Below are 63,221 nucleotides of genomic sequence, written 5' to 3'. Positions count from 1 at the left end.
TGAAAGTTACTGGTTAAAACAGTTATTTGTGGTTCCATGAATATAGGTCTAGTAAGAAAGACAGACAGTAAACCAGTAAGCAAATAAATATATGATGTACTGCCAGGTACTAATAATTGCCACAAAGAAACATAAAGCATATTAGGAGAGAAAATGTTTGAATAGGAAATATGTGTGTGCTATTTTAAATAATCTGGTCAGATAAGTCCTCTCTGAGGGTAAATAATTTGAACAAAGTCCTGAATAAAGCAAAAGAATAAGCCACGTAGGTAACAGACAAGAAAAGCCTCCCAGGCCGGAAGAAGTGTAAGTACTAGACTTGGAGTTAGAAACGCAGCTGTCCTGGTGGGGACCATCGGGGCGGTGAAGATGGGCTGGAGCAGAACGGTGAGAGCTGAGGCTGCAGAGATCGGTGAGGGCCCGGATCACATAGGGCCTTGGTAGGGACTCTGGATATCCTTCTGAATACAATGGAAAATCACGAAAGTATTTTGCAATGCGGAACTACTTGATCTGATTCATACTTTAATAAGACCGTTGTGGGTAACGTATGGGGAATAAGCAATGGAAACAGGGCAAGGTAAGCTGATGGGAAGCCAGTGGGAAGAGTGCTGCTGACCTGGAGAGAGACACCGATGTTGGACTGGGATGATGGCGGGAGACGGGCAGAAAGGGGGACACGATTTAACAGTAACGGTCACAGGCCTTAATGCTCGAGTTGGACACAGACACAGAGTGGTACAGGGTGATGGGTGTGTGATATTTGGGGATGAGCCACAGTTTTTGTGCAGAGACCTGACAGGAGAATAAAGTGGGGACGTTGACGTCGGTAAGAAAGGTTGGTGGGTTTTGAATTCCCCCTAGAGTCGCGTCTGTTTCTCTGTACATGACGTCAGCAGAGCAGGGATGGGTGTTCCTACTTCTGCAGAGAATTGCGTGTCCTCCTCATCGACTAATTCGAGAGGCCGACCTGCCCATCCAATTGCAACATCTTGAATCTGCTTCTTTCTATCCAGGAGGAGATTTCCAACTAAGATGCCAATCAAAAATTCCCGTGTCCAGAGTTAGAGATTTGTGCCTTTGGGAGGGTCTCAGAGATGCCTCCACAGAGGCTCGGTGTGCTCTCTCTCCCTCAGAGAACACAGTTACCTTCAGTCCGCTGGGTCTCAGCAGAGAAGATTTCACACATAGCCCCTCTCAGGCCCTGGGGACCAACCTCCCGCTTGGCAGAGCTCTGAAAATGAGCACGAGTTCCGGGCAAAGGGCCTTCTCCAGGGGGCCATCTGGCAGATTACATGAGGACAGTGTACAAAAGGGTGGGAGGGTTGATGGTATAAATGCATTTTAATTTTTGCTCTGAAACTGATTCTGTCCTTCCGTTTTGTTAAGCAAGTGTTCTTAGGCCAGACATGATTCTCCTTTTTTCTTTATATTTGATCATCCAAGAGGTTTAGATAGGGGATTTGTTTTAGGGTAAGAATCTTTAAAAAAAAACCCTTGCAAATAGCGTCTTGTTAGGCATTTTGACAAGTGAATTCTCCAGGCAGTATTGAACCCCCTTGTTCCTCCAGGGGGTCTCCAAAGGTATACATGTTCCAAATCTGACCCAAAACCAATGAGACTTTTCTTTTTTATAAGAACTTCACCATGGACAAAAGATGTCACTAAAGAAGGTGAGAAAAGAGCAGGTCCCCATAATCCAGAGTCCCTCCCAAAGAGCCCACAGAAGTAAAGAGGAGATGAACGAGAGAAACGTTTTATTTATGCACACGCAGGAGCCAACCAGAAAAGTAACTACCATGTTAAATGGTGAAAGTTAAAGGCTTTTTTATCAACCTAACTTAATAGGGAAAAGGGAAAGGAGAGAATTGGCTTCCATGACAGCTTTTCTTCTGCATCTTTTGAATCTCAGTTATCTTCAGCTTAAAGAGGTTTTGTATTAACCGTGGGTTCCATCTGACTTTCCATTCCTCAAACTTTGTTCTTCTTTTTCAAGATTCACTCATGTATTCTGACCTCCTGGATTTTCCACGTGAATTTTAGATTGATTGTCAATTCCTGCAAAATACCACCTGGGATTTGGGTAGGCATTCTTTGAATCCTTAGATCTATTCGTGGACCTTTGTCATCTTAGTAGAATGAAGCCTTCTGCTCCATGAATATGGGATTATTCTCTTTGAATATAGGTCTTAATTTCTCTCAACACACTCTCTCATCTATTGTAGTCTTCAGTGTCCAAGTCGGGTACTTCTTGCTCACCTGTATTGGATGCTGATTCAGAAGAGACACGACCTCCTGGAGAACCTCTGCTTCCACTGAGCTGACATGGAACTGAGTCCTGAGAAGGCTTTAAATTCTTTTAAAAATAGGATTAATGTACTTTAATTACTCCATAGATGAGTAATGAATGGGTCACATTAGCATAGGATTTTAATCCTTTTAGAATTAGTAGAGTAATACAGACACAGTACAAAAAATTGAAATATTGCCTAAAAAAGAAGTGATTTGTAATTCCCACCCACAGCGGTGTCTGTCATGAATGATTTGGTGCTTATGTCTCAGTCTCTGTGTCTCTCAGTATGTCTCTCTCCATCTCTGTCTCTCACACACTCACAATCAGGTCAATTTCCATCTATATTGATTTCACACACATGTGGTCGTGCAGATGGGACCCTGGATGCAGAGAGTGGGTCTGCATACTTCCACCCTGAGGCCTCCCTTGACATTGGGTTGAGACCAGGCACCCACTTTTCCAACTGAACAGCATTCATTCATCCACATGAACCAGAACGAATGGACCCCATCCCCTCTCCATCAATATTAGTGTTGCCTTAATTCCGACTGTTTCAACCAGTGCTGTGATGGACACCCTTGAAAAGGCATCTTTGAATAGGTGTGTAAGGATTTTATTGGGATGAACTGTAAGTATCAGATCTTCTGGGGAAGAGATGCATCTGTGGCCCTTTGATGCGTCCTGCACCCTGTTCTCCTGAAGAGGAGTGTCCCTTCACTCTTCCCTCCAGGGGATCTGCTGGAGCCTCTGCCTGCTTACATTGTCACCAGGGCTGGTTGTCACCTGACTAAAGAACTGCCAGTGTGATGGTGACCGATGCTGTCTCTGCAGTGTTTCTCTCTGCCTCTGTTCTCACCTGAGAGGTCAAACATCTCTAACACACACTGGCCACCTGCATTGCCTCTCATTGGAACTGCCCATGCCTGTTCTGTTTCTGTTTAGAACACTGAGTTTCAAAAGGATTTTGAACTACAGGGATGGGAAAAATTTCTCCAACCTTTGGTTATGAGGAATGAATTTTCCAGGTTGTGGTTTGCCTTTCAAGCAATTTTTCTGGGCTTTTACTAATTTTTTTGATTCGTTTTGTTTTGTTTTTGCCACAAGAAGAGCTAAGCATCTCCCTTGTGTCTTCTGGCTGTGGTGTCACAGGGGGAACAGCAGTGTCTACCCTGAGATTATGCACAGAGTTACCAAAAGGGCTTCATTTTGTGCATCACATCTTTAATCCCCCTGGATATCCCCTGAAAATAATAAAAATGCTGTTTCAAGTGAAAACAAACAAAAATCCTCAGCCCCAGGTGAAAACATGTGGGCAGGAAGGAAAAAATCCTTTTTTAAAATTTCATTGGCAGGGAACAACCAGTAGAGGTAAAGACACGCAAAGAGAAAGAGGACTTGGGGTTGTCAGGGGCTGGGTGAGGAGGGAGGGGAGTGCATGCTCTGGATCCAAGGTTTCACTTTGAGGAAAGAAATAGTGTGAAACTAGATGGTAGTGATGGTCGCACAACATTGTGAATACCCCTAATGCTCCTGAATTGCATAATTTAAAAGGGGAAAAGTCTATATTTTATTACATGAAACTCTAAAAAGAAAAATAAAGGATGTCATAAATGATGTGAAACAAGCAAAGGAAACTAAAGAAAATGAAACAAAAACATCTCCAGTGGAAGGGACGTCAAGTTTGTGGGGGGACTGACGGTGGGATTTTGGAAAACATTTTGGAGAAGAAGGTGTGGGTGGGTGCAGAGGGGGCTCTACCCCAGGTGGTGGTGATGCCTGAACTGGTTCTCCATTGCCCAGCAGTCCAGCTGCAGATGCAGGTTCAGGAAGAGCTGCAGGAGCGGCAGGAGGTAGCTCGAGGTCTCCTGCAGGATCCAGTTCGTCCCATTTTTGGTCTCTGACATCTTCCCCTGCCCCTGCCTCCTCTGTAACTATTGGAAGTGGAGAGAGTTTTAAGTCTTGTGGAAGACCTCATGCTGTGAGAGAGGAAAATTTTACGCACCTGCCTCCCTTTCCATGTGCCTCTACAAGGACAGAAATCTTCCCAGAGCTTTCCAGACAGCTCCCACCCAGAAAGTGCCCACAGGATGTGTTCTGTGACTGAATTTTTCCAGACAGGTGGTCTGAGGCCATTCTTTTTTCTGGTCCCAACAGTAGCCTCTAGGGACACCTCCCTGTGTGGCCCAGCCTTTGCCCCACCCTCACCTACACACATACACCAGCCCTGCCTTTTTGACCTTTGGTCTCTGCTTCGGGGGCTCCTGGTCCTCCACCTGACTTGCAGCGAGGTGGGCACGGTGCTCCAGGTCAGACCAGGGTGTGCTGAGCTACCCGTCAGCCCCGGGTAGGTCCCTGGGAGAGCCCTGGGTGATGTCTGGGTCGGAGGCCTGCCCCACTGATTTGTGGGCCATGGTGGTGGGGACCCCTCCATATCCAGACCCACCAGGAGTCTGCGCTGGCCCTCAGAAGAGTGACACACCAGCCCTTCACTTGGGGAGGGGGCGTTGGTGTTCTTATTCATCAGCTTCTTTTCAATATGTGGTATCTGGCTCTGCAATGATAGTGACCAGCAGCTGACCCAGCATGGAAGTCTCAGAGTCCTTCCCGGCCAGGAACACTCCTGATTCCTTAGACTCTACCCTCTGCTGCTAGATCAGACCAGAACCTTTTTCAGCTCAGACATCCGGGAGGGAAAATACATACCCAGAGAGCATGGGCTCCACCTCGGGCAGCAGGACCCTTCCCAGCCTCTCCACATCTCAGCCAGCCAGCTTTGTCCTGGGCTGTCTATGTGACTGGGCCCCCCAGGCCTCTGTCCTTCTCTTTCTTGAGGCAGATACCCATCCCCAACTTGACTGCTCCACCTCCACCAGGCAGGATGGGGCCGTGTGGCTACCTGGATGGGATCTGAGTGGTGGCCCAGCCTGGAGGGGCCTGCCCTGGGCCTCCCTGTGTTACCTTTGTGTCTCTCTGTCCAAAAGGCCAGAGGTGCCTTGGGTGAGACCTGACCCAGTGCCGGCAGCGTTGGTAGAGACCCTCGCTGCGGGCTTTCTGGGGCCTGCGGCCTCAGGATAATGGAATGCAGCAGAACATGCCTCTGTCTCCAACCAGGTGAGCTGAGTAGGGACTTCTCTACAGAGTGGGTGCCTGGTGACTTCGGTTCCAAGTTCTGTTGGGCTCTATTGCCAGGGACGTGAGGTCACTTCCTGGGGTCCACTTCTCCAAGCTTCCTCCTGACACAAAGCTCCTCAAGGGCCTTTCTGGGCTTCCAATCTCTCATTTCTCACTCCATGCCATGTCCACACACAGTGACACCAACTCAGGCCCCCCCCATAGCCCTGGGGAGGCCTGGATGCAACCAGTGCCGCAGCTCTGAAGACACAGCTGGGTTCAGACCTGGCTCCCCCTACTCAGCAGTGTTATCATCCTGGACAAGCCATGTGCCTCTCAGGGCCTCCCCAATCCCCCATCAGCACAGTGGGGATCATTCTGGCCCCTGCTTCCTAGAGAACCCATCCTGTCTCTAGACCTAGAAACACCTATTGCTTCTGTCACCCCCACGGGCTCGCATCACAGGGAGATCGTGCACAGACTCAGCAAAGGAAGGACCCCACAGAGGGCTGGCAGAGTTCAAAGCACACCCCACACAGGCCGGGGTCTGCCCTGGGGTCTGGAGAAAGTCACTTTCCTTGCTGCTTGCTTCCCCGCTCCCAGTCGTGAGACTGAAATTAAATACAACTCTGACATCGTCCGCTCTGGCATACAACCTCCTAGGTCATTCTGTCATGTTGACATACAGGCCCAGTGTCCCATCTCGGCCTCTGTGGTGGGCTGCCCCACAATGGATTCCTATTTTTTGCCTTCTGTTCCCACACCCTTGTGGGATCCCCACACCCTCCCCTGGAGGGTGGATCGACTTTGGGACCAGGTTCTGACACATAGACTGACTTGTGAAAATGTATGTGAGTTCCACTCATTACCAGCTCCAGTGTTCTTTCTCTCGGTCTCTGTCTCTCAGTGCCTCTCTGAGTTGTCTCTCTCTCTGTTTCTCTGTCTCCCCGTGCTTCTCTGTGTTTCAGTCTGTCTGTCTGTTTTCCTGTATGTATGTGTGTATATATTTATGTGTATATGTGTGTATTTATGTGTGTGTATTGTACGGGTCCAGGGCAGGTCACTTCTGAAAATCCCTTGATGACATATTGATTATTTTGAATTCATGTTACTGAAGAAACATTATCTTTGAAAATTGTGCAAGCACTTTGGTGGGATCTTCTCTAAGGCTCAGCACTGCTAGGGAAGGGATGCACCTGTGGCACTTTGATGTATCCTACACCTTGTTCTGCTGGAGAGGAGCGTCCATTTGCTCTTCCTTCCAGGGTACCTCCTGGGGCCTCTGCCTGCTCACATTGTCACCAGGGCTGGTTGTCACCGGGCTAAAGACCTGCCAGGGTGATGGTGGCCAATGCTGTCTCTGCAGTCTGTCTGTCTGCCTGTGTCCTCACCTGAGAGGTCGAGCATCTCCAGCACAAACCGGCCACCTGCACTGCCTCTCGTTGGAACTGACTCTGTGTGTTTTGTTTCTTTTCAGAACACTGGGCTTCAAGAGCTTTTTGGACCACAGGGATGTGAAGCTTTTTTCCGACCTTGGGTCATGAGGAAAGGTTTCTCCAGGCTGTGGTTTGTCTTTCCAGCTGTCTTTCTTGGCCTTTGTTTTCTGCTTTTGTTTGGTTTGATTTTGCCACAAGAAGAGCTAAGCATCTCCCTTCTGGCTCTGATTTCACACTTAGAACAGCAGTGCCTACCCCGAGATTATACACAGAGTTACTAAAAGGGCTTCATATGGTACGTCTCATCTTTAATCCATCTGGACTTTCCTCTCAAAATACAAAAATGCTAATTCACGTGAAAAAAAATAATTCACCCGTCCCTACTTAAGATATGTGGGCAGACAAACCAAAAAAAAGCCACCTTTTATACGATTTCATTGATAGGGAACCTCCAGGATAGGTAAAGACATAGAGAGAGAAAGGGGATTAGGGCTTGTCATGGGCTGGGGGAGGTAAGACATGGGGTGCTCTTTGTATACAAGCTTTTACTTTGAGGAAGGAAATAGTCTGAAACAAGTGGTGCTGGTCTCACAGCACTGTGAATGCAATTAATGCTCCTTAAAATTGCACAATTTAAAATGGAAAAAGGCTAAACTTTATTCTTATATACTTAAAACAAAAATAGAATATAGTATAATAGAAAAGAAAAAATCTGACTCCATAGAAGATCTGTCCTTTTGGCTTTAACCCTTTGCCCTCTTTTCTAGGCTTAGTTTTACTAGCTCTGCACCTTTGTAAAACAATGTTGCCTTTAGCCTTAAATATACAGGAGAGCCTACTTTCAAGGCTCTGATTTTTAAGGATATTAACACTTTTGCACTTATATAAAGACAACAGGTTGTAGAATAGAAAACTACTTTTGTTTTGTTAGAGGACTTACAGAGGCCTGGTCTACATAAACAGCTGTAAACCAAGATAATGGCGGACTAATATCTTGGAGAACCATCTTCCACATGTCAACTTCAGGCTCTTATTCTGCTAAAAAGTGGAGGGGCTGTGGTTGGTTGTTGCAAACTTGTTGGTGTAGAAATTCCTTGTTCTTGGAATCCTTTGCAGCTGTCCACGTAGGTCAGATCATGGTGTTTCTGCAAAACCTGCAACAAAACTAACTTTTTCTATTCTGCAACTTGTTATCTTTATAGGAGTGCAAAGTGTTAATATCCTTAAAGCTCAGACTTTTGAGAATAGGCTCTCCTGTTTATTTCAGGCTAAAGGCAACCCTGTTTTACAAAAAGTGCAGAGCTAGCAAGTCTAAGCCTAGAAAACACTGCAGAGGGTTAAAGAAAAAGAACAGATCCAATATGGAGTCAGATTTGTTCTTCTCTATTACAGTGACTTTTGGTGAGAGCTAAGTGGATGATTCCTGGGTGGGTCCTCCACTGTCCCAGGCTGGATTTCAGGCAGGATCCTTGCCAGATTCACCATGATTTTGGACCTAATCTACCGCAGAGAAACTGACAATTATTGGATTAAAATTACCTTTCAAAATCCCTTCAATTGCCTGTAAACTATACCACAGCAGGGGATGTCTCATTGGCCAGTCAACTGCCAGTCTCCCCTGATGCAAGGGACAAGCGTCGCGGTGAGATCCATGGTGGCCTGGCCAGTGCACCTTCCTACTTTGCTCTAAAGCTTTGGATTCCTCACTTTGACACTTTAAAAACTCCCTTTCCTCTTCCCTCTGGCCTGGTGTGAATGAACAAGGTCCCTGCACCCACCTGTGCTGAGTCCATGCCATGCACACAGCCCCATGCACACAGCCCACCATCTGCTGTGTAACCCTGGGATCAAGTGCAAACTCTGAACTCCCCCACACCAAAGGTCCGCGTGCCCAGTGCCTCCGCCCTAGGGGTCCAGATCACCATCAGTACCATCAACCACCCAAAGCCCAAGGCCAGTGGCTGGCAGCCTGGGATCAACCTGACCCATCGGGTCAGTTGAGGCACAGGCTGCGGGGATCAGGGTGCCAAGGCGGGAATTGGAACCACCTTCAGCCCAGCCTGCCTCACCCTGTAGTCTCAGACATTAACTATGAAGGTGCACACTAGGCTCGATCCCCCACTGGTGGCAGTAGTCATCATTACTGGAGCACGGATTTCCCCACCCCAACCACAGGGTGGGGGTGAGTGAGTGAGCTCAGAGTAGGGGTGCACTCAGATTGAAGGGGATCCCATGGTGTGGGGGTACAGGTTGAGAGGTGTGGGGCCCGATCAGAGTGGAAATGACCTGGCTGAGAGGTGAGGGGGATAATTTCAGGTTGTTGGGTGTCCTGTGTTGAGGCATGAGGGGTAAGCTTGTGGGTGTAGGGGCCATAGGTTAGGACCTAGCAGGATGGAGTGTCAGGGCAGGGACAATGGTGTGAGGAGAAGGAGCCCTGTCTTCAAGGTCTGGTGGGAGACTGGGCCTGGCCAGTGGTGGGAGGGTAGTAACAGGGAGGGGAAGTTGATCAGGGGAAGTGGGGCTGGGTGGGTGAGGCCTAGCCTAGGGCAGTCGTGGTTCTAGTTCTGTGCCAGGACCCAGTCGGTGGCTGGGTGAAGGCTCTGGGGATGGAGACCCAGCGGGACAAGCAGGAGGGGCCCCACCTGGCTCCTCCCGGCCCCAGCGGCCAGGGCCGGTAAAGCAGGAGACCCACCCGAGCAGTTTGCGCTGCGGGCGGGAGGAGGAGGGGCGCGCACGCGCAGACGGACAGACGCGCGGACGCCGGAACCCACCCAGAACGCGTGGAAGCTGGCGGCAGCCGGTTGCTCCTGGACCAGCTCCTGGAAGAGGAACACGGCCTGGGGCCTGGGCCGCCGCTTGCCCGCGGCTCGGCTGCCGCTGCCGGACAGTTAAGAGGGCGCTGGTAGGGGCGCGCTTCTCGGGGACCCGGCGGGTGACGCCTGTGCTGTGCAGCTGAGGATGCGCCCAGGGAGGGGTGCGGAGGTGAGGTCCCGGCCGCGCGTCCCGTTAGGACCCAGAGGCGGGTCCCAGCCGCCGCTGTGGTTCGTGGTAACCCCGGTATTAGTAGTTCCTGAACACCGCGTTTTTGCCGCCGCTTCTACCCGGGTTTAGGAGAGCAGGTACAGCCCCGGGAGTTGGGAGGGCGCGTGGACGGTTCCAGAGCATCTCCGACTGGCCCTCAGACGATGGCCTGCTCCTGGCAGGCGGGTGTGGTGCGGTCGCGGGGCCTCGGATGGAATGGGGACTGCCCCATGAGAGCCCCTGGATTTGCTCCCATCTTACCCGCGGCCTGACCTTGGGGGCGGCCTCTAAAGACCCAGGTTAGTGGGACTCAGGTTACAGGTCAGTCTGCTCCTGGGAGATGGGCTCGGTGCGATCAGTGTGCTGGGATGGCTGCAGCAGCAGCGGGAAATTGTTGCAACCCCCGCTCTCACAGGGCAGCCCCAATCCCGCCATAGCAGCCGCCACCTTTCCCTGACAGCACAGCACCCGCCTTCCAGGAGCAGGCTGACCTGTAACCTGAGTTCCACGAACCTGAGGCAGCAGAGGCCAAGCTCAGGCCATGCGCTGGGGAGTTTGAAGCAAATCCAAGGGCTCCCATGGGCAGACACCATAACCCGCCACTGCCTTCGACCACACTGTGCCCTCCTCCCGAGAGCAGGCTGACCTGCGGACCGTGCCTGGAGCAGCAGAGGCCGAGCCCTTGACAGGCCGTGGGGGAGATGGGGGCAAATCTACCAGCTTGCCAGGTCGCTGCCCATCTCCCTGCCGCTGCCCCATGTTCGTGGACCACTTGTTTTCAAGTCAGTGGTTTCCTGAGAGGCAGGCGTGGTGCAGTCAGGTGGCGGGGGCTGCAGGGAGGGGTGCTGCCCCAAGGGGAGCAGGTGGACTTGCTCCCATCTCCCCTAGGGCCAGACCTGGGGACGGCCTCTGCTGCCCCAGGTTTGCAGGACGCATGTCATGTCCGCCTGTCCCTGGAAGGAAAGCTCAGTGTACTCGGGGCAGCCTCAGTGGCTGACAAGGATTTTAGAAGTCGGCTCTAGCCCAGCATAACTAACTCTCCTTTCTTCTCTTGCTTCCTCAGTTGGTGGCTGTATCGGCTTTTTCATTACAGGTTATTGCTAGATAATGAACATAGGTTTCTGTGCTATATAGAAGAAACTTAACTTAAAATCTCTTTTTATATATAGTGGCTGACATTTGTAAATCTCGAACTCCCAAATTTATCCCTTCCTATCCCCTTTCCCTGGTAACCTTGACTGTTTACTAAGTCTGCAAGTCTGTTTCTGTTCTGTAGATGAGTTCACAGTGTCTTTTTCTCTCTTTTTTTACATTGCACATATGAGTGGTATCATTTGGTATTTTTCTGTTTCTGGCTGCTTTCACTTAGAATGATGATCTCTAGCTCCATCCATGTTGCTGCAAATGGTTTTATTTTGTCCTATTCATGGTAGAGTAGTATTCCAGTGTATAAATATGCCACAACTTCTTTATCCAGTCATCTGTTGCTACATTTAGCTTTCCTCCATGTCTCGGCTATTGTATACAGTGGTGCTGTGAATACTGGTGTGCAGGTATCTTTTCACATTGGAGTTCTTTCCAGTTATATACCCAGATGTGGGATTGCTGGGTCATAGGGTAAGTCTACTTTTAGTTTTTTCAGGGATTTCCATGCTTTCCATAATGACTACACCAAACTAGATTCCCACCAGCAGTGTAAGAGGGTACCCTTCACTCTACAGCCTCTCTAGCATTTATCATTCATGAACTTCTGAGCGATGGCCATTCTGACTGATGGGAGCTGATACTTCATTATAGTTTTGATTTGAATTTCTCAGTTTATTAGTGATATCGAGCATTCTTTCATGTGCCTATTGGCCATTTGTGTCTTCATTGGAGAAATGCTTCTTTAGGTCTTCTGCCTATTTTAAGATTGAGTTGTTTGTTTTTTTGTTATTAAGTTCTATGAGCTGCTTATATATTCTGAAAATTAAGCCTCTGTTAGTCGTATCATTTGCAAATATTTTCTCCCATTCGTAGTTTGTTGTTTCCTTTTGTTTTACTTATGGTTGTCTTTGCTGTGAAGAAATTTATGAGTTTAATTACGTCCCTTTTGTTTATTTTTTTCTCTTATTTCCATTGCCTGGGTAGATTACCCTAGGAGAATGTTGCTAAGATTTATGTCAGATAATGTTTTGCCTATGTTTTCTTTTAGGAGATTTATCATGTCTTGTCCATCTGCATCTTAAGTCTGTACTCAACATCTGTGCTTCAGTTTTGAATTTTGAGCTTCTTAGAGAAAACCTACTCTTAGCTCATACGTCAGATTCAACATGTCTAAAGCTGATTTCATAATCTTTTTTCTTGCAGCGTCTCCACTTATTCAGTGGGATAATCATTCTTCCGGTCTTGAATACACAAAGGCTTGGAGTGGTCTTTGATTTGTCTTTCTCTCACCACCCTCCACATTTTGTCAGCTTCTTGAACTGTATGTTGTTGGTTTCAAGTGTCTATTCTGATTGCTGATACTCTGATGAAGAGCTTTCATCCCTGATACACGAATTTTTCCTTCTGCTGAATTCTTGGATATTCTCTCCCCCCCTTTCAGTCAACCTAGAGTTTTGGTGCTCCAACATCTACAGTCAAGTCAAAGACTTAACACAACCAGATCTCAGCCAGGGAGTCTCGACCCTTCATCATTTTGGACTTACATTATTTTTTCCAATCATTATGTAACTTAGCCTCCTAGGGTAACCTGTGCCTTATTAAAAACCAGGAGTCACCAGCCTTTTCCTATCCAGTCCTCAGTTAAAACAGATTAGAATTGCCCTGAGAACTAGTTGGAGCCCCATCCCCTTCATAGAGTCTTCCCTATTTATTCCAAATACTTCTAGCTCTTCTTTGTATTCCTGTACTGTTTATGATCAGTAGCCTGTAATCTTGGATTTGAGTACTGACTTGGTACCATTCCTGGGTGATTTCCAATGTGTCTCCTCACTTAGCTGGTAACTGGAGAAGACTCACTTGTTCAGCCTCCTTTATACCCCTCACCCTGCTTAGCATCGGGCAATAACAGGCATCCAGGCAGTGCTTGCCTTCTTTATTTATTCGCAGTGGTGGTGGTGTGGATTATAGCTAATAACTATTAATTCAGTGTTGCAGTTAAAAAAGAAAGCCAAGAAAATCCAAAAAACTTTATCTCCATGTTCAGTTTAGCGCTTTATCTCAATAGTTTTCTTAAGACTGTGTTTACATTCACATAGTGTTCAGTGCTTGTACAGTTCCCTGAGGCAAGCAGGTGAGATGTCATTATGTTTGACTTTCACGTTACATTTCATATTGGATATATTTGTGTAATGACAAAACCTTATTTTATAAGTAAACAGCCGGAAGCCCAGAGAGACTAAGAGCCTAACCCAGGATCACCTGGTTAGTGTTTGGCACAGGCCAGGACTGCAGTGCACATCTTCCAGCTGATCCTCTTCCAGTGCCTTTTCATTCCACTGCTGGGAAATGTAGCCCCATCAGCCAAACGGCCAAGTCACATTGCTGCCCCTTTACCTGCCAGTGATGGCAGTGCTACAAAAAGTGGCAAAGGAAAGGTCAGAAATAGGAGTGATAAAAGACATGGAAGTGCTGGAAATGGATCCTCAACCTCCTCCTCCCTACTTGAGCGCCTCACAAGTGTCCCACTCTGAGAGTGCTGTTCATTGTTTATAACATAGCCTTAAAATCAGACTGATCTTTTATAGGACATGCTTTTATCCTGGTCCCTTTCCTGCTAGTAGTCACCGTCATGGGCAGAAAGTGCCTGGCTGTGCTCTGTTTGTCACGTAGGTGGGAGGGAAAGTGGGAGAGGGAGTTGGTTGAACTGAAGCCGAGCTTTTTACAGCTCTGTTGTTCTAGGACCAGAGCAGTTCCACTCTTGCTTTCATCACCTCTCCACCTCCGAGTCCCAGCCACCCATTCCTGCCTGCTTCCCCACATGCCACGTCCTGGGGGAGGACAGAGTGGTGGGCAATGCCCCCTCCGCCCTCTGTTCTGGGAGGTGCAGGAGTCTGCTTTAACTTTTGAGCTGTTTTGGTAATTGGGCTTTTCCAGCTTTTCTAGACATCTCCTTTCCAGCTCTGAGAAATTGGAGATGTAACTTAACCATACATGGACTATACTAAAGTATTCAGTGACATTAGTGTCATGTTGTCTGTAATTGTGTTCTGTGACTGGATAGGAGGTTTTTTATCTCACAGGATGCTTCACATCCAATTCTAAAGGCCTAGAGGCTGCAGGTGTAATCCAAGTCCTTACATGTCTGTAAGGTAGACATGAACATTATTTGATAATATGACCATATGTTCATAGATTACGGTTAGTCCACTGGCTCTGTATCTAATGAAAGTTTAAATATCAAACGCTTGAAGAAAATTTGCGGGCCATGTCTTTTTGCCTGTAAGTAGTTGCAAAAACTGAAATCACAACTCTACCACAAGCCACAGTGTTTCCCAGTAGAGAAAGCCCTCTAATTTTACAACCTCTAAGTAATGCAGTGGTTCTTTGAGTGAGATGAGGGATGCCAGAGTATTTTTTGGGACACTAGAGTGGGATGACAAGTATTCTGGGACTGGTTACAGTTGAATCTCTACTTCCTATATCCTGGACTGATTACAGAGGCAATGTTAGTGCGGTAACCATCTTGTGGATGCAAGTGTAGCTAGGAAGACAACAGAGAAAATAGAAGGGATATAAAGTAATGGAGGGACTTCATAGCAGTACAAATGGCGACTTTGACACCACCAGCTGCTGATGTGAACTTTGCAAGAATTTGTGAGAAGTGGTGGGTGTCATTGCAAGCAGGAGAGTTCTGCAGCTTTTGGGGTGAACAGGCAAAGGGGAGAGCAGATATGGTGGCTATCCAGGGGCTACTTTTGTCCTGAATGTGAAAATGTCCAGTCCCCTGTTCAATTTTGCAGCCACAACTTCACATGACTCAGGGCGTTATTTCCACCAGAATACCATAAAAATATAAACAACCTGTTTCCCAAAGTGTTTGTTCTCGATCTGAGATGATTGTCCTGTGGTGGTAGGTAAGTGGGCGATGGGGCCTATTACATCACCCCCTTTCACTAGAAGTCTACCTCGCTACTTTTCACCCTACTCCTAGAGGTGCTGTCATTCTGATACACCTAGGCCTGTAAGACCGTCTTGCCTGAATCCTCACGTGAAGAGGGATGGTTATGTGCAGTTTTAAAAAATTGCTTGGGTCATGTGGTCCTTTGTTCCTTCCAATGGAAATCACTATTCCAGAGCAAATAGTATGCCTCCATAGAAAGTATATTGTTTGTAAGTTGTCTTCAGAGGTTTTGCAGTTGGTTTAAATATTTGCTTGGTGATGGCATCTTGATTGATTGAAGGGGGCAACCCTCACTAGGGGCATTGTGTGCTTTCTGTCTGAGAGTTCCTTTACTGGCAGCAGAGTGTTCGTAGGCAGAGTTAGAAAGTTACCTGGTCTGAGAAGCCGAATTTGCCCGCAGCTGGGAATTGGCAGAAGAGTCTGTTATGGAAGGAAAGCTTTAGGATTATCTGGTAGCAGAGTTCTGGGATCCAAACCCCGGGAAACCTCAGCTTTTGTAGAGTATGTTCTGTAACAATAGGCTATAGGATAATTTTTACACTTGTTATAGGATGTAGAGTTGGGGAAAGGCTTAAAAGTGAAAGAACCTTAAAAGAGAATCTCCGAATATTTTAAAGAAGACAGTTCTCAGAATGAGAGCTTTTCTGGAAAAGACTAGCTCTTCACTTCACAGGGGAAGCAGGGAGCAGGTGTAACTGCACTTACGGTAACTTAAAAGGTAAACCTTACCCTCCCACTTAGCTGTTTCCTGGTGTAGGTTCATCTCCCACATCTGTAGTTTTAGACCTGATGTGTCATTTTCTGGTACTCCATTCTGCTTCTTAGTGAGAGACTGACCCAAAGTCACATAGCAATTGAAAAATTGCGCAAAGGTCTTTATTGTTAAAAATGTAGACCTGTGGCAGGGTGCTGCATTTGCAATTGACTTTCAGTACAGAGAACACTGAAAAGAATGCAGTGTTATTTCTTTTTTTATTCCTTTAAGCCTTTGAATAGAAGGTTTTCTTTGCAGAGTTTCTGGAGTACATCAGAACAAGCAGGAACTAAAATAGCTTTAAGAAATCTCCAGTATAGACGTTGCTTATAGTGTGGTATCTGTCTTATGTTAATTCTTTAAAGCAGGAAGTTGTAACTCTCAATTTCTTAAGCAAATATAAACATTCTTGACTCTTATTGACATTCTTTGTGGGGTGAAGCTGCTTTTGCTTCCATTCTGAGCATTGAAAGGCCTTCTATGATACTTCTACCAGTCCTCAGTATTTTATTTTCCCTCTGTTGTGAACTTGTTTTTAAATTTGAAGCAGATATAAATATCATTAACTTGCTACATATGTAGATATTCAGTGTTACATAGTCAGAAAGTTTGTGTACATCACACGTATCTACATAATTCCCCCCTTTCCAACTGTGTTCCTGATGAAAGGATGGTGGGAAATGGCATTATGGGCATATGTCTTACAGTACACAGTGTTTCCCCTGTTCCCTCTACCATATCTGGATGTTCTTTCATCTTTCAGCTTCTAGACTTACTTGCTCTTTTTCTTAAGCCAGGTGTATCTCATCCCCCTGCGCACACACACATGTGTACACACACACACATTCTACCGTAGGGAGTAGCGTGCACCATCCAATTCTCCCACTCCAGCTCTGGACCCACCCACTGGAGGCAGTGTCTTGCACGAATTCATTTGTAAGTTGCTTTTTAAAACTCGAGTGGTCAGGAATTAGGACTGATATCCACACCTACTAGGCAGGCCCTCAAGGACAACTTCTATGGTTAATGCCAGGTTATCTTAATGTTTGACTACCTGGGTTTCATGTCTTCCTGTGCCACCTGTGTGACCCATGATTCCCACATTTCTGTCTCCTGCTAGAATTTTTCTCTCCAACTCTGGACTCTTACAATCTTCTACTGATTTGACACCTTCAATTGAAACTCTGATATCTTAAAAGCAACATGTGTAAAAACTGAGCCCTTTGTTCTCCTACCCCCCAAACTGGTTCTTCCTGCAACCTCCCCCATTCAGTTAGTGGAAACTTAATCCATCCAGCTGCTTGGGTTAAAAAGCTTAGAGTTACTCTGACTTTCACTGACATACCACATGAATTCTGTCAATAGATCTGGTTTAACACTGCCTTTAAACCATATCCAGAACCCAGCCACTTCTCACCATGGCTCCTGCCTCGACTGCTGCTTCCCTGCCCTGAGCCACTGTCCTCTCCTCCTGCACAGCCCTTTTCAGAGGCTTCCCACCTTTCATCTCTGACCCGTTTTGACTATTCTCACCCGGCAGTCAAGTGAGCCTCGAAAACCTAAGTTAGATAGTGTCGTCCTTCTGCAGTGCCTCCCCATTTCACTCTGGGTAAAAGCCACAGTCCTTACAATGTCCTCCAAGGCCATGAAGGACCTGCACTGACCCTTCTCTGCAGCTCCAGCCGTGTCCCCATTCTGGAACATGTGAGGTGTGCGCTGCCCTTGGTGATGGTTATTCCGTCCACCTGGGACTTCTTACCTCCAAGTCTTAGTTCTAACCTCAGTCCTCAGTGTGGCCTGCTCTGGTATTTAATACAACATCACCCTCATCCCATACCCTCAACTCTCTTTACCTTGCCCTTTTTTGATTTTTCCATGGTTCCTCTTTCCTAACATGCCACCTCCTCTGCTGCTCTGTTGTGTGAATTGTCATCTCCACCCCCATCCCAGCTAGACTCCAACCAAGCTCCGTGAGGACAGGAATTTTGTTTTGTTTATTGATCTATTCCAAGTGCCTAGACTAGTCCTGGGTACATAGTAGGCAGTCAAAAATTATTTGCTGAATAAATTTAAAGACTATTTTAAAAATGAATCATCCTTTCAGGAACGGGTGAGGATCGGAAGCTGCATGAAGGAAAATGGTGCAGTAAATATTGATATTTGCCTGTTGTTCTTTGTGTGATATATATATGTGTTTTAGTCTTAATTTGGTATCCCAGTTTCTTAATTTAATAGCTGTATTAAGGTGTAATTTACAGGCCATAAAATTCACACATTATAATTGTACAAGTCAGCCATTTTATCTATTTCTAGATTTGTGCAACTTTGTCCTCATAAAGTCCCCTTGTGTCCGTCCATATGCAGTTTGCCCTCCCCTCAGTGGCACCCTGATTTTATTTCTTTTTTTCTTTTGGCAATCACATCTCAAACGGATAATTTACACAGCAGTACTAATATAGCTTTGCACTTTTTGAAATGACACACTTAAATATGAAATTAGCGGTCATTGCTGAATGTAGGTAGCAGTATCCGACATTGGTGAAAAGAATGGACTTGAGTGTCAGACTGGCTGCAGTCTTACCCAGCTCCACCATTTACCAAGTTACCCAAATTATTTTCTGCCTCAAGCTCTTTATCTGTTATATGGGGGTAATAATAGCAGCTTACAGAGTTGTTGTGAGGATTAAGCAAACAGGGAAAAAAAATTTAGTATAGTGGCCTGCTTATGTTATTACCTAAGAAATGGGCTTATGTTATTACCTAAGAAATAGCCTTGCAGGTAAAGGGCAAAATTCAAATCAGTTTCTAAAGTATATGTAAAATATAATCCAGTTCCTGCCTGGTTTGTAAACACGTATGCCTACTGAAGAATTTAAAAGCAGGCTAATTTCCAACAGAAAAGATCATTTCTCAGCATTTCTTTCAAAGATAGCTGCAAAATCACTTTTACTAAATGTTCCATGCCCAACTCTTACAGAAATTTGACACCACGGACGTAATTATCTACATTTTTGTTAAAATGATTCTGACCATCAGGAAGTGTTCTCAATTATATTTTAGCCTTTATGTTGAGAAATACTGTGAGACTTCTTCTAAATTAATGGGTGGGGGCATTCATTGTAGCTCTTGTAGCCTGATAAGCCTGCACTAAATTATCTTTTTTTAACTTTTAATTAAAGTAATAAATTAATTTTTTGCTGGGGGGTGGTAATTAGGTTTTTATTTATTTATTTTATTTTTAGAAGAAGTACTGGGAATTGAACCCAGGCCCTTGGGCATGCTAAGAACATGATCGTCCACTTGAGCTATACCCTCCCCCCTAAATTATCTTAAATAAGGTCTTTTTCTCTGTTTTGTTAATTTATGTACAGATGCACAAAGCAGGGTCATCAGAAGCCTCTCAATCACGAAGATGATAATAGTGAAAAACATTGCGCAGTGACAGTGAATCCTTGGCATATGAAGAAAGATTGTAAAGTCCTGAATGAATTAAGAAGGTATTGTTACATTAACATACGTGTAAGCATGGCTCTCTTACCTTTATTTTTCACTTTATAATGAAGATAATCCCCAACCGTCACGGTTGCTTTGTTTGATAGAGGCCATATCTAAACCCTTTTCTGCAAGTTTTTTAAATAAGAAAGAGCAGCTAATTTATCAGAAGTGTGAATGGTGTAATCTGGTCTGTCTAGTATGGTAGCCACGAGCCACATGTGGCTATTGTGAATTGAGATGTTCTATAAGTGGAAAATACATAATAGATTTTCAAGACTTCGTACAACAAAAATAATGTAAAATATTATTAATAAGTTTTAAAAGTGTCAATCACACTTTTGAAATGATAGTGTATTGGATATTTTGGGATAAATGTAATTATTACTGGAATTAATTTCACTTATTGCTTTTTATTTTCTAAATGGAATTACTAGAAAATTGTGACTTGCACTATGTTTCTATTGAGAGTGCTGGCTTCTAACTTATTGCAAATAATATGAAAAGAAAACTTTGATTAAAAATTTTGTAATTGAGTCGTTGATTTACATCATATTAGTTTCAGGTGTACAAAATAGAGGCTCAACATTTTCATAGATTATATTCCATTTAAAGTCACCATAAAATAATGGCTATATTTCCCTGTGCTGTATGATACAGCCCTGTAACCTATCCATTTTATACGTAGTACTTTTTACCTCTCAATCCCCTAACCCCTCCCTGCCTCCCCTCTTCTCCTTCTCCCCATTGGTAACCACAAGTCTGTTCTGTGTACCTGTGAGTCTATTTCTGTTTTATTATAGTCATTAATTTGTTTTATTTTTTAGATATACATATAAGTTAATACATAGAATATTTGTTTATCTTTCTCTGACTTATTTCACTTAGCATAATACCCTGTAGGTCCATCCATGTTATTGAAAATGGCATTATTTTATTTTTTAATGGCTGAACAGTATTCCATTTGTGTGTGTGTTCATGGTATGTATATATGTGTGTGTATATATATGTATACATGTATATATACATATATATATATATATATAATATACCACAACTTCTTTATCCAGTCATCTGTCAGTGAACATTTGGGTTGTTTCAGTGTCTTGGCTATTTTAAATAGTGCTGCTGTGAACATTGGGGTGCATGTGTCTTTTTGAATTAAATTTTTCTCCAAACATATACCCATGAATGGGATTGCTGGATCACACGGAAGTCTATTTTCATTTTTTTATGGAACCTCTCTTCTGTCCTCCATAGAGGCTGCACCAATTTACATTCCCACCAATCGAGTAGGAGGGTTCCTTTTTCCTTAAAAGGTAAAAAATTCTCTACATTTACCTACCTTCCTTTCAGTTTAGGACACAGTTTGGCAAAAACCAGATAGAATTTAATAGGAGTAAATACAGTATTTATTTTGAATGTCCATGCATTATGGATAGATATGTTATTGATGAGTTGGTTCCCTATTTTTGTAGGTGCAGATGTTTTTATAGCTTCACAGACATTTCAGTCTTGCAGAGAGGAAAATTTCTTTTTATTTTGCTGAACTTGTCCGGGTGTCTTTATCGGACTTGGTCCAGGCCTGCAGAGGTGAATACACATCCAAACCTGAACCATTTGAATGTCTGCAAGATATTAAGAGTCTAGAATATCAGATCTGGACTGTAACTCTGGTAAATGACATCAGTGACTGGACTCAAGAAAACTCCATTTGAGGACAAAACCTTTCATAAGCCAAAAAGGCTTTGAAATTGTGGCAAAGCCAGAGACTTTTGTGCACCACTTATGGCCACAAACCCATGAGGACAACCACAGGCCTTCTGGAGTGCCAAGGAAATTCCATGTGAGGAGTCCAGCACTCACAGGAATCCAACAAGTCCCTGTCTGCCAGAACACTTTCATTGCTACTGTGCTGTTTTGAGTAAATGTCTTTTCATCAGGTTCAAATTGGTTTGTTGTTATTTTTTTGCATAAAAAAACAACTTCTTGTTCCCTGGTGAAAGTAAAAGCCTAACATTTTCTGATTTCTTTTGACAGAGAAAACATGAGCCTGTGGATCTAACCTCATCTGTGATGGTCTGCAGCTGGGAGCAACCAGATCAGTGTCAGTCCCCTTGCAGCCATTGGCTGGGAGCCTGCATGTTCCTTGGAATGGTATTTGAAACATGTCACACTAGCCGTGCCTTCGCTGTGGGCTGGGAGGCGAGTCACTCAGAATCTGCATTATGGAATGTATGTTTCAGATCTACAGTTAGGAGATCTTTTTTAATAGCCAGAGAATATAGTCATAAATATATCTATTAATGTATTTATGCAAGAACATTTTTAAAGATTTTTTTATTATAAAAAGTTTCCCCCCAAAATTGAAAATGAAAGAACAATGGAATTAAAAATCATCTGTACCTTAATTATACATAAAGAATCATAAAATCCTTCTAAACTTTTTTTGTTCAAATGAAGATATTTTTCCCTTCCAAAAAGGAAAATTATCATTTCACATTTTTTTACTTTCTCCTTTTATTATATATTCCATATCAATAAATATAAATCTTTTAAATCCCTTTTAATGGCTGTTTAACACTATATTGAACAGATATGTAAATAGTCCTAGGTTTCAGAAATTTAAAAAATTGTCATTACAATACCACTGCAAAGAATATTTTGGTGTTTCTATTTTTAGTTACTAATTTGGACTAAAAATTAACAAGTTTGCTTTTCTTCATCTAAAACATTGGTTATTTTACGAAGGAACTGTAAGGATTTTAAATAACTTTTCAGTAATTTCAACAAAGAAATTATCTTTAAGGCAAAAATGTATGATGGATTGCAAATCTATTTTTATTATATCTTCACTTTTACCAGTGTGACATATGTGTGTGTTTACACAAGTGCTTTAACTACCAGCAACGTAAGAAAAATCTGTGTACTAAAAATGTGAAAATACTTTCCCGGTTTGTGTTTTCATTCTCCCAATGTAGGTTTTGGATGACAAGCTTGTATTTGCAAAAGTACACCCACTGTGGGAGGTGTTCTGTACATACGCTGAGATACTGCACATAATATTGCCTCTGAAGCCCAATGATCTGAAAACCCGGTCCTCAGCCTTTGATAACTTGAGATGTTTTATGAAAGTCCTCCAAGTGGATGAAAGTATCAACAACCGGAACAAGAGCTTTTCTTTGCCCTATTTGAGAAGAGCTCCGTGAATGACTTTTATATTCAGCATAGAGATACATTCTCCAATCCAACCACCAGAAACCGCATTGTAAGTCTAAACCGAGTTTAGCTGCTGTCTTGGGGGTGATTTAGAACCTGCTGTTGAATTATCAGTGATTTGGTTTGGTTGGTTTGATTTGGTTTTTAAAAGCTGCCCATAAAAAGGAAAAAAGAGAAAGAAAAGAAATATGCCTACAGATTCCTGTTAGGATAGTAAACAGTGGCTGGTTAGTTACCTTGTATAAACCACAAGCTCTCTTAGAACATTTTTAGGTTTACTTCATCCTTTCTCAGATCAAGTATCAAGTAAGGGACAGTGTTAAAAAAAATTCAGGATTAACAGGTTTGTGAGCTCCAGGATTTGCAAGGCAGCTTTCCCTCCCCATGGTGTAAGTCAAATGGCAGAATTGAAATAAAGCACCTCATGTATCCTCCGGTGTTAACAGGAAAAGGCTAATCTTCTTGACCTTGTTTCTTCCTGGGTAAAATGAAGATAATATATCAGGAGGCGACAAGCTCATTTAAGGCAGGAAGCATGTTGTCTTGTTCACTGCTGAATCTCAGGCACTGGGAAGGCTGAGTTTAACGAGCGAATGAATGAACAAACTGTACTTCCCCCACAGTTACCATGTGGGACAGTGAGGATTAGAAGCTAAGAGCATAGACTCTAGAGGGGAGGGCACAGCTCAAGTGATGGGGCGCATGCTTAGCAAGCATAAGGTCCTGGGTTCAGCCCCCATCACGTCCTCTAAAATAGACATATAACCCTAATTACCTCCCCTCCCCCACCAGAATTACCTTATTATCTCCCCACCACCAAAAAAAAAAAAAAGAGAAGTGGCCAAGAGCGTAGACTCAAGCTGGAACACCTGTGTTGGTTTCTCGCTGTCGACCTTGTAAATGTCATTTACCCTCTGTGTCTATCAAGTTCCTCACCAATAAAATGGGGATAATTGTAGTACCAACCTCGTAGAGATGCTATGGGGATTAATGAATCTGTGTCAGTGATACAACAGCCCTGGCTTATATTAAGTACTATGCATCTGTCAGCTCTTTTCATAATTACTGACAGATGTTATTATCGACAAAAGACGTATTAGTTCTTTGAAAGAGAAATGCATGTTAGACCATTTCATTTATCACTTTCTGTAATTCAGGCTTTTCCCTCTGAAATAACATTTTATGTCTGTGCACTAGAAAGCCACAGGGCTTTCCAAATTTCATCTGTCTGGGTTCTTGTCATGATGGCAATACTGCAGATTGCTGACATTTTTTAGGGACTCCGTCTGAGATGACAGCAACCCCTCAAATTTACGAGCGCTTCTCTAACTGATAACATCTCGCTAGAAATGAAGTTTTTATAATGTAACAGCTTCAGATGCTTAATGATGCCATAAATGCAAGGATGTTATATCTAAGCTCTTTAAATAAATCTTGTCATTGAAATAAAGGAAATACTATATTATAGCCCTCTATGACTTTGTTATCTTTGCTATCTGTTTATCTGACTCTCTAAGACCAAAGAAAGCAAATACTAAGATTGATCATTACTACTGTGTGGTACACGTATTTGTGGATGAAGACAATATTGAAATGCACTGTTTAAGATATTAAAATGGACATTAAACAGCTTCTTGATGCACATGCATGAACAGAACAGGGAGCTGGGTGCAGGGAGCAGACACTGAGCTTCCTGGATTAGAGACCCAGCTTAGCAGTCCAGCCCAGCTGTCCACATGTTTCATATTTATGTCCCAGCAAAATTAGCAGTGAGAGTCTTAAATGAACTTTGGGGACACTTGCAAACAGCTGTCATGATTACTAATGTGGGACACCAGGATTCTACAGTGTTTAGTTGGCATCTGTGCATAACCAGTTCTTTTCCACTAAAGCTTCTTGTAATTGCTGGTCCCACATCCAGGTTGAGGAATCATCTCATGTGGTGTTTGGGAGGGAGGTAAGTGGAGTCAGGACCCATGTTAAGGCTGGGTGGGTAATAATCTGGTGCTAGTACAAGAGAAAGGAAAGTAGGTCAGGTGGGAAGGAGAATGACTGGATTTAAACTTTGTTTCTTGAGTAAGCTAAATATATGACATCATGTCAAGTTACTTTGTTGTTTATATTCCATTTGCTGTCACCAAATAACTACTGAATTGTGGGGACAAAAATGCCTGGGTTTTAGAATTGACCCTGCCCCTAACCTGCCAGAGTCCAGGTTCCTCTGGGTGCCCAAAGAGGGGGCTGGACCATCAGGTGTCCCTCCACTGCAGCAGTTTGGGCACTTGGGTGGCCTAGATTTTTGCTGTGGAAGACTGGCCCGGTTGTAGGACATTAAGCATCTGCAAGGTGGTCCCAGGACTGTGACATCTAAGCGTTCCTTTCCACCCACGTTTGCAAATGACCCTCAAGGGGTTAATATTAATCCTGGGTGAGAATTATGAAAAATTATATGGTACCTCCATCCCTCCTGGCAAGTGAGGGCCCCTTATTTACAAATGACCATGAAGTATTAGCACCAGATTTTATCAACAGAACATGTGAACATTTTGTGACAGTGACACTCACCTGTTTGCTTCTGATTCCCAGTGCCACTTCAACCTCCATCAGAGGACTTCAGCTGCCCCAGCGATCAGGGCCTTCTGTACAGGGAATGGGCTCCTCCTCGAAGCACAGACAAGCAGCAGCCCTTAGGTCTCATCAGGTGAGCTGTTGTGGAGAGCACTCCAGTGGGAAGGGCTCAGGGTTGTCCTCATGGCATCTGAGTGTGACAGTCCTCCAAGAGTGTTAACAACCAGGAAGCTCACAGGAGCTCTGAACTTCGTTGCCCCAAGTTTTTACTGCAGGCTTTATTACAAAGCCATGATTTATTGGGTCACTACCGACATGGCTAACCCAAACCCTAACTGTAAGTCAAACCTTTCCTTAGCCCTAAACTTTGAGCCCCTTCCTCTCCTGGTGGCCACTCACTTGTCACAAAGCTTAAAGCCCCACTCCTCTAACCACATGGTTGGTGTCTCTGGCTGGCCAGTCCCCATCCTGAGTCATCTCATGAACACAAGCCATCCAAGGTTCCACCATGAATAGCATAGACACTCCTATCTTGGGAAATTTGGAAGCTTTAGCGGTTGCTGCCTAGGAACTGGGAAAAAAGACCTACCAAATTCTTCATTAAATAGGAGTAAATGTTATATTTCATTTAAATTATAAAATAAGAGAGAAATTCTCACTGCTTTTCTGTATCTGCTGTTCGACACCGTTTCACTACACCACGTGATTGTAATGTCGTGCTCAGCATGTGTCTTCTCAGAGCACCAGCGCTGGCTGCTCCCCGGGAGCTTATGCTGTTTGGGCAAGGCTGCTGGGGGGATACAGGCCAAGGACAACCGAGAAAACAAAAATAATCGGGCAAATAAGGAAACAATGTCAGATTGAAATGAAGAAATAACACAGTGTTGAGATGGGAGTCTTGGGGGGAAGTGAGTTAAGAAAGTTATCTTTGAGTAGGTTACATGTGAGCTGAGATGGTGAAAAGGAGGCTGGAATTTGAAGATCTGGGAAAAGTCACCCATGGAATAGAGGCAGCTTGTCTATTGGCCCTGAGGCACAAATGTGCTCAGCAGGTTTGAGGAGATACTGGAGCCAGCGCTGGTGAGAGTGATGAGACGCGAGGTTTAGAAGGGCATCAGGAGCACGGAAAGGAGTGTAGACTCTAAGCGCAGTGAGAAGCAGTCATGATAGCTTAAGCACTAAAGTAATTTTCTCTCATTCACATTTTGCAAAGATAATGTGGAGAATGTATAGCAGGGACTCAGGAAGCAGGGAGGCCAGGTAGGAAGCTCTTGGATTGGGCCAGATGAGAGATGGTGGGAGCCAATGAGGAATGCGTTTGGGGAGTGGGGCTGACAGGATGCAGTTATGGGCTGGCTGTGGATGGTTAGGAGAAGAGGAGGGTCAAGGTAGCCCCAGGTCGGTCTGGAGCCAGGTGTCTGTTCTTTCTTTTCTCAGTGCCCCATGCAGTTGCCCATCTACTTGGGCAAACCTCTTAACCTTCAAAGTGAGGGTTTTAAAACACTGAAGTCTATTTGTTGTTTCACATTTTATGGAAAGATTCAAACATGTACAGAAATAGAGAGAACAGTACAGCCAGCCTGCCTGTATCAGTCACCCAGCTCCAGAATTATAAACTCAGAGTCACTGTTGTTGCATCTTTCATCTCCATCTCCTCCCCTCCCCCACTATAGGGTCATTTTGAAGACAATCCTACATAGCTTAACCTTTCATTAGTGAAATGACAAGGTCTCTTTCAAATAAAATTGGAATATTCTTTTTTTTAGGGTTACAAAATAATTCCCTGCTTGTCACAAAAATACACTTTTAAGTAGTTTTGGGGTTGAAATCAAGATCCAGACAAGATTCAGACATTGCAGCTAGCATATCTCTCAAGTGTGTTCTAATCTATAATTTTCCTGTTTCTCATTTTCCTTGAAATTGCTGAGGGGTTTCTCTATTTCCTGTTTGGCTGATTTCATTCTCCCCTATGGTGTTAGACTTGTTTCTCCATCCTATGTATTGGCTTTAGCTAAGTGATTTAATCCTCCCCTAAAAGCTTGGTCTGATTGAGGTTCAACTTTGTGCAAAAATATTTTTTATGTGAAGTTTTGTACTCCTGTCATAAGGTACATAATATTACAGTTGACTCTCTTTTTTGTGATGACAGCAGCCAAAAATGATTGTCACCCGGGATCATTATTTCATAAGGAATTTTATTTCATGTGGTCATACTCTAATTTCCTCCCTCAATTATCAGCAGGATCAGTCACGAAGAGGCACTTTCTCCTTAACCCGGGTTATCCTTTAGAACACAGTTTTAAAGGAGGATATTTGTTAATATGTAAATATTTAAAATTGATAATTTTTTTTCTTTTTAATTTTTTTTTCTAATGGAGGTACTGAAGATTGAATCTAGGACCTTATGCATGCTGAGCACACACTCTGCCACTGAGTGTACCCAATCCCAGTTGAGATTCATATTTATTTGATATCTTCCTTCTGTTATTTTTGTTTTGTGTTATACAGAATTTGAAGGCAGGGCAATGGGTTTGACCGCTTTTTAATCATTCTTTATGGGCTTTTGGGGTTTGTGTGTGTGTTTGTGTTTGTAAAGAAAACAATTTTCCCACTATTTTAAGTATGTATTGCTAAGGCAATTATGTTGATCTTTTCCCTGCTCCTGGTCCATGTATTCCCTTGTTACTTCCCACTAGTGGCCCCTTGAGCTCTGTGACAAGACTAGCATGTCGTTAATCCATGTGGAAGGAGATCTGAAGAGATTTATTCAAGGAGATGAAATTTGTAGACAATGTATTGGAAAGTATTGTGAAAGTTGTTCGTTAAGAGAAGGTCTGAGGTTGAATTGTTAAGTGCACAGAAATCTAAGCTATGAACTACCAAGACAATTATTAACTCCAGGAAAACAAAGTAGGGAAGAAAAGGTAAGACTAGCACAAATTGCTACAGCTTTGAATAGTCTGTACAGAGTAATAATAATGTAAAGCAAGGATACTGAGCTGATGAAAATTATAATGTAACTGTATTAAAAGGTTGGAAGAAAGAAGGTTTGGGTATGTAGATGAGATGGGGTTTGAAAGAGATCTGAACCCTCATTTTCCAAAATAGAAAGTTAAATAGGTGATACATAAAGCTGAAAAAGTTATTAGGCTGTGTTACAAGGATATTAGTCAGAGAAAGGGAGTAAGTATTCCAAGAGTCAGCAGTAGGAGCTGAACGTGGTTGTTTCTGGCCAGGAAATGGGGCAGTTGTTGGGAACTGCTCCTTTTTACAATCGGTGTTCGAGAACTGTTTGACTCTTTATTGAATGTATGGCATTAGTTTGATAAAAAGAAATCAAAGCTGAATTTTGAAAAATTTATGTTAAGAATTGGGGTGCTTTTGCAGAGAGAGATAACAATCAGCAAAACTACATTTGAAGGGATCCTCATTATTCCTTGCATTTCAGCAAGGACTAGGAGGCAGACATCTGTTTAAGGTTCAAAAATTCTGTCTGACCTTCCTGCCGACTTGTAACCTTTGGAAGTAATGAACTCCCCGTCACTGTAAATATCCAGGCAGAGGCTGCCTGACCAGCTCTCTAACTGTAGCAGGGTGTGTTTACCATTGGGCAGTTAGAGCAGGCAACTTCTAACATTCTTTCAGTTTTGAATTTGGCATTTTCAGGATGGATAGTTGATAAGAATGTATTACAAAAAGCTTAACAAGAAAGTCCAAGACATCTCAAACCCATTGCCAGGGTTTTCTCTGCCAGACACCATCCTAAGCCTGCCACCAGTGAGGCAGGCCACAAAGCCCAGTCACATAAGAATGAACACACTTTGTCGCTCCTATCTGATTTGGCATCAGTCTCAGCCCTTTTCCCCATGGAATGGTCCACGCCCATGTCTCTGACGATGGAGCTGGTCTCACAGCAGCTCTATGAGCACTGGTCCAGCCCAAGGGATTCCTGCGTGAAGTTTTCCAGGATTCCAGGCTATTCTCAGAGCTGAGTCCCCCTTAGGCTAAGCCCACGGAACTCATCTTAGCTCCAGACTGAGCCGGAAGCCTCAGAGAGAACTCAGAGCTGAGGAAATCCACAGGTTTTACCCAGCACTGCCGAATCATCAGTGAGCCAGTTGAGGGAAGGATCAGCAACAGCAAGACACACCTGAGCTGCCGTCTCATTGTTCCACCTCATCCCTAAACCCTCTGTGTCTGCCTGTCTGTGTCGGTCTCCCTTTTAGGATCAGCCTGGCACCACTTCATGCCCTGCCTCCTTTCTTCTAATCTTGCCTCCCTGGCCTGTTCCATCTACTCCAGATTAACTGAGAAAAGGTTTTAAAACCTAGGAACAACAGACGTGCTAGATACAAAGAATACAGGGCAATGTCTTCCTCAGCCACATCCCTCCTGCCCTCTCCCATTCCCTCAATGTCAATGAGTTTTATAAATATTTTGTCAGACAGACATTGCACTCGCAGTTGTTATCATTATCAGCCATTTCCTTATTATCTGTGGTTTATGATGCATTTGCTCCAGGGACTTTCCCGAGATAAGGCAGGAGCAGATGACTGAGCCACTTGTTGATGTCCACTTGTGTCAAGCCTGTTAAGAATGATTTTTGGGGGGATTTGTTGAATGTGCCAGACTGTCCAGTGAGTGGTGATGATCCCCTGCATCTGCTCTCGAGTTGGCCTCATCCCCTCCTTTGCTCTGTTCTCATTTATCTCTCTTCAGCAGGTGAGCCAGTGATCTGTACTTCTATGATACATAAAACACTTCTTATTTCATGGTAGAATTTGGGGGCTGCTATGAAAACGGATATGTTTTAAGAGTGAATTGAGTCGGAGGTTTAAACTTAAAGCCCCCTTGATTTAGAATCAGAAATTAATATGATGGAGGGAGGGTATAGCTCAGTGGTAGAGTGCATGTCTAGCATGCATGAGGTCCTGGGTTCAATCCCCAATGCCTCCATTTAAAAACAAATAAATAAACCTAATTATGCCCCCCAAAAAAGAAAAAATAAATTAACATGAGGATGAAGCTACAGAGTGATTATTTGTGTCTTCTGAAACTTCCTTCTGTCTTTCTGCAGGAAATTCTAAGGAGAGAAGTTCGGAATCTACTTTGCTTGGCTGGGCTATTACACTCAGATGCTCCTCCTGGCAGCAGTAGTGAGGGTGACTTGCTTTCTGTGTGGATATTTTAATCAAAATAACTGTACCTGTGGGTAACTTGTCTTTATTCCTTCTTACCGTGCTTACTTAACTTAGAATGACATTCTCCAGGAGCATCCATGTTGCTGCAAATGGCCCTATATTGTCAGTTTATATGGCTGAGTAGTATTCCATTGTATAAATATACCACTTCTTTAGCCAGTCATCCGCTGATGGACATTTAGGCTATATCCATGTCTTGGCTACTGTAAATAGTGCTGCTATGAACATTGGGATGCAGGTGTCATCCTGAAGTAGGGTTCCTTCAGGATACATGCCCAGGAGCAGGATTCATAGGTCATATGGCAAGTCTATTCCTAGACATTTGAGGGAACTCAATACTCTTTTCCACAGTGGCTGCACCAAACTGCATTCCCACCAGAAGTGTAGGAGGTTCCCCTTTCTCCACAGCCTCTCTAGCATTTGTCATTTGTGGATTTTTGAATGATGGCCATTATGACTGGTTTGAGGTGATACCTCATTGTTGTTTTGATTTGCATTTCTCTGATAATTAGTGACATTGAGCATTTTTTCATGTGCCCATTGATCATTTGTATGTCTTCCTTGGTGAATTGCTTGTTTAGGTCTTCTGCCCATTTTTGGTTTAGGTTATTTGGTTGTTTCTTATTAAGTCATTTGAGCTGCTTATATATTCTGGAGATCAAGCCTTTGTCAGTTTCATTTGCAAAAATTTTCTCCCATTCTGTAGGTTGTCTTTTTTTTACATATGGTGTCCTTTGCTGTGCAGAAGCTTGTAAGTTTCTTTAGGTCCCATTTGTTTATTCTTGCTTTTATTTCTATTGCTTGGGTAGACTGCCCTAAGGGAACATTTCTGAGATGTATGTCAGATATTTTGCCTGTATTTTCTTCTAGGAGGTTTATTGTATCTTGTCTTATGTTTATCTTGCTGAAGAGACTGTCTTTATTCCATTGTATATTCTTCCCTCCTTTGTCGAAGATTAGTTGACCAAAAGTTTGTGGGTTCATTTCTGGGCTCTCTATTCTGTTCCATTGGTCTATATGTATGTTTTTGTACCAATACCATGCTGTCTTGATGACTGTAACTCTATAGTATTGTCTGAAGTCTGGGAGAGTTATTCCTCCAGGCTCTTTCTTTTTTTTCTTCAGTAATACCCTGGAATTTCTATGTCTTTGATGGTTCCATATAAATTTTATTGTGATTTGTTCTAGTTCTATGAAATATGTCTTGAGTAATTTTACAGGGATTGCATTAAATCTGTATATTGCCCTGGGCAGTGTGACCATTTTAACAATATTGATTCTTGGAATCCAAGAGCATGGGATACCTTTCCATTTTTTAAAGTCTTCTTCAATTACCTTCACCAATGGTTTATAGTTTTCTGTGTATAATTCTCTCACCTCTGTGGTTAGATTTATTCCTAGAAATTTTATTACTTTGGGTGCTATTTTAAAGTGTTTTATTTCTTTACTTCCTTTTTCTGTTGATTCATCATTAGTGTAAAGAAATGCAACTGATTTTTGAACATTAATCTTGTAACCTGCTACCTTGCTAAATTCTTCGATCAGCTCTAGTAGTTTTGGTGTGGACCTTTTAGGGTTTTCTATATATAGTGTCGTGTCATCTGCATGTAGTGACACTTTTACCTCTTCTTTTCCAATTTAGACCCCTTTTACTTCTCTTACTTGCCTGATTGCTATGGTCAGGACTTCCAAGCCTATGTTGAATAGGAGTGGTGATAGTGGCATCCTTGTCTTGTCCCAGAATTTAGTGAGAAGCTTTTGAGGTTTTCACCATTTAGTGCTATGCTGGCTGTAGGTTTGTCATATATAGCTTTCATGATGTTGAGTTATGTTCCCTCAATACCCACTTTGGTGAGAATTTTTATCATAAATGGGTGTTGAATTTTATCAAAAGCTTTTATGCATCTATTGAGATGATCATGTGGTTTTAGTCCTTTCTCTTGTTGATGTGAAGTATTACATTGATTGATTTGTATATGTTAAACCACTTTGTGTCCCTGAGATGAACCCCATTTGAGCATGTTGTATAATCTTTTTTATGTGCTGTGGAATTCTATTTGCTAGTATTTTGGTAAGGACTTTTTTGCATCTGTGTTCATCAGTGATATTGGTCTGTAATTCCCTTTATTGGTGGTGTCTTTGCCTGGTTTTGGTATCAGGGTGATTGTGGCTTCATAGAATGAGTTTGGGAATATTCCTTCTTTTCAGTCTTCTGGAAGAGTTTGAGAAGGACTGGTAGGAGTACTTCTTTGTATGTGTGGCAGAATTCCCTGGTGAAGCTGTCCAGTTCTGGATTTTATTTGTAGGGATTCTTTTTTTATTGTTAATTCGATTTCATTCCTAGTGATCGGTTTGTTCAAGTGGTCAGTTTCTTCTTGATTCAGTTTTAGTGGACTGTATGTTTCCAGAAACTTGTCCATCTCCTCTAGGTTATCCCTTTTTTTATGTAGTTTTTCATGATATTCTCATATGATATTCTATATTTCTATGTTATTTGTTGTAATTTCTCCATTTTCCTTTCTTATTTTGCAAATTTGTGCTCTCTCTTTTTTCTTCTTTGTGAGTTTGGCCAGAGGTTCTCGATTTTATTTACTCTTTCAAAAAATTGCTTTTGGTTTGATTGATTATTTTCTCTATTACTTTTAATCTCTATTTTATTTATTTCCTCCCAGATCTTAATTATTTCCTTCCTTCTGCTGACTTTTGGGTGTTTTTACTCTTCAGTTTCTAGTTCTTTTAACTGGTGGGTTAGATTTTTTTTATGATATTGTTCTTCTTTTTTGAGGAAGGCCTGTATCACTCTAAACTTCCCTCTTAGCACTGCTTTTGCTTTGTCCCATAAGTTTTTTGTGGTTGTTTTCATTTTCATTTGTCTCAAGGTATTCCTTAATTTCAACTTTGATTTCATCATTGACCCATTTTTTTTTAATACCATGTTGTTTAATCTCTATGCTTTCCTTTTTTTTATGCTTTGTTTCTCTGAAGTTGTTTTCTAGTTTCAATGGCATTGTGGTCAGTAAAGATGCTTGAGATAATTTCTATCTTCTTAAAATTTTTGAGGCTTCTTTTGTGACCAAGTACATGATGAATCCTAGAAAATGTTCCACGCACACTTGAAAAGAATGTATATCCTAATTTGGGGGGTTGTAATGCTCTGAAAATATCCACTAAATCTAATTTTTCTAATGTATCATTTCATTTCTCTGTTGCCTTATTTATTTTTTGTGTGGAAGATCTGTCTAGTGATGTTAAAGTGGTGTTAAAACTTCTGACAATGATTGTATTCCCATCAATTTCCCCATTTATCTCTGTTAGTAGTTGTTTTATGTACTTAGGTGCTCATGTTGGATGCATATATATTAATGATTATAATATCCTCATCTTGTTTTGCTCCTTTAATCATTATAAAATGCCTTTATTTATCTTTCTTTATGGCCCTTGTTTTAAAGTCTATTTTGTCTGAAATCAGAACTGCTACACCTGCTTTTTTGGAGTTTCCATTTGCATGGAATATCCTTTTCCGTCCATTCACTCTCAATCTATATGTGTCCTTCTCCCTAAAGTGTGTCTCTTGTATGCAGTTTATTGAAGTTTCTTGCTTTATTATCCAGTCTGCCACTCTGTCTTTTGACTGGAGCATTTAGTCCATTATCATTTAGAGTAATTAATGATAAATGAGTGTTTATTGCTATTTGAACTTATATTTGCAGTTGATTTCATATTTCTTCTTTGTTCCTTTCTTCTTCCTTTTGTGGTATGGTAATTTTCCTTTGTGTTATCTTGGATTGTATTTAGTTTTTGTTACTCACTTGTAAGTTTTTGGCTTGTGGTTACACTTTTTTGTAAGTCTGTTAACCAATTACTGTGACTGTGTGTACTAAACAGATAGTAATGTAATCTCAAACCCATCCTACCGAGAACAAAAAATTTAAGAAAAAAGAAGAAAAAAAAGATACTCTATATTTTCTTGCTTCCCTCTCCCACTCAATGATTTAGATGTCTTCTTTTACAATTTCATGTTTATTCTATTTGTAATTCATGGTAGTATCATCTTTCCAGTTATAAGCTCTCATTTCTGTATCATCCTGCTTCTTTTTTATTTAGAGTGTACCTTACAATATTTCTTTTAGCATGGGTTTAGTGTTGCTAAAGTCTTTTAGTTTTTCTTCTCTGTGAAATTCATTACCTCTCCCTCTGTTCTAAAGGATAGCCTTGCTGCAGAAAGTATCCTAGGCTGCATCTGTTTTTTCATTCAGGACTTTGAATACATATTTCCACTCCCTTCTGGCCTGTAGTGTTTCTGTAGAGAAATCAGCTGAGAGCCATCTCTTGTAACTCACTCTTTGTTTTTCTCTTGCTGCCTTTAGGATCATTTCTTTATCCTTCAGTCTGGCCATCTTGATTTTGTTGTCTTGGTGTGAGTCTCTTTAGGCTCTTCCTGTTTGGGAACCTCTGAGCCTCCTGTACTTGGGTGTCTGATTCTTTCTTTATGTTTGGGAATTTTTCAGTTATGATTTCTTTAAATACCTTCTCCATCCCCTTTGTTCTTTCTTCCCCTTCTGGAACTCTTATGATGCATAGATTGGCATGCTTTATATTATCCCATAGGTTCCTTATATTGTTTTCATTGTGTTTTATTTTTTTCTCTCAACTGTTCTGATTGTGTGCTTTCTGTTGTCCTGTCTTCTAGGTCACTTATTCGTTCCTCTGCATTATCTAGCATGCGTTGTACTGCCTTTAGGTCAGATCTCATTTCAGCCAATGAATTTACCAATTCTACTTGGCTCTTCTTTATAGCTACTATTTTGTTTTTGACATATTTTATGTCTCTAAACACTATCTCTTTTAATTCCTTCAGTAATTCGATCACTTCTTTTTAGAAATCTTGATCTAATAGGCCATTAATATCTATTTCATTGATCGTTCTTTCAGGGGATTTCTCTTTCTCTTTTAATTGGGAATACTTCCTCTGCTTCTTCAACTGCTCATATCTCTCTGGCACTGTGGCTTAAGGAGTATCAGTTATCTATTGTGGCCCTTAAAGGGGTTTATTTCTTTATCTATCTAAGGCCTATGCTGGAATAAAACTTAAAAACAAGAGAGAGAAATAGAATTTTAAAAGAATGGAGGAAAAGAAGGTTTGAAAACAGTGCATAATCAATAATAGAAGAGCAAGTTGAAGAAGAATAGGAATCGAGTTGAGATGTCTTTTTAAAACCTTAATAAAAAGAAGAAAAAAATCAAAACACAATATTTAAAACCTGTGAATAATCAATAACAGATCAAATCCAAGAGAATTAAAAATGAAATGAAAATTGTAAACATATAGAACTGTTTAAAAAGTAAAGATTAAAAAGCTAATAGAAAATAAAACAGGTATAAAAAGATTTTAAAAACAAAGATGTGTTCTCCTAGAGACTGAACGCTCTTAATGGTTTTATTGAGAGGTCTTTGTGTCTTCGCCCTGTTTCATGAACTCAGCTTGCTCTGTTGGCCCCCTCGTCTGTGCTGCTCACAGTGTCCATTGGCAAGAAGATTGCACCCCTCCAACACTGGGTCAGGTGCTTCTCTCCTTTGCGGTGGGCGGGTGGGTCACTCCCCGTCCGGATGCCACAGTCAGTGCTGTGTCAGTTGCTCCATAGGTGGGCTCAGCTTCAAGAATAACAGGTTTATGGAGATATAATTCACATACCATAAAATGCAGCCTTTGAAAGTGTGCATTAGGGTTTTATGTACATTTCAGGGTTGTGTAGCCATCACCCCCAAAAGGAACCAGTACCCTTTAGTAAGTCAGTCCCTAACCTTCCTTTCCCTTAGCCCTCAACAGCCACCACTCTACTTTCTGCCTCTATGGGTTTGCCAGTTGTAGGCATTTCATATAAGTAGAACCATACAGTATGCTGCCTTTTTTGATTATCGTCTTTCATTTAGTGTGACGTTGTCAAGGCTCATCCATCGTGTAGCATATATCAATACCCAAATTCCTTTTTGTATTCATATAATATGCCATAGTTATAAATACACCACATTGCTTATCCATCCATCAGTTGATGATGAATAATTCTGCTGTAAATGCTCATGGACAAGTTTTTGTGTGAACACATTTTCACTTCTCTTCAGGATATATCAAAAAATGGAATTGCTGGGATGTATTCTACTTTTAAATTTTTGAGGAATTGCTAATATAGCTTTTAAAGTGACTGAAGCATTGTATATTTCCAGAAATAATGTATGAGGAGTCCAGTTTCTCCACATCCTCAACTACACTTTTTATAACTGGGTTTATAAATTCATATTTATATATCATATATCATATATATTTGTCATCCTAGTTGGTATGAAGTGGTATGTCATTGTGATTTTGATTTCTGTTTCCCTAATGCCTACTGATGTTGAACATCTTTTTATGTGCTTAGTTCCCATTCGTATGTCTGCTTTGGAGAAACACCTATTCAAATTCTTTGCCCATTTTAATTATATTTGTCTTTGTATTGTCATGTTTTAAGTCTTCTTTGTCTATTCTGGATAAAAGTCCCTTATCAGGGAAAATTTTGGAAATATTTTCATCCATCCTGTGTATTGTCTTCTTACTTTCTTCATGAAGTCCTTTGAAGCACAGAAGTTTTTAATTTTACTGAAGTCCAGTTTACTTGATTTTTTCCTTTTGTTGTTTGTGCTTTTGGTGTCATATATTACAAGTATTTGTAATCCAAAATCCTGAAGATTTTCTCATTGTTCATTTTCTAAATGTTTTATAGTTTCAGGTCTGTGATTTATTTTGAGTTAATTTCCATAAATGGTGTTAAGATAAAAGTTCAGTTTTCTTTCTTTTCAGATGTATGTACAGGTGTCCCAGCATCATTTTTGTAAAGATTATTTTTCCCCATTGGATTGTCATGGCACCTTTGTCAAAAATTATATGGCTGTGTGTAAGACTTTGTTTATGGTCTCTTAGTTCTTTTCTCTCAATCTATTTTTCTGTCCTTTCTGCAAGTATCACACTGTATGGATCACAGTTTTGTTAGTGAGTTTTGAATTTGGAAACTTCAAAACTTTGTTCTTTTTCAAGATTGTTTTGACTATTTTGGGTATCTTGCATTTCCATATTAGTTTTAGGATCAGCTTGTTCATTTCTGCCAAAAAGCCAGAGCTGCATTGAATGTATAGGTCATTTTGAGGACAATGGCCATCCTAACAATAATAAGGCTTCTGATCCATGAACACAGAAGAGCTTTCCATTTATTTTAGGTCATTTTTAAATTCTATCACTAGTATTTTAGTTTTCAATATACATGTTTCAGATATTTTTCTCAGTATTCCACATATTTTTCTTAATATTACTAATTATTTTATTCTTTTTGATGCTATTGTAAATGAAAAGGTTTCCTTCATTTTATTTTTAGATTATTCACTGCTGTTGAATAGAAATGTAATTAATTTTTATATATTCATTTGTGTCTTACAATTTTGGTCAGACTGGGTTATTAATTCTAAGAGGATTTTTTTTTCTTTTCTCTCTATTTTTACTTTGTGGATTCCTTGTGATTTCAATATATAATATCATGCCATCTGGAATCAAAACAGTTTTATTTCTTTCTTTCTAATCTAGAGGCTTTATTTTCTTTGTCTGATTGATTTGACTAGAACTTCTAGTACAATGTTGATTTTGGGAGGGAATAATTCAGTGCTTCTGCATTATGTATGATCTTTGCTTCAGGTTTTTCATAGATGTTCTCTGTCAAGTTGAGGAAGTTCTCTTCTATTCCTAGTTTTTATCCATTATTCTATTAATATGGTGTATTACATGAATTGACTTTTGTATGTTGTACTGCCTTTGCATACCTGGATACATCCCACTTAATAGTGGTCTATTTTATATGTTACTGTTTTGGATTTGCTTGTATTCTGTTGAGGATTTTTGCATTTATATTCATAAGAGATAGTCTTTAGTTTTCTTGTGATGCCTTTGTCTGGTTTTCGTATCAGTGTGATACTAGTCTCATTGAATGAATTGGGAAGTGTGCCCACCTCTTTATTTTCAGACGAATTTGTGAAGCATTTTTTGTTTGTTTTTGTTTTAGTTTTTTCTTTAAGTACTTGATGGAATTCACCAGTAAAGCCATACGGGCCTAGCATTTCTTTGTGTGAATGTTTTGGATTGCTATTTCAGTCACTACTTACTGTAGGATTATTTGAGTTTTCTCTTTCTCCTTGAATTAGCTTCAGTCATTTATGTCCTTCTAGGAATTTATCCATTTCATCTAGATTATCTCATTTATTGGCTATAGAATTATCCATGGTATTCCCTTATATTCCTTGTTATTTTTGTAAGGGCAGTAGTGACATCCTTCCTTTCATTTCTCATTTTAGTAATTTGAATCTTCTCTCTTTTTTTTTCAGTATTAGATAAAATTTGTCAATTTTATTGATCTTTTCAAAGAACCAACTATTCCTTTTGTTGATTATTCTCTGTTGTTCATCTATTGTCTATTCCATTTATTTCTGCCTTTAGTATTTTGATTAGAATGTTTAATTCATTTATATTAATGTAATTTCTTATCAGATTGAAGTTACAACTGCTGTCTACTTTCTATATGTCTTTTTTTCCCATTCCTCTATTACTACACATTTTTGTACATAGTAAGCATTTTCAAGTGTGCCATTTTAATTTGTTTATTTTATCTTTTTCTTCTCCTCCTCCTACTCTTCCTCCTCCTCCTTCTCTTCCATTGCCCTGGAGAGTAAAATTAACATCTTGTTTTAAAGCAATCTAGTTCACATGAATACCAACTTAATTTCAACAGTACACAAAAACTTTGCTTTGGTATCAGTCTTTTCCCTCCCCCTCCTCATGCTGTCATTTTCATACAAATTGCACCTTTATACATTTATAAGCTCATCTACACAGTTTCATAAGTATTGTTTTATGCAGTTGTCCTTTACATCAAATAGAACAAAACATTTACATGTAATGCCCGATTTATACTGTTTTATTTTTTTACTCATGTAGTAGTGCTCTTTATTTTTCAGGCGAGTGTCCTTTCATTTACACCTGCTGGACTATCCTTAGTATTTCTTGTAGGGCAGGCCTGCTAGCAATGGATTCTTTCAGATTTTGTTTTTGTAGGAGTGTCTTAATTTCTCCTTTAATTATTTTAAAGAATCATTTTGCTGGCTATAAAATACTTGGTGACAGTCTTTTCCTTTTATCTCTTTGATGATACCATCCACTGCCTTCTGGTCTCCATGGTTTTTGATGAGAAATCAACTGTCTTACTGAGGAGCCTTTCTATATGTTGAGCCACTTTTCTCTTTCGGCTGTCAAGATACTTTATTCTTGTCTTTTGACACACTGAATCTGATGTGCCTATTTTAGATGTCTCTAAGTTTATACCACATGGAGTTTGTTGAGCTGCTGGGATGTACAAATTAATATTTTCATCAAATTTGGGAAGTTTTCAGCCATTATTTCTTTATATATTCTTTCTGCCCCTTTTTTTCTCTCCCTCCTTCTGGCGCTCCCATTATGTGTGTATTGGTATTGTTGATGGTGTCCCACCTATCTCTGACACAGTGTTCATTTTTTTTTCATTCATTTTTCTTTCTGTTCCACAGACAGGGAAATCTCAGTAGTTTTAATTTAACTGACTTTTTCTTCAACAAGTTCATATCTACAGAGAAACCACTTATTGAAGTTTTTATTTTAGTCATTATATTTGTATCTCTAGAATTTCTAGTTGGTTTTTATTATAAATTTTATTTATTGTTATTCTCTGTACAATGAGATGAGCACATAATTTAATCCTTTAGGCATGGTTTCTGTTAGTTTTTTGAACATATGTGTAATTGCTTATTTATGTCTTTGTCTAGTAAGTCCAGTGTCTGGGCTACCTCAGGGAGTTTCTGTTGACTACTTTTTCCCCGTCTGTTATGACCAAACTTTTCTGTTTCTTTGTACATCTTGTAATTTTCTGTTGAAAGCTGGACATTTAAAATATTACAATGTGGCAGATCTGAAAGCCTGATTTTCCTCATCTCCAGGGTTTATCGTTGCTTTCATTGTCATTGCTGCTGCTGCTATTTATTTAGTTACTTTCCTGAACAAATTCTGTAAAGTCTGTTTTCTTTATCATGCATGACCATGAGATCAGTGTGTGTGAAGAAAGCCTAGTTGTCATCACTGTAGTAATGATTGGACAGTGATTTCTTTCAATGCCTGGAGACAATCGTTTGAGCTGTTGCCAGGTGGCTGTGTGTCCACGTGCTGAGGGATGCCCTCAGCACCGGCATGCAGTCAGCAGCTCTTCCGTATCCTTTAGTTCTTGCTTATGCAGAACCTCAAGTTCAGCCAGAGTTGAAGGCTTAGGATTTTCTCAGATCTTTCCTTGCCATGTGCCACACATGTATATTGCCTTCTACAATTCTCAGAATTTTTTGGAGCTTTTTAACCCTACCTTCACCCCCAGAACGTCTCATTAATCAATTTTGCCTTCTAAGTTTCCTAGTCAGCACGTAGTTAGCCTCTACTGGTCCCACTGCCTCAGGCAGTTGTAATGTTAGATACTCACTGCTGATTGTTTCCCACACACACTCTGGGGACAGGCTGTTTGCACAGCATGAGTTTGTGACAGGTCACATAGTGACAGCTCTCTGGGGGCGGATTTTTTGGGTAACTTTAAATCACTTCTGCTCCTACCTTGATTGTGAGACTATTGCTTATAAAGGCCACCATTTAGGTGAGGATACAGGGATGGGGTAGATCAAGTTACAATGCCTCAAAACTCACTATCTTTATGGAGATTTAGCTGGGTTTTTTTTCTCAAATAAAGACTCCCCGAATTGCTGGAAGTGTTGGTTTAATTTCCAGAGTTCTACAGAGGTTAATTTTGACAAATTTTACAAAGCCATTGTCATTGCTTCATAGAGGAGTAGGTTTTCCAAGATGTTTACTCAGATAGTCTAGAAGTGTATCCCATTTGCATTTGTGTTTAACTGAGTTACTTGCAAGACTAACTAATTCTACAGCTCCAGCCCCATTCACATAAGAGTCCACCTGCATGGATTCTCCTACAGCAGTGTACAACCTGTTGTCAGATTGTTGTTTTTCTTATTAAAGTGTAGGGGTTTTTAAAAATATGCTCATGAATAGCCTTTTGTCATTGTTACACGTTACAAAACTTCCACTAGTCTGTAGCTATTTTTTCCCCTCACTTATCGTTGCTTTAATGAAGTTCTCACTTTTAAGGATTTTCAGTAAAGCAGTTTGTGGATGCTGATCACACGGGTGAGGCATTTAACTACTGTCTAAACCTCAGTCTTTGCTCTGATTCACTGTCTGGAACATCTGAACACATCTACTGAACCCCATATACCAATGGATGCTGACAGACCTAATTAAAAAAATGCTTTTTAAGTAAAGCAAAAAATATTAACTTTGACACTGGAAACGACAAATCTCAAATTTCCTAGCTGATCTTGCTTTCTGTGATCATGAGCTACATCATGTTTTTAGAGCCGACAGGCATATTGAACTACTGATTTTATTTCATCGGATTTTAGAATGCAGAACACATTTCAGGCCCACTTATAGTACCATATGTGTATCTTAAATGATATGTACATATGATGATGTCTTTATTATAAGTACCTTATTTTATTTTAAGTACCTACTGCTGTGCATCTCATTAAGGAAAGCTTGAAACTGCAGTACTGAAATTTTTCATACCACCATCATCCCATAGCATCTCTTTTCCACTTATATGTTGTGTGGCAGAATATTTTTCTGCTCCCTAGAAATGATCAATGTTGAAGGGGAAAAAAAACCCCTCCTCAAATAAATATACTCCAAATCACACACTTATCTGAACGATGGCCACCATTTTAGTCCATAGTCCACACCAATCCATCTAATCATACTGACTCAGAATACTCAACATAGACAATCCACCCCTGAATTCAGGGTCCTCAACACACGTTCTATCCCCTCCCCATTCCTTGTTGACTCTGACCTACTTTTGTCCAACGTGTCCTGCCAGTCTCTTTGCTACTTGACTGCACTTTTTAATTTTTACCTTTGAGTTCCAGGCTGCGCCTAGTGATTTCCAGAGAAACGCCAGACACTTGGCTCATCAGGAGGGGCGGTGAGGATTTCAGAAAGCTGTTAAACTAACTCACTTTCAGATAGTGAGTGGCTGTTGTGCGCATTCCTTCTAGATCTCTGCCATGCCGGCTGCATCCACCCCAGCAAAATAACGTAGCTCCTCCAACCACCTCTGCCTCCATTCATCTGGGTTTCTGCTTTCAGTGACACTCAGATGCTGCTGAAGGGCAATATATATATATATTTTTTAATTGAAGTATAGTCAGTTACAATGTGTCAATTTCTGATGTACAGCGCAATGTTCCAGTCCTTCATATTCACATATATATGTATGAATTCCTTTTCATATTTTTTTACTAAAGTTTATTACAAGATATTAAATATTGTTCCCTGTGCTATACAGAAGAAATTTAGTTTTTTAGCTATTTTTATATATAGTAGTTAATATATGCAAATCTCAGTCTCTGATGGGCATTTTTAAAGCCACATCTGGAACCCTTGTTGCAGAAGTGTCTGAGAAATATATTTTCGACCTCATAGACTTTTGGTTAGGAAGTTGGAATAAAGGCTGACCTGGCTCACCTAACTTGTCTGCCTTTGTGAGTAAAGAGGTCTGGAGTTTCAAGTCCCAATGAAATGTCCCGGCCCTTCAGTAGCAAACTCTTAAAGCAACCAAAATGCTCCCGTCTACCAGAGCATGACTTGTCCTTAGACACTGCTGGACATAACCACCGATGTTGTCTAAGGCATCGTCTTCATCTGGTGCACACTTTCTTTAGATGTGTAATATCCTGATTAACAGGACAAGCTAGTTTGGATTCCCAAGGCCACAGGCAGCCTTCTGCCTGACTTTGGAGTATATATAGTCCTCTCTCAGATCAGCTAGAGCTGTCTGGTGTGTGCTTTCCCAGAGAATGTGGGTGCAGTGCTCCCCACCAGAGTCCTACCAGTTGTTTTATTGCAGGAAGAGAGAGAGTAAAAGAGACAGAACAGGAAGTTCTTGTCCAGCCTCAAACACAGTCACCCCCGTCCAGGGCTCTTGCTCTGGGACACACAGCAGTGCAGGTCAGCAGCGATGTGGCCCCGGTGTACTCCAAAACATGGTGTGGTTTTACTGGGCTATCTGTGTCTTTCATGGGCCCTGCAAAGTTCTCGGCTTTGTGAAATGGGGAACTAAGGAACTCCCACCCATGGCTGTAACTCCCAGGGTTTGCACCCTTACGGGTTTTGAGGATTTGCTGGCAACTCATTCTTTTTCACTGGGTCATTTCTCGGTTACACCTGCAATCCTGTGACTTCCTTATCCGAACTGCTCCTTACGTTCGGGATTTAGTGAAAGATGCCATTTTAGCCTGTAAGTTCATGTTCAGGGAGGAGGAGGAAGAAGCATAGATCAGAATTGCTGTTTTGCTTTTTTTTATTATTGTTTTCATAAGCCGTCTCCTGTTGTCGAATGGACACTGAGCAAATGAATGACTGTTACACTCCCATTTGAAAGATGAGAAAAACGACACTCAGGGAGAGGAGGCAAACTTCCTGAGTTTCCAAAGACCAAAAGGGATGAGCACAGAATAAGATCCCTGCAAATTTCTTGTCTGTCATTCGCCTTTAGGTCAATGACAGAGTGCCGTGTGTAGTAGTAAAGTTGTAACGTGCTTTTAAAAGGGTGCAGATGTTCTTGTTTTGTTTATAAAATCACAGTGTTTTGTCTGAGACTCTGAAAAAGAGAAATGGGTTAGTAAATGTTGGTTTCTCATCCTTGGTCCTTCCTCCCCTTCACAGATATGGACCCTTCCATCTGTAGCAGGAATAAGACAGCCCCAGCCTTGCCGTCTCATGAGATCAGTACTCATTCATTTCATTCCTGCCCACCAGTAGGTGATAAAGCACAGCGAGATTTTCATGTCCTGCTTCACTGATTCTTGTGAAATTAGGTGTTTGAAAAGGGAAGCTGCTTTTTTTTTATATAAAGTGCAGTAATTTTCCTAGCAGAGAAGGAAATTGAGGATTTTCTTCATTGAAAATCAATAGAGATTTCAAGAGCATCTGTATTTCTGATGCATAGATTAAAATGACAAAATCTAGAGGGATTACCGAAACACAAGGAAGATACCAAAAGTGTCTTTAAAGAGCTTTTCTAAGACTGGGCTTTTAAAGAGACTGTTAGTTGACAGAGACCCTCTTCTCATCCATAGTCCCTCTCCTTAGGTTGGAAAGGGCCAGCGCTTCCCATGTGTGCAGTTCTGGTGCTTCAAGTGAGTTGTAGGGTAGGGCGGTGCACGTGGTGCTCCCTTCAGTTTGTCCATCCTAAGTAACCCCTGGCAGTCAGAGGGTGAGTGTTTTGCAACAACGTGAACCATTCACCATGCTCTCCGTGGTGTGTACTCATCTCAGCTCATCCAGGCTCAGGTGATGGCAGAGCAGAGAGTGGTGGCAAGAGGTCAGCCATGAGTAGCAGGAAGCAACTGGAGTCAGCTGGGGCCCAAGTGGCTAGGAGTTCCAGGTTGAATTCCCAGGACTTCCCACAGCTCATTCATTCAGCTAATACTTCTCCAGCACCTGTCATGTGCTGGTGCTTCATTGTGAACAGAACCAAATCCCTGTCCTCATGAAGATGACGTTCTAGTGGACATAAGAAATGATAAACGCAGAAGCAGATCCAGGTCAGGACACATGAGTGCTGTCTACTTTGGAGTGCACAAGGTGAGATCCTTTGGGAAGGAATGTATGATACAGGAAAATGTGGGGGAGAGGATGGCCGTATCCCAGGTCTTATTTGGGTCCCTGAGATGCACCTCGTGATGTGTGGGTCCTTGGTTTGCACAGGAACGAATCCAAGAGAGAGCCACAATTCAGTAAATGTAGATTTATTCAGAGAGATATATACTCCACAGACAGAGTGGGCTGTTTCAGAAGGCAACAGAAAGGCCATGAGGCGTGAGGGTTGGGTGCTCCAGTTTAAAGGAAAAGTAGATACACACTCCACAGACATAGTGTGGGCTGTCTCCCTCAGCAGAGAGAGCAGCCACGAGGTGTGGTTGTTAGTTTTTATGCACTCAGTATCTTCATATGCTAATAAGTGGGAGGAATATTCCAACCACTTTGGGGAAGGTGTTGCGATTACCAGAAATTGGGCCACCACTCACCCTTTGACCTTTCATGGTCAGCCTTGAACCTGTCCTGGCACCTGTAGGAGTGCCATTTAGCATCCTGCTGTATTTCAGTGAGTGTGTATTGAAGCTCAAGTTCTACTGGGAGTTGACTTTTCCACCGTCTCGGTGCTAATGGCTGTGCCAGTCTTTTAATGGCTGTGCCCTGCCCCCTTCCCTCCTGTCTCATGAAGGAGCTCTGGACTGATTGCACAATTGCAGAGCAGGGGACAGAGTGGAAAGAACTTTATAAGTGGAAGGTGGAAGGCAGTGTTGGTAGTAGAATTCTCAAGTCAATTATAAAGTAAGGGTCTTCTGTTTGCTGGGATTACCTGGTGTCACATTAGGGAGCTGTGAGCCTTGGGGACTTCAGTGAGTGGGTGGCTCACTGTATATACTGTGTTGCTTCTTAGGCGGCTCGAGAACAGTTGGCTTATATGTGACCCATTCACTCAAGCAGGGGTCTTTTGGGGGATTTTCTGCACTTGAGGCTAACATGGGTCACATGGGGGGGCAGGACCGGCCAGTCACAGCTTGGTCCACAGTCACCTAGTGCCCTCGTGGCTTTCATCCCATGGATGTGTCACCTCCCTCTCAATGGGGACAAGGTCAAAAGTGGTGGGGCAGCTTCTCAGTGGCGAAGGCATTGCTCTCCAGACCCAACACTCAACAGCATGGACCCCTGGTTTTGGCTACAGTCTTAGCTAGATGAGGCTGTTGAGTAGCTGAGCTCATGAGACGTGGGTGCCATGCTTCCACCCTCACCAAGAGCTCTACTTTTGAAGATTCTGATCAGACAGCCACAAATACTCCCTAGCCCATAAACAAGGAACAGTCCCTTTCACTCGGGGTAGGGCACACAGAAGGAGAACGGATCATCCCGAGAGCAGGAGAGGCCAAATCAGTCCTGCCCTCAGGGGTCTGAGAGACGAGCCAGCTCAGTTCCTCTTACTAGTGGTTTACTTGGAGGATCTGGGGTATTTTGGTGACCTGCAAGTGTCAGGAAATAGTACACGAGGGCTTTGTAGAATTTCTGGTCCGGTGTTAACTCACCCCATTGTAGCTGTCGTGCAAGGAAACAAAACTTGGTGGACAACAGGCCATGGCCTCTGCTCCCTGGTGGAGCCAGGAGATTACAATGTTAAGAACGACTGCAGGGGCATCATTTCTATGTTGAGAGGCCAGATGGCCTTACATATCTCTCATGCTGGATGCCTAAGTTGCAAAGGGAAACTGGATTTCATCCAGCTCTCCAGCCAAGGAGGAGACCACAAGTGGCCTCCCCCACCAACTGTGAGCTCTTTGCCTCCACTGACAGCAGCATGTATAGCAAAAAGCTGGGCTGCCACCTGCGTTTCCGTGTAAACATCCGAGTAGCCACAACAATGGCCTCGTGAGCGATGGTGTGCCCAAGGAAGCGCTATGTGGGGCAGAGGGAGGAGTGCCGGGGTCAGACACCGGGAGGGCAGGCAGGCAGTGAGGACATCTGTGCAGCGCAGATGCCATGGAACTGAGCCAAAGGGAGGCTGGTTTTGGAGCAGGGAGCCTGGGCAGTGCCATGTTGTTCGTAAGAAGATCCTGGGCTCTGGATCCAAGAAGTCATTGGCTTGATTCCTGACCTCAACCCTCATCTTGGGCAAATGTTTGAAGCTTTCTGTGCCTCTGTTTCTTGGTGTCCCAGTTGGGGACAATAGTAGCAATTACTTCTGAGAGTCAGGAGCGCCTTTATAGATGTCATTTCATTACGCTCACATCAGCCCACAAGCACGGTGCTTGGTCCCCCGTTTTACACGTGGCAGACGAGTAACTTTTAATCAGTAATCACGCAGCTAATAATGGTCATAATCAGCATTTGAATTTGATCCCTGTGTCCAGATAATTTCTATTCTCACTCAGTATTACTGGAAAACTAGTAAAGTCAGAACAAACACTGCTGGGAAGTGGGTGCTTGAAACATGTTTGTCATCTTTGCCATTGGGGAGTGTTGAGTTCACATTCCTCACAGCACTTCTGAGGCTCCCTGCGTCTCCGGCTGCCCCTGGTGGGGTCTACAGGGCTCTGGGCAGCTTCTCCTTGTTCTCTAACCCCAAGGCTCTCTGCTCTCTGCAGGTTGATTCTCAACCCTGACTGCTCGGTAGAGCTAGTGTCTAAAAACAAAAAAATGTGGGGAGGGTACGGCTCAGTGGTAGAGCACGTGCTTAGCATGCAAGAGGTCCTGGGTTCAATTCCCAGTACCTCCATTAAAATAAATAATGCTCAATACTCCCCACAAAAAGAAAAGAAGTATTTAAAAAATAATAAACAGTACAAAGGCCCCACTCCAGGCTGTGGTGCACTATTTTTTAAAGGCTCCCAAATGCATCCCATATGCAGGAGGGTGAGAGCTATCCCTATACACTTCTTGTGAGCTTGTCCACTCACACCCATTAGCCTCTTGAAACAGTAAAACTACTTGGCTCAGCCTAGAACTTTCTCCCGATTTCTAGAGTTTTATTTTCCTACTGCACATCTCTCCTGGAGCCCACAGGAACTCAGCCAGAACTGAATCAGTTGTCTCCTCTCATGACTTGCCCCTCTTCCTGCCCTTCTTTTTTTTTTTAACATTTTTTATTCATTTATAATCATTTTACAATGTTGTGTCAAATTCCAGTGTTCAGCACAATTTTTCAGTCATTCATGGACATATACACACTCATTGGCACAATTTTTCTCTGTGATTTATCATAACATTTTGTGTATATTTCCCTGTGCTATACAGTGTAATGTCGTTTATCTAGTCTACAATTTTGAAATCCCAGTCTATCCCTTTCCACCGTCTAACCCCCTGGTAAACACAAGTCTGTATTCTCTGTCCATGAGTCTATTTCTGTCCTGTATTTATGCTTTGTTTTTGTTTGTTTGTTTGTTTTTGTTTTTTAGATTCCACATAATAGCGATCTCATATGGTATTTTTCTTTCTCTTTCTGGCTTACTTCACTTAGAATGACATTCTCCAGGAGCATCCATGTTGCTGCAAATGATATTATGTTGTCGGTTTTTATGGCTGAGTAGTATTCCATTGTATAAATATACCACATCTTTTTTATCCAGTCACCTGTTGATGGACATTTAGGCTGTTTCCATGTTTTGGCTATTGTAAATAGTGCTGCTATGAACATTGGAGTGCAGGTGTCATCCTGAAGTAGATTTCCTTCTGGATTCAAGCCCAGGAGCAGAATTCCTGGGTCATATGGTAAGTCTATTCCTAGTCTTTTGAGGACTCTCCACACTGTTTTCCACAGTGGCTGCACCAAACTGCATTCCCACCAGCAGTGTAGGAGGGTCCCCCTTTCTCCACAGCCTCTCCAGCATTTGTCATTTGTGGATTTTTGAATGACGGCCATTCTGACTGGTGTGAGGTGATACCTCATTGTAGTTTTGATTTGCATTTCTCTGATGATTAGTGATATTGAGCATTTTTTCATGTGCTTTTTGATCATTTGAATGTCTTCCTTGGAGAATTGCTTGTTTAGGTCTTCTGCCCACTTTTGGATTGGGTTGTTTATTTTTCTCTTATTGAGTTGTATGAGCTGCTTATATATTTTGGAGATCAAGCCTTTGTCGGTTTCACTTGCAAAAATTTTCTCCCATTCCGTAGGTTTTCTTCTTGTTTTATTTCTGGTTTCCTTTGCTCTGAAGAAGCTTGTAAGTTTCATTAGGTCCCATTTGTTTATTCTTGCTTTTATTTCTTCTAGGAGAAAATTTTTGAAATGTATGTCAGATAATGTTTTGCCTATGTTTTCCTCTAGGAGGTTCTTGCCCTTCTTATTTCAGGGAATGGCACTATAATTTAGACACTGCCAAAGCCAGAAAGCTGGCCGGCATCTTTGACCTCTTCCTGCCCTTCCATCACACCTGTGGCCAATCCGTCCACCTGCTGAAATGTTTTCTTCTCTCTCCTCCTGGCAGGGCCTCAGCAGGCCTTCACATGAACCTGCCAATAGTCCTCCCTGCCTCTATCTTGTCTCTTTCTAGATCACTTTGCATGTCTCCTCTACCTTGGAGGCACACAGAGTCCTTTGTGATGTGCCCCTGTGATCTCTCCACCTGGTTGCCTCACCTGCCTCCCACACCCTGTGCTCGCTTCTAGACTACTTGCAGTTCCTGGAAGGGACCTGGCTCTCTTTGGCCTCCCTCCTTTGCATGTGCAGCTCCCCAGGGAGAAATGGCCTTAACATTATAAGTTCACCTGATCAATTCTAGGGCATCTCAGAGCTCACCACAGTGGTTCTCTCCTCTGGGAGAGCCTTGGCTACAGTTCCGGCTCCCTGCCCCGAGCACCCTCTGCTGACTGTTATCCAAGCCCTCTTAACACGCCTCCTCAGCCATCATTTCACAATGAGTCCTGTGCACCTAGGAGCTCCCGGAAGCAGGGACTGTGTCTTTTTCCTCTTTATTCTCAGAGCATTGTAGAGACTCAGGTACAATGGTGGAGGACACAGTGGTTATTCTGCAATTTCTCTAGAGTTGGGGCCTAGGGGTAACAGTCTGGTGGGAAGAAGGGCTTAGGGGATTCACCCTGAAGCCACATTTTCAATTAACATTTCATGTTGTTTTTGTCTACTATTTAAAGTTACGAGTCTTAAAACACAATGACGATTTCTAAAAATTACATTACCGATGATTGAGAAAAATGGCAGTTTTCCATATTTAAGAATATTATTTTAAGTTTGTGTGACTGGGGTGGTGGAAAATAGAAATGCAGGGGCTACTAAAGCATTCTCATCCCCTTCCCCACCCTCAGGTCCTTCGGACAGAAGAGACAGAGGGATGTGAGGAGAAGGCTTGGATGGTGAACCGTGCAGTGCTTTTAAATTGTGACAGTTACTTGTGCTTTTTTTTTACTTTTTTTTTAATGGAGGTAATGGGGCTTGAACCCAGGACCTTGTACATGCTTAGCACGTGCTCTATCACTGAGCTATACCCACCCTTCCCCCCGATATTTGTGTTTTTAGTGGGCATAATGTGCTGGTAGCAGGTACTTTAGCATCAGATACAGTCACCTGCCTCTGACCATCACGTTAATACCTTTCCCTTGAGCTAGAGAGCTAGTCTGTTTCCAAACGTTCAATAAATTATCTACATTTTCTTTTTTCTTAAACAAAAGGTATTAACTCATTTTTTTCTTTAGTATCGCCTATAAATAAAATGTGATTTTATTAACCATTTACCAAAGTGTTAAGTGTAATAAATATTAAGTACAGATTTCTGAAGCATCAGGCATCACTGAAGATCCACATTCTGCTGTTCTGTCTCTCTGTTAGTCACCTTACTTTTGGAGTTCTGGAAGCGGTGCCAGGCAGAACTTGAGTACAAATGGGAGACGGTTGAGCAGGAAGAACAAGTCTGGCCAGAATAGGAGGCGAGGTGTCCCCACGTGGAGATAGATGAGATTACCCAGGAAAAGCGGGCGCTGTTTAGATGCACTTTATTCTGTTTACTTCTGGACTTGTCAGCCTTGGCTGCGTGTTGGAATCACCAGGGGACCTTAAAAAATGTTGGTGCCTGGGTTCCATCACTGCAAACTCTGATTGTACTTAGTGGCCTGGGGGCGCATTCTGGCATAGGGAAGTTTTTAAAGCTCCTCTGGTTATTCTAATGTGCAGCCAAGTTGAAGGAGCACTGCCTGGAATGGTGGACACAGAAGAGAAGTGAGGTCCTTCCTTCATAATAACAGTAAAAAGGGGGAAAAGAAAAAGACTGGTATAAGTGTATATGAAAAGAGGCATTGATTTGTATCCTTTCATGACACCAATAAAAAATGCAAAATATAAATTAGCTGCAATGACATAGATGTAGAAGGAAAGACAAATTGGTTTTTATAGTTGACTCCCATTTTTTTAAATGCGCCTTCATTATTGTGGCCTCCTTTTCATCATAGACTAGGTGCCCCTTTGTCTTGAACTAAGTCCCGGTCACTGCTCCCCCTTCCTACTGGGATGTGCACAAAGCAGCATGGCTCTCATCCTAAAGTCAGAGAAAGGGTAGAAGAAGCAGGGAAACATTTGTTGAGGTGCCATCAGTGTTTGAGCAGTGTTTGAGCTAGTCATTTTACATAACTGGAAATGTAAATTTATTGCTGCCACTCCTGCTGCAAAATTAAAAAAATAAAACTGTATATCTTTGTATCAACATTCCAGAGCTATGAAAAGATGATTTTTGAGTCATTTGTATTATTGCTTCTTTCCATCAGCTGAGATAATTTAGAGCTGATGGTGCTTGCAGTCAGCAGCAGCAGGACAGTAGGTTGTGAGAATGAATAACTCTTGGGAAAAAAATGCTTTTACTAGGAGTATCTGAAAATGTCTCCAAATATAGATTTAATAAATTGAATCACAGATCTACAGAATGTTGGCACTGAAAAGATATGGAGGGAGCAGGTCAAACTCCTCTTTTTATAAATGGAAAAAAATGAGGTTCAGCTACCAATAGAAAGTGACATTTGTCTTTTACAATGTAATAAGCTTCTAATAATCCCCATTATGAATAGTTCCCATTGTTTACAACTGAAGATGGGGGTAAAAGCATATGTTGGTGAAAGACTGTACATTCAGAGATGAAAGCTGAATCTTAGACAAAATTAGATGTTCATAATGCTTTTGAGTCCTGAAAAACAAAAACTTATCATATTGGCAGCATACAAAAAATACTGAAGAGAAGTTTTTTGGTCATTTAAACTGCCAAGTTTAAATTTAATTTTGCAAGCTAATAAGTTTAAATTTTCATTGGGACATGCTTGTTGAAAAATTGAAGATGAAGACTCATTTAACTTTATCATTCTTCCTTATTTAAAAAATTGCCTTATTTTTTTTTAGTTTTTTATTTGAAGTATTTTACTTTACTTGAGAAAGCATGCTCCATTGTTTAGAGAGGCCAGCGTTGTGGTAGTGAGATCTTGCGAATGAAGTTGCCTAAATTCATATTTGAACACAGCAGCTTGCTTCCTGAGTGATCTTGGACAACTTAACTTCTCTGTGCCATAGTTTCCTATAAAATAAGAATAAGAGAGTTGCTTCTTCATGACAGTGGTAAGGACGGGTCGAAGTAATGTATAGAATCTACTTGGAAGGCTTCCTGGCACAGAGGAAGGGCCATGTACTTAGTTACAGCTATTATTATACTATATCTGGTTTTATAATCCAGTTAAATCTTGATTCTTGCTGATTTCATCTCTTAAAAAATTCTAAATATAAACTCTAAAATGGAAACTCTTAAACTTCATAGTTGTAGCTAATTAACACATAAATCTCAACCAAGAAACACACAGTGGACACCAGTTAGCTGCAGACAACTGTGATTCTTTCTGTCCTGCACAGACCCTAAGCTGTCACTACCTTCACTTCTGAAATCAAAGGCAAGCTAAGGAATAGAGCTTTAAATCTTGGCCTCATCAGGTGCTCAGACCATGGCAGGGAAACAGTTTACTGTTCACATGTGCATTTTCAAAAAATAGTATTAAAACGAACACTGTACATATTTTGTTGTGTGTTTGACATCGTTAACAGAAAAGAAAAGGAAAAAAAACAGGAAAAAACCCATGCATTTACAAACAAGGAGGCTATGTCTGAAATTTTTTTTTATATTATGTTTAGGATTTACTGACCAGTTAGGAGAAATATCATTTCATTGGTGTAATCCCTTGATTGACTAAACTTGTTTTTTTAATTAGGAAGAAGAGCGTGTTCCCTTTACCACCTGGGGAAAGTGTATACATATAACCCTTTGCGCAAGTGCTCTTTTTCTGGGTAAGAACCTGCCACAGACTTTTAAAATCTAATGTGAAATGCTGAGAAATCTGAAAGTCAAGCTGGGAACTATGTAGTCTCATAGAGGAAACTTTTTCCAGAGAACATCTGAGCCAATGCAGGGCGCCGCTCTGGAGGTTCCACAGTCTCTTCTGCTCACAGTGCTTCCCCCAATTCTTTTCACCTCATTTGTTCAAATCAGATCAGTGGTTTAGGATTCTCCAGGGTCTGATTAAGAGACCAGATGGAGGCATTAAATTTCTAAAATTTTCCAAGTGTAACAACCTAGGTAAAATGTCTAAGAATAGCCTAACAAAAGGATAGTAGGAACTATCAAAAAATAAAAGTAAAAACTACTGAAAGATATAAAAGGTGCTTTAATCACATGATTCTAGATTAAAAGATCATATCTCCAAAATATCAGAAGTTATAAAATTGATTTGGGTTTATTGTGAATAAAATCATATTAGTAATATAAAAATTAATAAGATAATGAGAGTTTTACTAGTTCAAGAATAGCCAGATTATAAAATAAGGCAGGAAGTCCAGATATGGGCTCTGATATCAATAATAATTTAATATAAGAGATGGAAGGCATTACAAATCAGGGAGATAAATAAAGGTTATTCAGTGAATGAAACACTTGTTAGCTACTTGGGGGAAAAGAAAAGATTGAAATCATACAGTGAACCATATATTGTGATAAATTCCAGAAACATTTAAAAAGTAACACAATTAGAAAAAAAACTACAAATAAATATGGATGAGTATACAACCTCTAGATGGACAGTAAGTATCAGAGGAAATTATACAAAGATTTCCATGCATCAGAGCATCCTAATTTTAAACAAAACACCAGAGAATGTTATTTGCTTACAAATCCGACAAGGGGCTAATTCCTTCAATACATAGAGAGTTCAGATCACTTCAAAGGTAACATCAAAATATCTCAGAAGCATAGAAGGCAGAGAAGATGAACACACATTCGCAAAAGAAAAAATAGATGTCACACTTCAATGGTAATTCACTCAGTGCACATCAAAATGAAATAGTTTTCCACTTCTCAAGTGACACAACTCTGTTTATGAGGATGAATTGCCAGTGATCACCAATCCCATGCCTAGGTTACTGGATAATTTTTGTGAAGTATGGTTGATTTACAATGCTGTGTTAATTTCTGGTGTACTCCTCAAGCCTTCTTAGAAAGCAGTCTGGCAGTTGATATCAAGAGTCAAAAATATTCATATGTTTTAATCCACTAATTCAGCTTTGAAAAACTTTTAATCAGGAATTATTTCAAAATGGCAGGGAAAAGTCAGTATGGATGCAAGTCACAGACATACTTTTATATGTGTATATATATATATAAAATCTCAGCCAAAATATTCTTCCAACTCTTCACAAAGTAGAATAGTATGCAGTCATGAAAAAGTGTGTCCATGAAAATATTTTATGACATGTCAAAGTGTTGCGCTTATGATAGATTGGAGAATTAAATTAATATATAAAATGATTTGTAATATACAAACAATGCACCATTCTGAAGGAATTATGTCTATAGGTTGAAGCATTATTCTTATTTTATTTTTTATTCATTTTCAGAGTTGGAGTCTTTTGATTGTAGGTGACAAAATCAATCTCCAATGTGTTTAAACAACAACCAAGAAATGGGGATCCATGGGATTTATTGGTTCCTGTAAATGAAAACCTCAGGTCTGAGGTCTGGCTTCAGTCAAGGAGAGATACTCTAGCCCAGATGATGTCAAGGGCTGCTTTTGTCCTGTCTTCATTCTGTGTCCAAAGATGTCTCAGCATGATGCTTCTAGGCACGCAGTATCCCAGATCATCCATCCAAACCAAGACAGGTCTCTTTTGGCAGCTTCCTCTCTTGATAGAAGAAGCTTATGTTTCACATGGGCACCAGCATGTATCTCCTCACATAATAGTGGCTCTTCCTGGGTTATTTGCCAATTCTCCAATCATGTGCAAGGCCAATACAATGAGGGGTATTATTTGTCTTAAACCAACTGAGATCTACTTCTGATGCTTCAGAAAGAGTGGGTCAATCGAGGTTAAATCACAGGACTAAAAACAAAAGGGAGGTTATTTATCCTAAAGCAAGTTCTGGGTCCTCTTCTAAGACTGGGGACAGATCCAGGACAGCAGTTCTGTCCACTACTGAGTACTTTCAAATTTTCTTTAATGAGCAAATGTTAAATTTATGATCAGAAAAGATGATAAATAAGAAGAAACTTGAGGAAGGAGAACGGAAAGCTTTCCTGTTTCTTAAGAAATAGTGAACCCATTAAGTGCTTGGAAGAAAAATGGAAATGTGTCAAGTTTGTAAAAGTTCTGAAATGAATTAGAATTGATTTTACAGACCATGTAGGAGACAGTGCTATACAGTTAGTGTGTCTTTGGGCTCTTTGAGTATTTCAGTACTTTCACTTAATAGTTGCTTCATTTGGGGCAAATTGCAACATCTCCATGTGGCTCTATTTCCACATCTGTAAAAGAGATATAATATTACCTTCCCCACAGGGTGATTGTGAGGATTTTGAAAAATAGATGTGTGCTGAAGCAATAGTAAGTATTTACGCATTCTTAACTATTATGTTTACTTAATACATAATTAAAAAATTACTATGGAGACTTTTAAAAAATGCATACTATTTAAATGGCCTATATGAGCTGTACAAGAGAGGAAGGCTTAATATACCTTCTATAATACATTTTTCTCAGCCTTAACTAATTTTCACATTTAATCACAAACACACCAAAAAGTTATTCCTTTCACAAGCATGAAGACTTAACTGTGAAGAAAAGGATGATGAAAGAGAGTAGAGGAGAAAATAAAATGCTTTCTCTACAAACTGATGGCTTAAAAACTAAGAAAAAACACCTTTTTAAGACTTTGGTCACCATATTCATAGCTTATACTTAGGTAGAGTTTTTCACATGCCTGCGGTTAATGTTCCAATTGTTTTCACAATTAGTAAATAATTGACTCATCACAATAGTCCTATAAATTGCTATTATTATCTCCCCATTATATGGGTGAGGAGATTGAAGCCCCTAGAGGTTAAGAAATTTGCACAAGGCCCCACAGCTAGCATCAGAGCTGGGATCCAGATGCAGGAGTGTGGCTCCAGGAGGGGCTTGTAAACACTCCCTCTGCTCTCCCATGCAGGTGCAAGCCAGCCGCCTGCTATTACTGTAAATAACATGATGTGGTTCACTTAGTCCTGAAATTCACATTCTTTGTAGCTTTCTGTCTGGGGCACCCATCAGGAGCAGCCAGGGACACTGAGTACATGCTTCTGGACTATGACCAAGAAGGTAGATGGAAGGAAAACTGTTTAAAAATGGGATCTTTAATGTTCATTCTTCAGTGGCCAGAAAAAAAACCTGCCTAGTGAGGAACTGAAACCCTATTAGCCACGTGCAAATTTTGCTTCAGACACCCCCGCTGCCCTTGGGTCCACACAGTCAAAACTACTGTGGATTAGGGACATGAATCTTGTGCAAATGCAGGGAGTAGGAATACCTGCCATTTCAAGATCTCAAGGAGTATGAAAAGCATGTGAAGCTTTCATCAGCAGAGACCTGCTGTCACTCCCACTATTTCCCTCAGGGCATGTCCACAGCTTCACTGGTCCTATTCAGAATGAAGACGACAGCTAGCACCTGCTGACCCCTGAATCAGTGATAGGTTCTCCCTTGAAAGGAAGCATATCCCCTTCATGGGTTACAACTAGTTCATAACCTAAGTAATTCTACAGATGTAGAAGGGCTACTTTCATTTGTTCTGCTATCACAGACTTCCCTCCAAAAGATCATGCCACCAGTTACCCCATTTTCACCCATTAAAATATACTTAACAGGCTTCCTTCTTTAGTGCAGTTTTAGGTTTACAGAAAAATTCACAGAAAGTGGAGTTCCCATATATTCCCTATGCCCTGCACACAGCTGCTCCTGCTGCCAGCGTGTTACATTAGTGGATGCACTCATTCTTTTTGACATCTTTCATTCCTCCTCCCCTAAAATTTAACATGACTGATATTCACGTCTCTTATGGCATTTACGTGCGATTTATATCACTTCTCACGTTTATGTGAAGTTTACAACACATGCATGTTTTCTGTTTAAGCTGGGTTGGGGGCAAGTTTTCTGTGTAAAAATACGATCATTAGTGAGTCTCATGCTGCTGGGTTCTTGGGTTGTCAGGTCCTGTTAACCATTGTTTCAGTTATTGGGATCATTGTCTACGGACTTTCAGTGTTCATTGTATTTCCTGCAAAACTTCCCAAGAACCTGAATGGAACAGACCCAATCCAAAAGTACCTGACTGTGCAGGTGGGCCACGCCCATCACTGCTTCCCATATCAGTTTTATCATCATGGTGACCCTGAACGCCATATATGAGAAAGTGGCAATCATGATGACTGACTCTGGTAAGCTCCTCCTGCAGCTGAGATAATTTCTACACCAGTTTTAGAACCAGGTCAAAACAGAGACTATCTTTTAGGCACTTCAATTGCAGTACATTACAGTCTTTAGTTAACTTCAACTGCAAACCTATTTTCTCTAGCCTATATGAGAAGTGAATTAGCTCCATTTTTGCATTAGTAAAAGGGACAAAGGAAGCTTTAGAATGTCCAAGCTCTGTGTAAATATGTCAGTGCTTAATAATAATTTCAATTACATTAGATAATGTACCCTGTTGTTGAAAGTAAATAGTCTCTGTATTGCAAATAAGTGGAAGAGGGTCGTGGTTCCAGTGGCAGATTTGCTTGCGCGTTACGGAGAGGACAAGTAATCACACTGTTATGTGTCTTCCCCCCATGCTGTTCCTGTTAGTGTAACTCCATTCTCATCAGCTGCAGCTTCTATAATAAATGTTTCTTCTCTCTGGCTTGTATCCCACCCAGCGGCTTAGCGGCCTAAGTTAAGTGCTTCCAACACATTGCATGTGGCTGGGTGGTCCTCCCAGTGGTCTGCTCAGTGGTCATCTTCTGAAAATACTAAGACCAATTCAAATTCTGAACTAGGAGGATGACCCGTTTTATGTTCCCCAAATGCTTCTAGCAAGTTGCCCCGTGTTTTGTTTGTCTTCTTCAATAGTCCTACCTTACTGCCTTTCAGGGAGACAAGAGAATATTATCTAGCAGGATGTTTAGAAGTAGCTTTCTTTCAAATTACACCTAACAGAGGACAGTTCTTTCCCATTGGATACTGTTGTGCTTATAAATTTTAAGGAACAGGTGACTTTTTTTTTTTTTTGCCTTGTGGGATATCACTTTCTTAGTGGGAGAAACTCTTACAACAGTGTGTACAGTTGGAATTAACATAGTGGATATGTTAAGAAATTCAAAACAGCTGGTATGAAAACAGTGTGAATTGTGTGTGTGTATGTGTGTATATATGTATATATATATATATATACACACACACACACATATTAAATGTGTTAACTCATGTGTCCGTGGCTTTGATTAGGGTCTCAAAGCCGTTCACAGTTTTACAGACTTACCTTTTCTTTATTCTAGCTGCAGAGCTCCCAAGGACCAGACTGACTATGAGAACAACCCAGCCATGAAGGTGTTCTTGTTCCATTTTGTCAACTACTACTCCACGTGTTTCTACATCACATTCTTTAAGGGCAGATTTGTGACTTATCCATGAGATCTGGTGTATTGGCTGTAAAAATACAGAAATGAAGAGGTGTGAATACAGCTTTGTGTTCTGACAATCTAACCTGTTTCAGGTTTTCTCTTAGTTGCCCAATGAAGAGTGTCTTTACTCTCTGCTCCTTAGATTTTTTTAGGCATAAAATAATGACTTTATTTCATGTTAGAGCTATCTAAAATTTAAATGAGATTTTCTTTCTAATATTCCAGTGTGACCCATGTGATGTCTCCTTGAACTGATGACACAGCTGACAATAATCATGGGAGGACAGCCCATCTGTAATAACATACAAGAGGTGTTAATTCCATGAGTACTCAGTCATGTGATCTTGGGTGGGTGAGAATGGCCCACCCACCCACATCATTTTCCTGCATGCCCATCTCTAGAACAGTGGAGACTCTCTGCTTATTAAATCTCTCCAGATAAGATGATCCAGCCAAAAGTATAAACGTACCTGATGTTTAATAATTATGTTTAAATACCTTCCTTTTTATGTTTAACATAAATCCCCAAGTGCTATAGTCTCTGCTTATTAGCCCACCACTGGGGACTGACTGATCAGAGCCCATTGAGAGATGGCCCTTTTTGGGGCCATGAACTTAGTTTTCCCACAATTTCCTGCAAATTTCTCCTCCTTTTATATATGCATTTAAAAATCCATAACAGGAATTTGTTGAGTGCCTAGTATGTGCTAGTCACTGTATTAAATGTTGTACATATATGTATGTGTGTGTGTGTGTGTGTGTGTGTGTACAAGTTAATCACCCAAACAATCCTTATTCTTATCTTCCTTTTGCAAATGAAGATCCTGTGGCTTAAAGAGGGTAACTGATATGCCCAAGCTCTCATTGCCAATAAGAGACCACTGTGGGACTCAGATGTAAGACACTATCTCTCTGAATCCATGTTCTTCTAAGAAGAGACTCTCTTAGGGTCCTAAGGCACAGGGTTACATAAAGTTTTAAGAGACACTTGTCTAAAATAATAACAACAGAGGTTTTGACTTACTGTTCTCTTCCTAAAATGAGAAAAGCAGATGTTAGCAAAGGTCACACTGTCCTTTTGATTTTCACATAAGCCCAATCCCACATCAAAGTGGACAGTCCAGTGTTATCTGCAATTTCTGAACATTTCAAGGAGCTTACTCTATTCACTTTCTGTTGCTGTTGTAACAAGTATCCCCAAACGTCATGGTAGTAGGAAGAGAAAAGAAAAAGTCTCTACTAAACAACGCAAATTTAAACTTGTAGTTTTCTTGAATGCAGAAGCCTGCTGAAGTCAAAGTGTTGGCACGGCTCTTTCTGAAGGCCTCAGGGGAACCTGTATCTGACTTTTCTGGATTCCAGAGACCACCTGCGTCTCTTGGCCTGTGACCTCTTTTCTCATTCTCAAGGTCAGCATGGTTGTGTGCCTCTGACTCTGAACCTGTGGTCAGATCTCCTCTCCTCTCTCCCCTCTTCTGCCTCTTTCTTCCTCCTTTAACGACCCTGGTGATTACACTGGGCCCAAATCTATAATCCAGCTGGTCTCTCTTAGAGTCAACTGGTTAGCAACCTTAACCACATCTGCAACCATAGGCCCCCTTTGCCAGGGAATCTGACCTCTTCCTATGTTCTGGGGATAAGGACATAGACATATTGGGGGGGAACATTTTTCTGCCTACCACACTAACCATTTTAAGATAATTTCTGGCTTTGAGTTTCTGTTTTCATGAAACTGTTGAACTCTCTTCTGTCTTGCCTTCCACACCAGCATTCTGCTCCTGGCCAACCTAACTGCAGAGCTCGCCCCTCTCTGTGGTGTCCCCCAAAACCACTTACACAAGCAGGTCTTACTGTTGTTTGGAGAATGGGGGAGAAATTCAAACAACTTGAATTTTGAAATAAAAAACCTCCATCATTTTAAAATCTTCCATGCCACTATAAAAATATTTATTTTTTTAACTTTGCTTTTTAATTTTTAAACTATTTTAAACTTTGTAACTTTTTTAAACTTTATTTTTTCTTATCATCCTTCATTGTAGGCTCCAGAAACCTGCTCTTCTGCCCACCGCATCCAAGTTCCCTTTCATTGTTTCTCCTCCCTTCACTAACCTTCCTTCTCTCTAGCTTATTACCAAGTTTCTGTCCATTCTCTTTATAGGGCAGTTAAATTATTTTTTCTTTCTTTCTTTCTTTCTTTCTGTTTTTGCAGAGTGAACACCTTTGCGTGTCAGTGTGTCCTTCCACATTTCTTCATAATGGCTTCATCTTTCAGCTTCAGTATGGATTACTGGGGTCTGTCTTGAAACAAAGGCATTTCCCTTGTCCCCCAGCTCACCACGCCCCTCAAAAAAAGATTCTGATCTTCGCTGTGAAATGAATCTTCTTTTTCCCTACTGTGCAGTAGACAATCCGTACCCTGAGCTCACAGTCAGATATTTCCAGAGAAGTAAAAGTAGGTCATGTGCAAATAATACTACTTTTCTCTGTGAAAAGAAATACAGCAGATAGAGGAAATACTTAACTCAGATTACTCAAAAGCATTTCCTGAAGGAAATAAGTAAATTATTTAACAATAAATTTTGTTGAATCTGGTTATCTGTGAGCTATTTTTACCAATCAAGGAGGATATATTTCCGAAACTGGTACTGAGCAATTCATGTGAAATGAAACTTGCTCACATGAACTAGTTTAAAGTAAAGGATGCATTATAGTATCTGTGGTCTGTTTATACCTTCGCTTAAATAAGCACATTGTTCTAGGTTCCAGTGAGCTGAACTTTGCCTCCATGTATTTCTACTATGGGCTAAAATATTTAGGGAATTTATTTTGAATTTTGTTTCCCTTTTTTGAAAACCAGGAATTCTGAATTGTAGCCAAGTTCAAGGGTGGCTTGTTTTTTCCTCACTGCCTCTTCTCTTTGTATAAGTGCAGTTTCCTTCTTAATTTTTCATATAAAATCCTACCATACCAAAGATCTATCAATTACTCTTGCTGCACCAAAACTATACCCATTCTCAAAAATACATAGGAAGGGAAAAGAAAACTTATCCAAATTAGCTACTATTTTCATGCTATTTGAATATGTCTAAAGGAACATAATGAAATGAATTTCACCATATCTCACCTGCCTCCACCCCCCCAATCCCATGTGGGGTTCTTGAGTAGGATTCTGGGAGCAAATGAAGGAAAGTGATGCCGTGATCCAGGCTCCCTCTGGGGTCTCCCCAGCACTTGGATTGGCACTGGTATAAAGTAGGTCTCAGTCCGAGCCAGCTGAGTGAGTGAGTGACTCACAGGCATCGAATGTGTAAAATCAGTGAATTAACAGCATTCTTTGTAGGACTCAGAGAATAAGCTGAGTGCCCTGTGGCCTTCCCAGCCTCACATACTATTTTGATGTTGGGGTCATTTCTGGGAATGTTATTCTGTACTGGACAAAAGGCTAGTACAATTCCAGGGTTAAGCAACTTTCCTAGGGAAATTTTATGATAAAATATTAAGAAAAATAGTTAAATGCCCCAAATGACATAGCATTGTCCTTTGGTGTTTAGATAATGTATGGCTGTAATTTTCTTACTTTATATGTTTTCTACATTTTCCACTATGTGTATGCACTACTATATAATAAGAAAAACAAATGTTTAAAAGAGAAAATCTCTCTTCTCCAGATATGATTTGGTTAGAGGATGAGTCAGATACATATAATAAGAGAATCTTATTTACATGTGTCCATAATTCACTCTTTAAATTCAGGAACAGGAAACTCAGGAATGAAATAGATTAAGAGAATCAAAGATACTTGTATTCAAGATTAGCAAGTAGGAGTGTCCTCAACAGAAATGGTGATAATCAATAATGCAGGGATTAAATGTGATAATGAAGGTACAAAGACAACATGAAGTAGAAAATGCCACGTGGCAAGCACAGAGTAAAGGGCAATTTACTATGATTATGCCAATATGTGTGGTCAATTCCCAAGCAAATGATTGTGTAACCCCTGCTAGAGGGAGAAAGCTTCCAGCCTTGGCTGAAGAGGGGGGAGGATCCAGTGTCTGTATTTTCTAAAATGTCTACAGTTGCTTCTCATGTGCAAATTGATATCCCTGCACGAGAACCATAACCCAACAGAAAACCCAAAAGACCGAGGACAATGATGGGTGGACGACAGCCCAAGCTTTTCTGCCACAGATGAGTGGTTCCACTCAGGAAGACTGAGCAAGAGGCTCAGAGTCTTAGCTAAGGACAAGCAAGTCGGGACTTCTAATACGACCTAATGCCATCGACAGGGGAGGGCATTTCAGCACAAGAAGG

General features: G+C 41.3%; 2 long non-coding RNA genes across 2 annotated transcripts; both read left to right on the top strand.

Moving 5' to 3' along the window:
- The first annotated feature begins 9,556 nt into the window (after positions 1-9,556).
- On the top strand, positions 9,557-21,428 carry LOC140695042 (uncharacterized). The gene is made up of 3 exons (XR_012070733.1): positions 9,557-9,822; positions 19,094-19,219; positions 21,255-21,428. It is a non-coding gene; the product is annotated as an uncharacterized lncRNA (long non-coding RNA).
- A 796-nt stretch (positions 21,429-22,224) lies between these two features.
- Positions 22,225-59,230, top strand: LOC140695043 (uncharacterized). The gene is made up of 5 exons (XR_012070734.1): positions 22,225-22,482; positions 25,020-25,134; positions 30,079-30,163; positions 58,785-58,959; positions 59,136-59,230. It is a non-coding gene; the product is annotated as an uncharacterized lncRNA (long non-coding RNA).
- The last annotated feature ends 3,991 nt before the right edge of the window (positions 59,231-63,221 follow it).

This window comes from Vicugna pacos, unplaced genomic scaffold (assembly GCF_048564905.1).
Source record: "Vicugna pacos unplaced genomic scaffold, VicPac4 scaffold_125, whole genome shotgun sequence".
Lineage (NCBI taxonomy): Eukaryota > Metazoa > Chordata > Mammalia > Artiodactyla > Camelidae > Vicugna > Vicugna pacos.
This window is presented reverse-complemented; position numbering and strand designations above follow the sequence as displayed.